The sequence below is a fragment of the Mobula birostris genome, chromosome 29 (assembly GCF_030028105.1).
Source record: "Mobula birostris isolate sMobBir1 chromosome 29, sMobBir1.hap1, whole genome shotgun sequence".
NCBI lineage: Eukaryota > Metazoa > Chordata > Chondrichthyes > Myliobatiformes > Myliobatidae > Mobula > Mobula birostris.
In genome coordinates this window covers 19,903,782-19,975,870 of record NC_092398.1, presented here as the reverse complement: position 1 = coordinate 19,975,870, position 72,089 = coordinate 19,903,782, and the positions used below count along the sequence as shown (strand labels likewise).

Below are 72,089 nucleotides of genomic sequence, written 5' to 3'. Positions count from 1 at the left end.
CTTCTGCTAATGCCCCCCCCCGCTCGTACCCCATCAGTTATTTATTTATATACACATATCCTTTTTCTGTCTCTCCCTTTTCTCCCTCTGTCCCTCTCACTATATCCCTTACCCATCCTCTGGGCTCCACCCCCCCCCCCCACCCCCCACTACCTTTCTCTCTGGGCCTCCTGTCCCATGATCCTCTCATATCCCTTTTGCCAATCACCTATCCAGCTCTTGGCTCCATCCCTCCCCCTCCTGTCTTCTCCTATCATTTCGGATCTCCCCCTCCCCCTCCCACTTTCAAATCTCTGACTAGCTCTGCTTTCAGTTAGTCCTAATGAAGGGTCTCGGCCCGAAACGTCGACTGTACCTCTTCCTAGAGATTATATTACAGTTATTATCCGTAATTACAGATAGGATAATCCAGAATAACTGTCCGATTCTTATAATACAGGGTAAACAAGTAAGAACAACTTACATAATAGATATAGACGTTCCAAACACACTTAACCGAGAGAAATTACAGAGTGAAAAACAGCAGAAATATGCTGAATTTAACAAGATTGAATGACTTTGGAACATCATAATATATGCAACTGATATCATCCCAAAAACCTTAAATAATTAGGGCTACACAACGATATTTATGTAAATCTTCAAAGAGCCACAATACTAACCATCACTAGAGTTCCTCACAACTTAGAAATGAGCGTGCTTACCCATTCGTCAGGTTAAGCTGAGAAAAAAATCTGTAATAATAATTAAGTGAGTAATATACCGAGAACAAGAGATGACGTCATTGAAATTAAGTCCATAGGTTGTGGAAACAGTTTAATGGTAACAGTACGCACGTCCTTTCTGGGGCCATGTCACACAAACTTTAGTTCAACCTGTTTCTCGGAAGCCATTCAACCTGGATTCAAAAGGAAATATATGCAGCCTTAGAATCATAGAGAAGGACAGCACAGAGACAGCACATCCAGTCCATGCCGAAACATTTTAAACCGCTTATTCTCATCGACCTGCAAAGGAGCCATAACCCTCCATATCCCTACTATCCATGTACCAATCCAAACTTGTTTTGAACGTTGAAATAGACCTCATATGCACCAATTGCGCTACCAGCTCATTCTGCACTGTCATGACCCTCTGAGTGAATGTTCCTCCTCATGTTCCCATTAAACATCTTACTTTTCCCCCTTAACCCATGACCTCTTGTTATAGTCCCACCCAACCTCAATGGGAAAGCTTGCTTGCACTTAACGTATCTATACTCTTCATTATTTTGCATATTTCTATAAAATTTCCTTGTAATCTTTTGCATCTTAACATTCAATCTTTCTTTATAACTCAGGTCTTCCGGACCCGGCAACATCCTTGTAATTTTCTTCTGCACTGTTTTAATCATTGCTGGAGAAGTCTACATCCAATTGAGGTGGACAATTGCAGAATGCAGAATTTGTATGTTCCTGTCAGGATTAAAGGCAAAGTGAATAGGAATAAGGAATCTTGGTTCTCAAGGGATATTGCAACTCTGATAAAGAAGAAGAGGGAGTTGTATGACATGGATAGGAAGCAGGGAGTAAATAAGGTGCTTGAGGAGTATAAGAAGTGCAAGAAAATACTTAAGAAAGAAATCAGGAGTGCTAAAAGAAGACATGAGGTTGCATTGGCAGTCAAAGTGAAGAATAATCCAAAGAGCTTTACAGGTATATTAAGAGCAAAAGGATTATAAGGGATAAAATTGGTCCTCTTGAAGATCACAGTGGTCGCCTATGTGCGGAACCAAAGGAAATGAGGGAGATCTTAAACAGGTTTTTTGCGTCTGTATTGACTAAGGAAACTGGCATGAAGTCTATGGAATTAGGGGAAACAAGTAGTGAGATCATGGAAACTGTACAGATCGAAAAGGAGGAGGTCCTTGCTGTCTTGAGGAAAATTAAAGTGGATAAATCCCCGGGACCTGACAGGGTGTTTCCTCGGACCTTGAAGGAGACTGGTGTTGAAATTGCAGGGGCCCAGACAGAAATATTTAACATGTCGCTGTCTACAGGTGAGGTGCCGGAGGATTGGAGAGTGGCTCATGTTGTTCTGTTGTTTAAAAAAGGATCGAAAAGTAATCCGGGAAATTATAGGCCGGTAAGTTTAACGTCTGTAGTAGGTAAGTTATTGGAGGGAGTACTAAGAGACAGAATCTACAAGCATTTGGATAGACAGGGACTTATTAGGGAGAGTCAACATGGCTTTGTGCGTGGCAGGTCATGTTTGACCAATCTATTGGAGTTTTTCGAGGAGGTTACCAGGAAAGTGGATGAAGGGAAGGCAGTGGATATTGTCTACATGGACTTCAGTAAGGCCTTTGACAAGGTCCCGCATGGAAGGTTAGTTAGGAAAATTCAGTCGCTAGCTATACATGGAGAGGTGGTAAATTGGATCAGACATTGTCTCAATGGAAGAAGCCAAAGAGTGGTACTAGGGAATTGCTTCTCCGAGTGGAGGTCTGTGACTTGTGGTGTGCCACAGGGATCAGTGCTGGGTCCATTGTTATTTGCCATCCATATCAATGATCTGGATGATAATGTGGTAAATTGGATCAGCAAATTTGCTGATGATACAAAGATTGGAGGTGTAGTAGACAGCAAGGAATGTTTTCAGAGCCTGCAGAGGGACTTGGACCAGCTGGAAAAATGGGCTGAAAAATGGCAGATGGAGTTTAATGCAGTCAAGTGTGAGGTATTGCACGTTGGAAGGACAAACCAAGGTAGAACATACAGGGTTAATGGTAAGGCACTGAGGAGTGCAGTGGAACAGAGGGATCTGGGAATACAGATACAAAATTCCCTAAAAGTGGCGTCACAGGTAGATAGGGTCGTAAAGAGAGCTTTTGGTACATTGGCCTTTATTAATCGAAGTATTGAGTATAAGAGCTGGAATGTTATGATGAGGTTGTATAAGGCATTGGTGAGGCCGAATCTGGAGTATTGTGCTCAGTTTTGGTCACCAAATTACAGTAAGGATATAAATAAGGTTGAAAGAGTGCAGAGAAGGTTTACAAGGATGTTGCCAGGACTTGAGAAACTCAGTTACAGAGAAAGGTTGAATAGGTTAGGACTTTATTCCCTGAAGCATAGAAGAATGAGGGGAGATTTGATAGAGGTATATGAAATCATGATGAGTATAGATAGAGTGAATGCAAGCAGGCTTTTTCCACTGAGGCAAGGGGAGAAAAAAAACAAAGGACATGGGTTAAGGGTGGGGGGGCGGAGTTTAAAGGGAACATTAGCGGGGGCTTCTTCACACAGAGAGTGGTGGGAGTATGGAATGAGCTGCCAGACGAGGTGGTAAATGCGGGTTCTTTTTTAACATTTAAGAATAAATTGGACAGATACATGAATGGGAGGTGTATGGAGGGATATGGTCCGTGTGCAGGTCAGTGGGACTAGGCAGAAAATGGTTTGGCACAGCCAAGAAGGGCCAAAAGGCCTGTTTCTGCGCTGTAGTTTCTATGGTTCTATGGTTCTATGGTTTCAATCTTGTTTACATGTTTCCTGTTGGTAGGAGACCAACACTGCACACAATACTCCAAATTAGGCCTCACCAACGACGTCTATGTGCAACTACTACATGACATCCCATTTTCTGTACTCGGTACATTGATTTATGAATGCTAAAGTTCCGAGAGCTGTTTTCACGACCCTCTCTATCTGCGCCACCACTTTGAACGAATTCTGAACCTGCATTCCCAGTACCTTTTGTTTAACTGTCCTCAATGCCATGCTGTTCACTGTGCAAGACTTACCCTGGATGGCCTACCGAAGTGTAAAACCTCGCACTTCTCTAATTCCATCTTTAAGTTTTCGGCCTATTCTTCCAACTGATGCAGATGCCACTGAAGCCATGATAGTTTCCTGACTGTCCACTACACCCTAAGCGTGCTGTCATCTGCAAATTTGCTGATTCATTTAACCACATTATCATCCAGATCATTGATACAGGTGACAAACAACAAAGGACCCAGTACCGAATTCTGAAGCACACCACTATTCACAGGCCTCGAGTAAAAGACGGAACCTCTGTTACTATTTTTTGCTGCTTCCTCTAAGCCAATATCTAACCCAATTTATTAACTCATCCTGAATGCCAAGCAGCCAAACCGCCTTGACTAGCCTCCCATGTGGGACCTCATCAAATGCTTTAGTAAAGTCCATGCAGACAGCCTCCACTGCCTTGTCTTCATCTATTTTCCTGGTTACTTCCTCAAAAAAAAACTCTGTAGGACTGTTTAGACATGACCCACTCTGCCGATAACCATGCTGACTACCTTTAATCGGTTCAAATACGTATGTCTATCCAAATATTTATATATCCTGTCCCTTAGACCGGATGACTTTCCCACAACTTTCAATAACTCCACAAACTTTCCAATAACTTTCCCACAACTGATATCAGATTCATCGGCCTATAATTTCCTGGTTTCGGCCTTTTTAAACAACGGAACAAAAATGGCCATCCTCCAGTCCTCCGCTCCCCCTCCTGTCACGAAGGATGTTTTAAGTTCCTCTGCTGGGGCCTCAGCAATTTTTGTACTTGCCTGCCGCAGGTTCCGAGGGAATAGTTGGTCTGGTCCCGGGGTTTTATCCACCCTGATTTGCCTCGGGGTTGCAAACATCTCCTCCTCCATCATCTGTACAGAGTGCTTGAATTGATGCCGCTTTGCCTGACTTCTATAGACGCTGTATCGGTCTCCCGGGTAAATACCAGTGCAAGGATTTCATTTAAGGTCTCTCTCATCTGTTTCAGCTCGTGCATTGCCTTCTGGTCTTTCGGAGGACCGATTTTGTCCCTTGCAATTTTTTTCTCTTAATATATCTGTAGAATCCTTTGGATTCTCTTTCACCTTGTCTGCTGGAGCAACTTCATGCCTTCATTTAAGCTTCCCAATTTCTTTCTTACGTGTTGTCCTGCATCCCTTGTACTCCATAGGATCTGATTTATCCCTACTTGCCTGCACCTCCTTTTTTCACTTAACAAGGACCTACATATCTCTTGAAAACTAGGGTTCCATGCATTTGTAATCTTTACGTGCTATTCTTACAGGCACATGCAAATTTTCGATTTTGAAGGCTTCCCACTTTTACAAGTACACCTTTGCCAGAAAACAGCCTGTCCCAATCCACACATGGCAGATCATTTTTGATACATCAAATATTCTCCTTCCTCCAATTTAGAATCTCAACACGAGAACCAGATGCTTCTTTTTGCATATTTATTTTGAAGCTACTGGCACTGCGGTCAAAGTGTTCCCCTACGCAAACTCTTGTCACCTGTCCAACCTCATTCTCAAATAGCAGATCGAGTATCTCACGCTCTCGTTGGGACGTTAACGTACTGATGAAGGGAGCTTTTCTGAACACATTTGACAAACTCTGTCCCATCTAGTCCTTCTGCAATATGGGATTCCCAGTCAATATGTGGAAAGTTAAAATTGTCTGCTATAACAACCCTATGTTTCTTGCAACAGTCTTCTACACATTTCTTCCTCTAAGTCCCTAGGACTGTTGGGTGCTCTATAATATAGGTAGTCCTATATTTATTATTTCTCAGTTCCACCCACAACGCCTCACTAGTCGCGTTCTCCCGACGGTCCTGACGAAGCAGTGCCTTTAACATTTTCCCTGACTAGTAACGCCACTCATCTTTTTTTAATCTCTCCTGTTCTGTCATACTTAAAACAACGGATCCCCGGAGACGAAACAGTCCGTCTGAAGTTTGCGGGCACTATGGGGATATCGCGCAGCTTTCCCGAATTTAATGCCAGCCAATCGCAGGACCAATGACAGCTCTTCGGTAAGCCTGGACCCCTGGGTCAGTAGCTTGGTCGACTGCCATACTGGCATATCAACCCCTATGTGTATGGCCTCAACGGTTCACCGTGAGACGGAATCCGCATAGGAATTATTTTCCCCAATTGATCTGTTGTATATCAGTTGTGAACTCTGATATGCAGCTCAGGTGGGCCGTGCAGGACGAGGGTCTGATATTGTGGTCACCGCCTGCACGAGGAGTATGTGATGAACGAACTCTATGAAATGTCGACCCTCTAGAAGAGATAGAAAACGGCGGACACTCAGGTAAAGGCCGAGAAGCTCACGGACGAACGTGCTGTAGTTCCTTTCATGGGGACGGAGCTGCAGGCTGAAGACGGTGAGTGGGCTGCAGCCGACCTCCGACCAGCTGAGCATAGACTGAAGCGTCAGTAGTAATGGCTTTTAATTGATCCTCTGGAAGATCAGAATGGTAATTTATACGTGGAGCCAAAATAGGTGGGGGAGTTTAATGAATTTTTCATCCGTACTTACTGAAGAAATCGACATAGAGACAAAAGAAGTAAAGCTGAACGGCGTCTACTTCATGGACTCTATACAGATTACAGTGGGGGGGGTGGGATGTTTGCTGAATTGGGTGTTTTTGTAATGCCTAGGCCTTGACAACGTGTTCCCCCAGACCCTAAGGAAGGCAAATGCACAAATTGCAGGGGCACCAGCAGAGATATTTAAAACATTCCTAGTGAAAGGTGAGGTGCTGGAAGAATAGAAGATAGCCAATGTTTAAGAAATGATCTCAAGATAAACCAGGAGATTACAGGCCGGTGAGCCTGACATCAGTATAGATAGAGCTAATGGTACGTATTATAAGGGACCGAATATGTCAGTAGTTGAATAGACATGGACTGATTAAGGATAGTCAGTATGGCTTTGTGCCTAGTAGATCGTGTCTCACCAATCTTACAGGGTTTTTCGAGGAAGTTACCAGATAAGTTAATGAAGGCAAGGCAGTATATATTGTTTACATTCACTTTACCAAGGCATTTGCCAAGGGCTCGCATGGAAGGTTGATCAAGAAGGTTCAGTCACTCCAGATGAGATAGTAAGTTGGATCAGACATTGGCGTTGTAGGAGAAGACAGAGAGTGGTAGTAGATGGTTGATTCTCTGCCTGGAGGGCTGTGACTAGTGGACCGTAGGTCCGTTGCTGTTAGTTGTCTATATCATCGATCTGGATGATGATGTGGTTAATTGGATGAGCAAATTTGCGGATTACACCAAGATCTGGGTTGTAGTTGATGACAAGGAAGACTATCATGGCACGCAGCTGGATCTAGACCAGCTGCGGGAAAAAAATGGGCTGAAGAATGGCAGATGAAGTTTAATGCAGACAACTATGAGGTGCTACACTTCAACGGCACTGACTATGGTAGGTCTTAGACAGTGAATAGCAGGGCAATGAGGAAGACAATTGAACAGAGGCATCTGGGAATACAGGTTCATAATTCATTGAAAGTGGATCACAGGTTCATAGGATTTGGCACATTGGCCTTCATAAATCAAAGTACTGAGTATAGAAGATTGGATGTTGTGATTTATTTATATAAGACATTGTTGAGCCCTAATTCTGCACAGTTTTGATCACCTACCTACAGGAAAGATTTAAATAAGATTGAAAGCGTGCAGAAAAAAAACAATACAAGGACCTTGTAGGATCTGGGGGACCTCAGTTACAGGGAATGATTGACAGATTAGGACTGTATTCCTTGGAACGCAGATGACTGAGAGGAGATTTGATAGCGGTATACAAAATTATGAGGAGGATAGATAGGGTAAGTGCAAGCAGGGTTTTTCCACTGAGATTGGGTGGAACTACAACCAGCGGTCAGGGAAGAAAGGTAAAAGTTTAAGCGGAATATGAGGGAAAACTTTTTCACTCATAGGGTCTTGAGATTGTGGAACGAGCTGCCAGAGTAAGTGCGGAGTGTGAGCTCGATTTCAATGTTCAAGGGAAGTTTGGATAAGCACATGGATGGTAGGGGTATGGGAGGTTGTGCTCCCGGTGCAGATCGATGGGTGTAGGCAGCTCATATGGCTCGGCACGAACTATATACCCGAAGGACCTGTGTCTGTGCTGTACTTTTGTACGACTCTATGACTATGATTTGGCAGGTATTTTAGTCATATCAATGAAATAAATCTTTTACAAGTTCCTGAAGTCACCATTATGGATGTTATTGAAAAATTGCTGGCGTTCATGGCTAAGCTGCAGATGGAAGAAGAAAGTATAGGGCAACTTCTTCGCAACCTTTTAAATGCTGCAGGAAATGTTTTACCAAGATGGAGTTGACATACAAAATGCTCTGTCAATTTCATTGACGAGAGACATCTGCGAACACCTGGAAGCACTTCAGAAGTCTTTCGAAATGTCTTTCTATCTAGATCGCATTAAAGTTGAACCACAGATCTGCAATACTTTTCTTTCTGATGTAATCTGTATTGAAGATATTCATCTAGTTAAACATGAACTCATTGATCTTAGGACGTAAAACTCATAATATTGGCTATCTTCTATTCCTCCGCCACCTCACCTTTCGTTAAGGATGATGTAAATATCTGTGCTGGTGTCCCGTCAATTTCTGCACTTGCCTCCCGTAGGGTCTGAAGGACAACCTAGTTCTTCGGCACCTTATGCCGGTCAATGTTTGCACCCCTTTTATTATATTATAATTAAAAGAACACAGTTCGGATGAAACAGCTATCTACTTGAAACAAATCTAACCATGTGATTTAGCGACGGCCATCATTATTTTTCTTCCGTAATTGATAACATAAGACCATAAAATATAGGAGCAGAATTAGGCTATTTGGCCCATCGAGCCTGCACCGCCATATCATTCTGGCTCATCCATTTCATTCAACCCCAATCTTCTACCTATCCCTTCTTGTCCTGACTAATCAAGAATCTATCAAACTCTGTCTTAAGTATACCGATTGACTTCGCCTCTACAGACGCCTGAGGCAACGAATTCCTCAGATTCACCACTCTCTGTCTAAAGAAATTCGTCCCTCTATTCCGAATCTGTGTTCTCTGGTCTTAGACTCCGCAACTATAGAAAACAATCTTTCCACATCAACTCTTTCGAGGCCTATCTACATTCAATAAGTTTCAATAACATCGCCCCTTATTCTTTTTGAATTCCAGTGTGTATAGGCCCAGAGCCATCAAGCTTTCCTCACATGCTAACTCCTTCAATCCGGGATTCTTATTTGTAAACCTCCTTTGAATTATTTCCAATGTTAGCACATCTTTTCTCAAATAAGGAGCCCAAATCTGCTCACAATACTCCAGGTGAAACCTCGCCAATGCCATATAAAGACTCAAATTTACATCTTTGCTTACATATTTTAATCCTCTTGAAAAGAATGCAAACGTAACATTTTCCTTCCTCACCACCGACTCAACCTGTAAGTTAACTTTTATATATTGCACGAGGACTCCTGAGTCCCTTTGCGCATCAGACTTTTGAATTTTCTCTCCATTTAGTAAATAGGCTACGCTTTTATTTCTTCTAACAAAGTGCATGGCCATCCACTTCCCGACTCTATATTACATATGCCAATTATTTGCCCATTCTTAGAATCTGTCGAAGTCAACCTGTAGCCTGTCTGCTTCCTCAAAACTATTAGCCCTTCCACCTACCTTCGGACTGCCAGCCAGCTTGGTCACAAAACTATCAATTGCGTCATCCAAATCATTGTTATATGAAGTAAAAAGGAGCGGTCCCAACTTGGACCCCTGTGGAACACGATAGGTCACTGACAGCCAATCAGAAACGGCTCCCTTTATCACTACACTTCGCCTCCTGCCAATCAGCCATTGCTGTATCCATGAGAGCATCCTTCCAGTAATGCCTGATGAGTCGCATTTTGTCAAAGCCTTCCGAAAATCCAAGTTCTCAACAACCAACGATTCTACTTTGGCTATCCTGTTTTTTGATTCTCTTCAAATAATTTCAAGATTTTCAGGCCTACTTTATCATGTGCCTTCATGTACCCATGTTTACCAATCAGCTCCAAAATCTTCCCAACCACTGAGGCAGACTAATTGGCCTATAATATCGTTAGTTCTGTCTCGCTGCCTTTTTGCAGAGTAGAATAACATTTGCGTTCTTCCAGTCCTCGGGAAACATGTCAGAATTGAATGATCTTGAAAGATCATTAGTAACGCCTCCATAATCTTGTCAGCCACCCTTTAAGAATCCTGGGGTGTAGACCATCTGATACAGGTAAGCTTTTCGACCTTCAGACCTTTCAGTTTCCCAAGCAACCCTAGTAACCGGAATGCCACTCAGTACTTGCCTTTGACACTCTGGAAATTAAAGCATACTGCGACTGTCTTCCACAGTGAAGATTGATGCAAAATACTTATTCATTTCGTCCGCCATTGAAGCCCTCTCAGTACTACCTCTCCAGCATCATTTTCAAGCGGTCCGCTATCTACTTGCGCCTCTCTTTTACCCTTTTATATATCGGAACAAACTTTTGGTATCCTCTTTAATGCTACCGGCTAGCTAGACTTCATAGTTTATCTCTTCTTTCTTTGTTTGGGTTTTAGTTGCCTCCTGTTGGTTTTTAAAAATTTCCCAATCCTCTAACTTCCCACTAAAGTTTGATCTATTACAGGGTTCTCTTTGGCTTTTATGTTGGTTGTGACTTCGCTTATCAGCCACGGTTGCGATGTCCAGCCATGTATCCATCTTGCATTTCGAGTTCTCCCAGAAACTCCAGTCATTGTGTTCCGCCGTCATCCCCTACAAGTGTTCCCTTCTAATTCATTTCCTCACGCCCTCTCTCTCTAATGCCTCTGTAATTCACTCCATTCTTAAAACGTTTGTTGTTCTTACCCTGTCCTCGCTGTGTTTATGGCATACCACAAATCTGTAAGAATATACGTTTAAATTAAAACTACGTTTTATTGCCATTTGCAGATATATCCATTTAATGTTAACAGATACTTCAGTCCATTTTTCAGCTCTTCCCTGAATTTCTTCTGTGTCATTGTGTAAATGCACGTGTTAGTGCATGTACTGAGAAACTGCAACATGAATCCGCACTGTTGCATTATGTATACTGGTGTATTCAAATACTTGTCATTGTAAGAAATGTTCACCGTTTGCCAGCTCATAGAGTGAATGACGTAGGGTAACCATAATAATATGAAATTAACTGATAGGGCGAACAACAAAATCATGGATTTCCTGCGGCTGTCTGCTTCTGGATCACTTTGATTCTCACTTTTGCTACGCAGTCGATTGCGGACTTTATTTGCTGCAATGATGTGTTTGATTGTTAAGCCATTCAACAGAAGAATAAAACAAATTGGTATTAACGGTGTTATTATGCTGTCAAACAGCTCATGTCCTTTCCACATAGGTGACGTAAAGTATTCGGGTACCGGGACGCAACGCCAAGGAATATTATTAATGTTAACATAAGGTTCCATTTGAAAGTAAAACGGAGTGCACCTTAAACAGCTCAAAACGCCTACTATCACTATGACTTTTGTTGCCGTTCTCTTCGTGCAATATTTTTCGCGTAGATTTTGACAGCAAATGGCGATGTGGCGATCGAAGGTAAAAGCAACTGTTAGCCAAACGGAGCAGTCCATGCTTGCCACTTTAAAAACAAGCGTCAGAGCGCACACGGGAGTTATGAGCAAGAAATTGGCGTACAAATATAGAAGATTGATCTGCTCCACAATAATAGCAATGACAACCACCATGAAATCGGCTGCTGCCATCCCCACTAAGTAGCGAGTAATACATTTCGAGAGCCCACATTTTCCACGGGACAAGATCACAATCGCCGTTAAATTCACTGCAACGGGAAATAAAATGTGAAAGTTAATTTCACGCCCATAATCGTCCTAAACGTTTTGAGTGCGCTGCACACAGGGCACCACTTTGAATCTCCATGTACACGTACATAAGATTAAACTGTTTCACAGTAATAACAATTGCAACCACCAGGAAACTTGCAACTCACATTCCCATTAGATAGCGAGTTACACATTTGAGGAGCCCACGATTTGCTCGGGACAACATTACGATCGCCGGAAAAGTAACAGCAATGAGACAGTTAACTTCAAAATGGTGAATCAATGAGCTCAAGATTCTCAGTGCGGACTGAAATGTCTTGATCGCAATAACAACTTCTATGCAATTGGAATTCTTGTGACAATCATCCTTACTGCGGCATATGCTGCCGACAGCAGGTCACCAGAGTCCTCTGTCCTGGGCCAGTCTTTCAAGTTGCCCCAGGTGTAACAACCCTTCTAGGGGAAATTCTTCCTCTCCGAGTGGTGAGGTCTTTGGAGCTTCTGTTGGCCGCTTTGTAGCTCTGGGTTTTCATGTGATGTGACTTCTCACCCCATACTGAACCAGATTGGGAATTGGAATGCGTTGTTAAGCGGGGTGTAAGGGAAAGCGGAGGTTGCTCGTCGCGAGTTCTCCTCGAAACGTTCCTTCATTTGGCGCTTAGACGACGCCCTCGATTTATTCTTTTGCAACAAGACGACCCAGTGATCCATCCGTGATATTCGCTCGGTCGTCCCCTCCCGGTAGACACAGCCCAATCTGTCGAGCACATGCCGCAGCGCTGCGTTTCACAAATCCAGACATACATGTGCCTGTGTTCTTATACTCCGAGTTATTTCCAACATTTGATAACTGAAGCCCAATGCTGTTGTCCTCTCTAAAAAAAAGATCCTATTAAGTCAGCCTCCAAATTGTACATTAATATCTTTGATCCCCGCCTCATCGATTTAGACCATCTGTTCTGAATATAACTCCCTACCCACGCGTCAATTGAAACGTTTTCTTCTCTGCCCATTTCTAATGAAGAGTTGCCGGCTTCATACATTTACACCACTTCTCATTCTAAAGTTGCTGTCTAATCTGCTGTGCGTTTCCAGAATATTCCGTTTTATATTTCAGATAAACTTACAATTAATATCCGACAGTGTCTTTGACCAGTAAAACTGAGTAGCAATACGTATTGGCTGTTCTGCCCACGTTGATGTGTGTGTCCATCACTCTATTCAAGTACAGTTGAACCGGTTTCAAAGGATTCTTGTTCCGTTTGCAGAGCGGTTCTCAACTCAATATGATCAAAAGATCGGATAAGCCAGGAATGAGTCCTATTGATGTAAACGCCGCCTTGACTGGTCTACGTCAGTGTTGAGTTGAGCTGGAATCGCAACGCCAGCCTAGTCGCGAACCTAGACCCTGGCGACCATTCGCTTGCAGTCATGTGTTCTTGTGTGCAAGACGGAATTACTTTTGTCACGTCTGAAATATCCTTGTCTCCGGAAAGCCCTGGGAATCAGTTTGCAAATACTGCGGAAGTAATAGTGAATCGTCATGTCGCTGCAGGAAAACTCCGTTTCTATAATTGCTATTTCGTTCGCAAGAAATGCATACCAACCGCTCCTCGGACGTTAGAGTACCGTCAAAAGACAGCAACACATACCTCAAGCTGCAGTGATATAATTGAGGAGTGAAACGGAGAACAGGCAGATCAAAGAACAGTAAATCTTACACTTGTAAGGAAGATGAAACCATTCAAACGCTAACCAGACCCAACGTCTTACCGAGAATACCGACCGTTGCGAGTGCAGGGTAGTAAATGTTCGCTGTGTAGTAAATTGCGGGGTATCGCATTTTAGGTGAGAAGCCGCAATCAGTTGTTCAATGTGGCGCCCGTGTGCTTGAAGTACTATTAAGAAGCCCTTATAAAGGAGAGCGTTAATTAGCACAGACATCCTCTGACTTACATCAGCCACAACTCACTGTGAACGCTAAAAATAAACTTGTGTTTTTTTTATTTTAATGCTGAATGCATTATGTTACTCTGGGATATCAGAACAAATGTTCGTCCAGCATGTCTCGATAACACTTTACAAGTTTTATCTAACTCCAGGTTTGATTCGATAGAACAGACAAAATAATGAAATCAGTATTGCTTAGAACATGGACCATCTCCTCCAAATAAAGAGCATCATTACAATAGGCGCATCACATTGTGCTGCACAATGAAGGATGAGCATTTAAATTAAAATATTTATGTCGCCTTCTTCCCTCTCATGTGATTTTAGTGTTGGAGGTTTCCGAGATTAACGAAATTTTAAGAAAGCAAGATGCTACTGAATTTACTTACCCGGAAAGACAATGATATACCTAAATTCATGTTTGAGTGGTGTGTAATGAGACGTAAAAGGACATTGTTTTTAATAACACAAATGACATTCAGTGAATAGTCTATCTGCTGAAAGACCTGTTCACTTAGTTGCAGTGTTAATCGTTGGGGTACTCTCTTTCACCTTCCATCGTCATAAATTTGTCTGCATCGTGCTTATAGTTTTTCATGCTTTCTAGTTCCACTGCGATTTCCGCTATATTTTTATCAGAACTATAAAAGTTTATTTACAACACATATACACAAAACAATCAATATTTACAAGACAGTAGTTCTACTCAAATTACTATGTAATTACTACCGTCTATAAAACAGTCGATACCGCGGGGGTACAACCGCTCACTGAAATATGCCAATGTGCCCACCGCGACCTCGTGCTCCCTCTCCAAGGACAGCCAGCCACATGTATCCTCGTAAAACGGGTAGGCAGTCGGCCCGGGCAGCGCCCTCCACCTTCCGCCGCCTAGACCTGTGAATGGCCATCTTGGCCAGGCCCAGGACGAAGCCCACCAGGAGATCCTCCTCACGCTCCGCTCCCTTCCGAACTGGGTGTCCGTAGATGAGGAGTGCGGGACTAAAGTGCAGCCGGAACCTCAGCAGCGGCACTCTCAGAAACTCAAAGAGCAGCTGCAGCCTCTTGTGTTCCGTGTACGCATGCTATACTGACTCCTCCCGACCGCAGAATGGATAGCTGTACGGGGTGTCAGTGAACCTGCTCAGGAATCTGTTCTACGAGACTTTCCGATGCAACACCTTCCACCCCAGGTCCCCAACGTACAGGGGAAGCACCCCTATGTAAAGTGACTTCCAATGGGCACCTTCTCCGCTGTAAGATGATAACATCGACGCCAAGGCGTGCCCAGTCGGCAGACGAAGGCAAGGAAGTGGAAGGTGTGCAGGTGCAGCCCATACAAGAAGCGCTTCGGAGCGTCGCGGAACGGCACGGTGGGCAACCCTGCGTATTCTGCTATTAACTTTCATGTCCAAGTAAGGCCTCTAAGTAAAACCAAATTCTCCCACGTATACTGCTACATCGCCTATAGATTGCTCCCTTATTACCACAGCTAATTTTCTTTAAACTGTCATCAGGTTCATGGGTGAAAAGTGCTCACAATGACAAGGAAATAATTTCGTTTTCCTCTCAATCCATATCGACAATATCTAGTTGTAGTATGCCAATGCTACATCAGATGCTGTAAGTACTGGGTGTAGTTTATATATATTAAGAGTTTCTATTAAGCATCTCTGTGAGATAGGATAAAATGCCTTTTGTTAGTCAACATAACAACGTGAAGTATTTCGGTTTTTCCCCTGGGTTTGGTTTAGAATTACGGAATCTATTACCAATTGTTCTATACATCCTTTCATAGCCTTCCAGAATCACTTTTGTTCTTCTGTATGCGCCAATATTTAATTTCATTGTGTAGTGCCTTTGGGATGACACCAGTTGTAGATATTACTATCGGGACAATATATATCTTGTTCATGTTCCAAAGTCTTTCAATTTCCTCTTTAATTCAGCATTATTTCTGGCGTTTTTCACATTGATTTCTGAATATTATGTGTGTTCGGAGTGGTTATATATATTAAGTCTTTCTTGCTTGTTTATCCTGTATTATGATATCCGGAGGTTATTTATGGTTTGTCTTATCTGTAACAGCTGATCGGTCATAATATAATTTTTGATATTCTGACCTTAAAACTGGATCACGCTTGTATTTATAGCAAGGTGCGATTTCATTTATGTGTTTCCATTTTAGAGCAAACTTTTGATGAATGATATGTGTCACTTTTTGATCAATGGTTGTTCCTGTGTAGGTAATCTGATTGTATTAAACCGATATATGATCCTGTAACGTGTCGGTTGGTGTCTGTTTTTTCTCGGCCTTTTCTGCATTCATCATCTTGAATTTGTTAGTCTTATACTATGTATTTTTGATAATGTTTATGTTAACCATCTGGTCCTGTACTGCTACAAGGAAGCGTTCTGTTTCTGGGAAGAGATCCCCTCTGAGCTATACGTTCGAAGCTTCCTTGTCGGCATCTATTCTACTCAGATCGTGGGAATGTTTTACATGGAGGGTCATACTCTTCCATTGGTTACGTTTTCTTCAATAGTGATAGTGTCTTCATTTTCTAGGTTGTGGTCTCATTTAAGTTTCATGGGGTATACATCTGACCGGAATTGCTTGCGTGGAGAGCTGATTCTTGTTTTTTTTTTTTTTGTGGAAGTATATCCTTAGAAGTTTTATTTGAATGCTGTGTCGAATTTTAATCCCTGCTATTCCTCTTCCCATTCTGTCCAAGGTAGTGTTAACCTAAGCACGTACAAGTGGACGTAACGTTTTCAAAAATTTGTCATTTCGCTTCTTATTTTTCTTTGTACATTTTCCATATTGGTTTAGGATCAAGATATTATTCTAAAAGAATACATAAATATAGGTATCGTAAAAGTGTTTATTGCCTTTATTATATTTTTAATGTTGAGCTCTCTTGGTAGGTTTTCTTAAGCCTTGAAGGAAATTCTGTCAAAAGTTTTTCCTTTATTACGCTATGATATATTTTCTTTCCTTGTTAATAACCTAGATACATATATGTTTCGTATTTAACATCCGTTGTATTGTATCCTGCTGCGCTGTCTTGTGTTCTGTTAACTCTATTGCACCTTTTTATGTTTAATAGTAGACTTACAAACTTTGAAATTCGGATTGGATAAATGTAGAACATTAAATATAAAGAATGATGCAATGGAGTTAATAGAATACATGAACATAAAGGTGCAATAGAGTTAATATCTTTGGAACATAGTTACAATTGTAACACGCTGTAAGGATTCACTGCTAAAGTAATGGCTTCTGTGTAATGTTCACTGCTGTGGTAATGGTTTCTCTGTAGTAGCAATGTTTGGGTTATTACTGGGGATAACAGGACTGTGGTATGCATCTTAGCCAATCGGGATATTGTTGCTCTGTCTTGTGGATCCAGAAGGAGACTTCTCGCGGTCTTTTGTCGAGGAGAGATGAAGAGGGAAGACACGTGTGTAGAGAGGTGGTAGACTATCGGACGGAGTGGACTGGGATCTGAGGGTCCGACGCTCGGAGGAGATCGATGGTAAAAGAATGGCGAATTAGTGAGCTCCAACGTGCACTTTTGACTTTTCCTTAAAATGGGCCCTCTTTAAAAATTTTCATTACTAACCCTATATTCAGATTAAGATTCATAAAGTTCAATCATTTAATTGCATATGGTGTACTGTCTGATATTTTGCGGTGAGGGTTTGTAACTGGGCGGTATATTACACAGCATCCACACAAACGGGATTTCTCAGTTTGGAAGGGCCAAAGGCTGCTTTCCCCTAGACGAACACGAGCTGGCCGAACCTGAGGATTGCAATTGTGGGGGGTTGTCCGGGATTGATTCCGTTGGATGCTGTGGGATTGCCCTGTTTAATTCTGTGCTGGTATGGATGCTACTGGGGTGGAGCAGTGGTGCGCCTCCGTGGTGTTAGTGGTAACTAATGCGTGCGTGTTGACTGGGGTGGATATTCGTACCCCGGAAGAATTGCTAATTCGATTTTTGAGCATGGCTGAAGCTGTTGGTAAAGTTGAAATTGTAGCGCGAAGGTTTGATAAAATGGAGAGATCAGACCTTGTTTTAGTTCAGACTAGCGTGCCGTAACGGCAGTGGGACTGCCAGCGTCTATCGAAGCCCCAGGACAGACGGGGCTATGGCCTATCCATACTGTCAGGGAGAAGGAGAAGGTAGCTGAGCGGGCTGGGCCACAAGCTGATTTGTCCGTAGTCGGGGGTGGAGATTTCAGAGAGAGGGTTCTATCGTTTCTGAGGAGTGAGGGCAAAGAATGGTCGAATTTGTAAAATTTAATTAGTCCTCGTCCCCCAGTAAAGAGTGAGAGTTCTGAGTTGGTATTAGCCCTTACCTCCCTGGCGACTAAGTGGCCCAGGGTACAGGCAGGGGTCCCCACCGGAAACTAAGAATATTCTCTGGAATAATGCCTACCCCCGAGTGGAAAAAAGGACAGGAGGGTGGAGAGTATCTTAGCCCGTCGGAACCCTTTGGACTGAGGTGGGATGTAAACTGTAAGAAGGCCTTTCAGTCGCTGAAAATGCTGCTGACCCAGGCGCCGGTGCTGGATTTTGCAGACCCCCGATTGCTGTATCTACTGCACACAGATGCCAGCCAAGAGGGTTTAGGGGGCGTCCTGTATCAGGATCAGGGCACCGGGTTGAAGCCGGTGGCGTTTGTCAGCCGGAGTCTGTAGCCATCGGAGAAACACTATCCCACGCACAAGCTGGGATTCCTGTCGTTGAAATGGGTGGTGGTAGATAAGCTGACTGACTACCTCTACGGGGCTGAGTCTGAGGTGAGGACGGACAACACTCCCCTAACTTATATCCTGACCTCGGCAAAAATGGATGCCACAGGCCATCGGTGGTTGGCGGCGTTGTCCGCCTATGATTTCCGCCTGAAGTACCGGCCGGGAAGTAGGAACTTTGATGCGGATGCTTTGTCCAGACGGGTGCATGAGGGACTGGACAAGGACGAGGAGTAGGAGAGCGTTCCTGCTCCAGGGGTGCAGACCATGTGTCAGTTTGCCATCACGGTGAAGGCAGAGGAAAAGGAGAGGCAAGATCGAGCGGTGGATCAATTGGGGGCTTCTGATGACCCCATCCCCCAAGTTTACTGTATCCCCTGACTGCTCTGAAGACAAATCAGCTGCCGGAATTTATTTCTGGGGAAGTGGCAGCTGCTCAGCGAGATGATCCGGGCATTGGCGCTATTTGGTCAGCGGTCGAAAAGGAGACATGGCCCAGGCGGAGAAGACGAAACATGTTTCGGTGCCTCCACTACTGAAAGAATGGCCTTGGTTGGAGTTGAAGAACCAGATCTTATACCGGCTCACGTCACCCACGGACGGACCTCCACGTTACCAGCTGGTTTTGCCCGAGAAGTATCGGAGGATTGCGTTGAAGTCATTTCATGATGATTCTGGACATTTGTGGGTGGACAAGACCTATGGATTGCTCAGAGACCGGTTTTACTGGCCCCGGATAAAATCAGAGGTCGAAGAATACTGCAAGTCGTGCATTCGCTGCATACCGCGAAAGACACTGTCTGCGCGGCTGCCAAGGAGAACCGAGGAAATAAGAGGAGGTACGATCAAAAAGTAAGGTTCTCCCAACTCCTGACGGGAGACGGAGTCCTCATAAGGAATTTGAGGCTACCTGGAAAGCACAAGTTGGCTAACCGCTGGGCGGCCACACCCTTTGTGGTGGAAAGACAAATGCCAAACCTACCAGTTTTCCCAGTGAAACCAGAGGATGGGAATGCGCCTGTGAAGATTCTCCATCAGAACCACCTGCTATCCCTGGGACAAGAGGTGCAGGTAGACCTAGAGCCCGAGTTGGAGCGTACACCTAGTAAGAAGACTCTGCGAAAACGCGGGCGACTGCAGGACCCACAGCAGGAGAGGCTGGGCCGACCCCCGCCCATGAGAGGGATACTGATTCTGAGGATGAGGATCTAGACGTGAGGTATATGCTGCCGTTCGCTAATTCTCCATTGACTGAAGAAGAGACTCCTGGCCCTTCTCCCGCTGAGTCAGGTGAAGTGGGGGGGGGTGATATCTGTGGGCAGCCTGGGTTACAGCGGGGCCCTGAAGGAGAGGAGGCGGGGCTTGGACACGGGATAGAAGGCACTGAATTGCAGGTAGGCACGAGTGATAGGTCGGGGGAGGACTCGCCAGGTAGACCAGAAGTATCCCCAGTAGCTTCTGAACCTGAAGATTTAGGTGAGAAGTTACGGGGTTCTCAGAGAATTAGGAGACCACCGTATAGGTTTGCCTATGTAGCGCCAGGGGAACAGTATGTGATCTCTATCGCTTTGGGGAGCTCTGTCACAACCTTTTGCACCTGGGTTGGGCATTGTGTTTTGCAGGAAGAGTTGGCGAATTATCTCAAGTCGTGAGTTCAAGTCTCGGCCAGGGCAGCGTGTGTGTCCTTGAGCAAGTCACTTAACCACACAATGCTTCAGTCTACCCAGCTGAAAAATGCTGGGGGTCAACCTCGCGATAGGCTGGCGTCCTATCCGGGGGGGGGGGGGGGTGGACAGTCTCGTACTCTCAGTCGCTTCACGCCACAGAAACCGGCTTAAGCACCGGCCTGATGACCCACAAAGTCTCGGGACGGGACTTTAAGATTTGGTGGGGGGAGAGTGTAACGTGCTGTAGGGATATACTGCGACTGTATTGGCTTCTTTGTAATGTTCACTGCTGAGGTAATGGTTTCTCTGTAGTAGCAATGTTTGGGTTATGACTGGTATGCATCTTAGCCAATCAGGAGATTGTTGCTCTGTCTTGTGGATCTGGAAGGAGACTTTTAGAGGTCTTTTGACAAGGAGAGATGACGAGGGAAGATACGTCTGGGGAGAGCTGGTAGACTACTGAACGGAGCGTACTGGGATCGAGGGTCTGAAGGTCGTCGACGCTCGGAGGAAATCGATGGTGTAACAATGGCGAATTAGTGAGCTCCAACGTGCACTTCTGACTTTTCCTTAAAATCGGCTCTTTTTTTAATTTTTGTTACTAGCCCTATATTCAGATTAAGATTCATAATGTTCAATCATTTAATTCCATATAGTGTACCGTCCGATATTTTGCGGGGCGGGTTTGTAACTGGGCGGTACATTACATAGCAGCCACACAAACGTGATTTCTCAGTTTGGCGGGGACAGAGGCTGTTTTCCCCTAGATGAACACAAGCTGGCCGAGCCTGTGGGTCACACAATATTTGAATTAATTGCCTTAGCTTAGCTGATGAAGGAGCACATAATTTCAAATCATCCATGTATAAGATGATGTATAAGAGGTGCGTTAAGGTATAGATGATTTCGTTTTTTCTAATTTGATACGCAATTTTCGTCCGATTCAGTGAATTAGAAAGCGGGTTTAAAGCTAAGCAGGACCACAGTGGATTTAGAAAGTCACCTTGGAAATTGCATCTCTTTATTTAGATAAGGTTGGTGGTTCTCTTATGGTAGTAAATCGAAATGGTGATTACAGTATGCGAACGTTTCATCAGATGTTGCAGGAATTTCACAGCCATTGCGTGTTGTTTATATTTATATATATAAAGAACTTATAATTGTCGGACAGAGACAAATACCTTTTGGTAATCAATATAGCAAAATGAAAGATTTCTGCATTTTCGCTGGACGAGTTACATTTGCAGAATCTATTGCCAGTTGTTATTTACGTCCTTTCATGCCCTTAGAGCATCCTTTCTGCTCTCCTGTAAGTATGTTTTGATTATTTAAATGAGTGCTAATTGGTTGTGCGATGCATAATGTTACAATTTTATGTATATTTTCTAAACAAGTGATATAATGATATTTTGATGGATCGTTTGAGATTTCCCCTTTAGGTAAAAGATATGATTTACCTTCTGCCAAAAATTCAAGCACTCTTTTAGGATTTCTGTCAAAATTATTGATATGCATTAATAAGTCCGGATGAAGGCAGGTAACCATATCAATAATAATGACTATTATCACTTCTAGTACTTTTACAGCTGTGGGTATATGTTATAACCTCTTTCAGCGTATCAATCATAACTTCGGGTATCTGCATTTCTTCTATCGTGTGGGTGCGTTTTTTTCATCCTGAATCCAACTTTCTTCTTGATCGAACGTCACACTGTTTGACCAGATATTAGACCAAAAAGTTCATTATCTCTGTATTGTTGGTATTTTTGCGCTGTGATTGGTGAAATTTCGGTGCAACGAATTTAGTTTCAATGTCCTACATAACCTTTTTCATTTTTTCTGAACTGGTAATTCTGTTTTTCTCGTCTGGTGCATTTTATGTATCTATTTGGTCTGGCTTCGTGTGCACCAAGCTTTTGTTTTAACGTGTCTATAAACTCTGCCATGCTTTTGTTAGGCTAATCGTGTCTCGTGTGGACCTTACATTTCCTTAGCATTTCCTTCGCTTTTCTCTGAACTTTCCAAATCGGGTTCTCCTTTTTTATACTCCATTAGGCGAGCTATTTCTGCTTTTAAGGTTACAATTTTGCTTTATAACGTCGGCTGCCATTTCTGTGCCTTATTTCATTGTTCACTTTTGGGTTTCTATCAATAAGTGACTCTATTTTGGAGCCATTGCACTGCAATGTTGTTAATGCTGTTATTGTGTGTAGTTCTTCAAATGTTTCAGTTTTCCATAAATGCTGTGGTAGCATAGTATTGCTGAGAGTATTAACAATCTTTGAACATTTTTGACATATGTTGGTTTGGATTGTGGGATCTTATTGTTAGGTCAATGCCGATATATTCTGTTAGTGAGGTGTTAAATATTAGGGTTGGGGTTAGGGTTAGGATCAGGTTTAATTTTGAGTGTCAACTCAGCTTCGTTTTCGTCAATCTGCAGGGGCTCCTTAACTGTGTTGATGTTGTTCAGATCCGATTGCGAAGCAGTTGAAATAATTGTATTTTCATCAGCGCTTCGGTGGGTTGCATTTTCATTATTTTATTGCACGGTATGATCATGGTCTTTAGGTTGGTTTCTTTCTAGATCTTGTGCAATTTCATGTTTTAAATGGTGCAACATGTCTATAGGGATTGAGTTACTTTTATTATCACTACGTTGATCTGCTATTCGCTGTGCATTTACCTGCATGGAGAGATGTTCTGCTAAAAAAATATTCATGAAGTTTGTCCATGTATCTTGTCAAATCAATCTCAAGTTCCGTTGCTCGGTGGTAGACACGCATTATAAATGTGTATTTCTTCTCTTAAGTGCTTGAGTGGTCTCAGTTGAAAGTGGAGCACTCCCCTGAAAAACATTTACATTAACCGAAGTCTGTGGTGTTGATGAGCGACTTTGAACGCTGGCAGTGCCTTGTTTCTGGTTTCCCCATGTCTTCCTGCTTATTCAGCGTGCACCACTTGCTGTTTGATTGCTGTCATTCCTAGCGCTCGCTCCAGGCATGCCCTGCCCATATTACTCGCTTCCATCTAAAGCATAAGGGTATTGCTTTTTATACCTACCGTCATGTTTTAGCTTAGATGTTTTTTTCTCGGCGCAAGCTAGCAATATCTCAGGTTCGGGCATAGCCAAGCACGTTTATTTGTCAATTGTTAGGAACTTTCGCACTATTGTCGCGGTGTTTACTATTGCGCCTTTCTGAAGATTTACACAGATATTGCTGTCTAGCCTTACCTGTTTAATGCCTTTCGGATGAAATGAGTTGCAGACAATACTATCGGGAGAAAGTGTGCCTTTTTCTTGTTCCAAAGTCTTTCAACTTCCTCTTTTAATTCAGCATATCTCTAGCGTTTTCACATGTTGAGTTCTGTAAGATATGTGAGTTTGGAATAGCATAGCTGTTAAATACGTTGTTCTTGCTTGTTTATCCTGTATTATTGAAGCCGGACGGTTATTATGGATTGTCCTATCTGTAATAACTGAACGGTCATAATATAATTTCTGGTAATCTGACTCTAAAACTGGATGAGACTTATATTTATAGTAAGTTGTGTTTTCATTTATGAGTTTGTATCTTAAAGCAATCTTTTAATGAATGATGTCTGCCACTTGATTGTGCCTGAGTATGTAATCAGATTGTTTTAAACTGCTACAGGATCCTGCAATTTGTTAGATTTTTTCTGGATTTTCTCAGCATTTTCGACATTTATTATCTTGAGTTTATTGGTATTAGTAGCAGTAGTTGTAGTAGTTGTAGTAGTAGAAGTAGTAGTAATGGTAGTAGTGGTAGTAGTGTTATTTTTTTCTCAGCTCAAGCTTACAGAACCTCAGGTATGGGCATTGCCAAACATGCTCATTTCTCAATTTCAGGAGCTATCAGACTCTTAATATTGTTTAGTATTGTGGCTTTCTGAAGATTTACATAGATATTAGCTCTAATTGTTTAATGCTATTGTGCAGTGCCTTTGGGATGGTACTAGTTGTAGATATCACCACCGGGACAATGTATGCCTTGTTCATGTTACAAAGTACTTACTTTTTTTCTTCTAATTCAGCATATTACTCGTGTTTTACACTTAATTATTTATATGTGTTTCGAATGGCTATATCTATTAAGTAAGTTGTTCTTTCTTGTTTATCCTGTATTATTATATCTTGACCGTTATTATGTATTACCCAATCTGTAGTATCTAATCCGTCATAATATAATTTCTGGTTTTCTGAATGTAAAAGTGGGTCAGGCTTGTATTTATCATAAGGTGTGATTTCTTTTATGAGGTTGTATTTTAAAGCAAGTTTTTTTTTAATGAATGATGTTTGCCACTCGATTGTGTTAGTGTAAGTAATCAGATTGTGTTAAACTGCTGCAAGATCTTGTAATGTGTTGATTTGTCTCTGTTTTTTCCCCTCGGCATTTTCTATATTTATCATCTTGAATTTATAGGCCTTTGATAATTTTTTGTGTTCACCACCTGGTCCTGTATTACGACAAGCAATCCTTCTGTTTCTGGGATGAGGCTTCCAACTCTATTATTGTGATGATGATGATGATGATGATTACTATTTTTGTTGTTGTTGTTACATTTGCACAGTTTTTTTAATCTTTTGCACACTGCTTGTCCGCCCTGTTGGCGTGGTATTTTATTCATTCTCTTACGGTTATTAGACCTATTGAGAATGCCCACGAGAAAATGAATCTCAGAGTTGTACGTGGTGACACATACGTAATTCGACAATAAATATTCTTTGAACTTTCATCCTCATTCATTTCCCAAACTAGTCAATATTTTTAAAGAATATCAGATTTCCTTTACTCTTGAGGAACCAGCAGTTCACGTTGTCTGTTTGTGAAACTTATCTCAAAACATTTCAAACGCACAGTGTCGTCAATTATCTATTTGTATTGAAAGTACGTAGCTTCAAACGAAGAATAGGTGAGAAAATTGTGGAAATATTCATCCATTGAGAGAGAATTAGAACAAATATTTCAATCGCATTCCTTTTTAATCGGATCGTCCCGTCTGAACCTAAATGCCCAATGGTTTCTCAATAACAGAAGAAACGGAAATGAACAATATTATACTCGGCAGTTTGTAGGCTCAACAAAGCATTCAGTGAAGCTTCAAGGATATTAAACCATTTGACAATGGAAAATGGAGCATGAATTCTGCTGGGCTCGGGAAATAAAAAGAAGCACTTCCAATGTGTTCGGTAATGCAGCAAACCGACTTCTGAGGACACTAATGTGCTGAGTCCCGTGAAACAGCTCACACCACATTGTGAGTTCGTTCATTACAGAGAAAACATGAGTGCCCTTAGTGCTTTGAAAGTCTTCCTATTGGTTTCGTACAACCATAAATATATTGAAATGACAGTAATATAAGTACAGTATAATGAAAGACCTGTCAGCGATTCCACCATATTTCCTATAGGTCGTAAGCTGTTGCAGGGAATATGTATGAATGAAGAGCTGCCGAACGTGACTTGAGACAAAAAAAAAGTTTGGAAAATTTCTACTGCTAAGTAATTCTAGGAAGAAACCAGGTCGTGAAGCTACAGGACCATGAGCACAAAATACGAGTCAATGATACGCTATTGTGTAGGCGATCCGTTTTTTCACACATTACAGACATATTTGTGATACGTGGCCCCTCCCTCTATTTACTGGCACTCAATTCTGCAAAAACATGACCATTTATCGATCATAGTGTGGCTTTTTTTTATGCCAGATGTTTTCTCAGTGAATGTACATAAGCCAACATTTACTTCTATGCAGTACTTCCATGCAAAATCCTATCTGTCCTGATCAATTTACTTAACGTCGCCTTGTCATTCCCTTTAAATGCCTCCAGTTGCCGCAGAGTAGGTACACACATATTCCCATACTATTTATATTCCTGAGCATGAATCTACCAAGGTAATAACCAACTTATCGGTACCTACTTCGCTTGGTTACATCCACGTGTTAATCCAGTGAATTGAAATATCATTTTATCAGTATAACAATCATAACACCGGTATTTCATTCATTAGGACTGTTGTCCTACTTAAATCAATAAATACTTCTGCCTTCAGTGGAAATGTTTATGCACTCTTAGTGCATTGTGTACCACTCTGGTCACCTACCTACAGGAAAAATATCAACAAGATTGAACGAGTATAAAGTAAATTTACAAGGATGTTGCTGGGACCTAAGGAGCTGCGTTATAGGGAAAGGTTGAATAGGTTTGTACTTTATTCCCTGGAATGTAAGAGAATGAGGGGAGATCCATTTCTAGAGGAATACAGTATAGGAGCAGGGATGTGATGTTGAGGCTGTATAAGGCGCTGGTGAGACCTCACTTGGAGTACTGTGGGCAGTTTTGGTCTCCTTATTTAAGAAAGGATGTGCTGACGTTGGAGAGGGTACAGAGAAGATTCACTAGAATGATTCTGGGAATAAGACGGTTAACATATGAGGAACGTTTGTCCACTCTTGGACTGTATTCCTTGGAGTTTAGAAGAATGAGGGGAGACCTCATAGAAACATTTCAAATGTTGAAAGGCATGGACGGAGTGGATGTGGCAAAGTTGTTTCCCATGATGGAGGAGTCTAGTACGAGAGGGCATGACTTAAGGATTGAAGAGCGCCCATTCAGAACAGAAATGCGAAGAATTTTTTTTTAGACAGATAGTGGTGAATCTATGGAATTTGTTGCCATGGGCAGCAGTGGAGGCCAAGTCATTGGGTGTATTTAAGTCAGAGATTGATAGTTATCTGAGTAGCCAGAGCATCAAAGGTTAAGGTGAGAAGGCGGGGGAGTAGGACTAAATGGGAGAATGGATCAGCTCATGATAAAATAGCGGAGCAGACTAGATGGGCCGAATGGCCGACTTCTGCTCTTTTGTCTTATGGTCTTATGGTCTTATGATTTGATAGAGGTGTATAAAATTATGAACTTCGCCCGGATGAGAAAGGAGGAGGGTTGAACCTGGGGCTAGCAATCCATCTCGTAAAAATCTCGTGATACAGAAACACCAGCAGCAGCTCCAATGAAGCTGGGCTACACCCGGGGACAAATTGAAAGATGTCCAGGACAGAAGACTTAGGCAAACTACTGAGATTGGATGAGATGGGAACTAGAAGTCATAGGTTAAGTCTGAAATTTGAAATGTTTAAGGGGAGCCTGAGTGGGGATTTCTTCACTTGGAGGGTGATTACAGTATTGAACGAGCTGCCAACGGAAGTGTTAGATGCGGGTTTTGGAGATTTTGCTTCTCTGAGATTCTGCTCTCAATAATTTCAATATTTAAAAGAAGTTTGAATAAGTACATGGATGGGAGGGGTATGGGGGATATGGTCCAGATGCAAGTCAATGTAACTAGGCAGAATAATAGTTTGTCACGTACCAGATGGGATGAAGGGCTTGTTGCAGTGTTGTAGTGTCTATGACTGACTCAGTGATACTTGACTGCGTGGGTGCTTGACACATTTTCCAAATCCACGAATCTTTCAGAACATTTATTTGAATTCTAAAGAAAATTCGTAATTTTATCCACAAAGTTGTCTGCTCAATTTCAACAGATACTTCGTCCTGTTCTTCAGCTCCTGTCTGAACTTTTTCTGCGACAGTGTGTAGATACACGTGTTGGTGTAGGTACTCAAGAATTGGAACATGAACCCAAATTGCTGAGCGATATATAACGGGTTACTCAGATATCTGTTTGTGTAAAAGAAATTTTGACCTCGCCAGTTGGTGGTATACACTACGTAAGGCGGCCACAAAATTATGAAGTTGGCTGACAGAGCTAACAGCAGAATCATTGACTTCCTTCGGCTCTCTACTTCCGAATCCCTCTGATTCTCGCTGCTATTCCGGTGTCCCCGGCGGACTTTGTTTGCCGCAATAATATGCTGGACTGTTAAGGCATTGAACAATAAGATTAAACCGATTGGTAATAATGGTGTCATGATACTGTTAAATACCTGATATGCTGTCCACACTGGCGAACTGAAGTGCTGCCGACGCATCGCCATGGTAAGTTATCGATGATAAAGTAAGGTTCCACTGAAAAATAAAATGGAATACATCTCGCGCAGCTCGCAATAGCTATAATAACTGTCACAATAGTCGCCATTCTTTCGGTGCAATATCGTTCCCACAGCAAATTGCGATACAGGGATCGAGCGTGAAAGCCACCGTGAGCCAAACGGAAGAGTCCACGGTGCCAAACCTCAAGACAACTGTTACGGCGCAAATCGGAGTAAAGAGCAAAGAACGAACATAAATATATATGTTATTAATCTGCTCCAGTACGACAGCAATGATAACGACCATTAAATCAGCTACCGCCATTCCTATGAGGTAACGGGTGATGCACTTGGAGAGTCCGCACTTGCCCCGAGACAGGATCACAATCGCCATTAAATTAACTGTAAAGAAGTATAAAACAAGTTAACTTGAATTGCGCCAAACCATTTTTTTATATACTTAGTGACATAACACGGCAAAAGAGCCATCCGGTCTAACGAGTCCACACTGCACATTATGTGTCCAATTAACCTACTAAACCTATGCCTTTGGAAGGTGGGAACATACAGCAGCAGCCAGAGGAATCTCTGGCGGTCAAGGGGGGGGAACGTTCAATCTACAAAGTATACTCTTTATTTTAGCTTTCCAGTTGTTCTTTTTTTATTTACTAAAACATTCTTACTGATTGCATCTTCCAGTCATTCACATGCTCGTGGATACGTGACACGTCTCCTTCAGATACAGATCACAAAGAAAGGCAGGCTGTGTCACAAGGGGGCGTTGGGAGCGGACCTAAGTGCAAGACACAGACACTGAAGTACTAGGAGCAGGACAAGGTTTATCGAGATAGAAAGGAGAGTAAGGAAGAAGCAACGCTGGGCATGGACACAGGCCCTGGACGAGACAAGGACACAGGGCCTGGGCTAGGACTGAGAATAGGAAAGCAGGACCAGGACAATGAACTTGGAACTAGGAACCTGGGCTAGCACTCCGAGCCAGATACTGGACAGGGACCCGGAACCTGGGTCTTGACTCGGGCTCGGACCCCGGATCTAGGCGAGGACAAGAGATTGCTACAGGACTGGACGTGGCTAGGCTACAGGACGAGACACATGGACAGGACCAGAACACAAAGCCTTGACTTGGACAGGACGAGGTTCTTGGACGTGGCTTGGTTAGGCTCTTGGGTACGGAGCTGGAAATCCTCCTTGGAACGCAGGGCATGGACTCTTTCCAGGCTCCGGTCTCACTCCGGGGGTTGAACTTGGCGAGGTTGCAGGTGAAGGTTTCTGTTTGGTTTGAGAGGTATTTATGTGCCGGCCCACAACGAGAATCAGGTGCCTCAATTAAGGCACCCAACAGAACAAGGGAGAAAACAGCAAAACCCGGAACAAGGATCGATGGACCGGACCATGAACCGGAATGCGGAGTTCATGGACCGGACCATGACAGGCTGAGTGACGGGTGAACGTTTTTTATTCGTAGCTCGATTGCCTAGGAGCACTGATTGCCACTACTGATAGTTTAGCCCAGCAGTTTAAAGAACACGTGTCTGGATGGGTTGGGTCTAACAACAGAAACTTGTATCGGCTCCAGAACACATATCTATCACTCAGAGTTGCACTCAGTAGTGGGCGTTGAACCCGAGACGCTGGCGCGGTAAATCTCTGCGCTAACCACTACGCAACATACATGGTGAAATGTTTAGTATTGTGTCGAATAGCCCCATTTCTTTTATCCTATGCTGAGTTGGGTTGGCTTGGAATCGGCAAGTGAAGCAGGTTCAGGATCCGAAGCTGAACTCTAGTTGAGGGTGGGGGTGGGGTGGGCTGGCAGTTTAGAGTGGGGTCTCCAGAAGAAACTTACTAACGAGCGACTTAACGCCGCAATCATTTAGACTTGGTCTGTCACTAGAGATGAAAATGCCGAAGTCAGCTTTGATAATAGTAATACGGAAGATTCAGGAAGACTCTTCTTTCAGGCATCGAGTATTAGACAAATAAAACCACGCAATCAAAATCAAACCTGATCAAAGAAAGCCATGAAGAAAGCGGTGGGGGGTGGGCTCTTCACATTATTGTTGAAATTGAGTGGACTTTTAGTCAAATGTAAAACAGGAGTGCCTTAATGCGTCCTTGTGGCAGAGGTAAAAAAAAAGCTCTCTCATGTTGAAAATTTAGTGGAAAGCAAATTGAAATAGTTGCAGTGACGCTGAGGATTACACATCATTGTAATTTTGCTATTGTAAATTGCGAAATGTCAGTATTGATACAGGCTCAGACCTAAAACAACATACACTTGGTATGGTTCGGAAGGTCATGATAGGCAAATGGTGGAACGAAGTCAGCAATAGCGGAAACGTAAGTAATGCATAGCAAAAGAATCCGACATTAAATATATTAAAATAATAAACAAACATCAGATATCTCAAATCTGGGCATTCAAAAAAATCGTTTGCACAGAGTATCAAGACGAGTATTGTACAGCGCAGCTGGTACAGTAAGAAGTTGGACCCACTAAAGAATGTATAGTTCCGGTATCTTATCTGGAATACCGACAGCTGCAAGTACAGGATAGTAAATTCCCGCTATGTAGTAAATGGCTGGATATCCCATTTTCGACGTGCGGCAGCAATCAGTTGTACAGAACGTTCCCAAACGCCCATATGTACTGGTGACTGTGTTAGCAATGTCTTATAGAGGAGTGGCAAAGTCCACTGAGACAACGTGGCCGACACCTCAGACACATCAGGTACACACCAGTGAACAAACACTTCAGGTGAACTATTTTTACTCAATGTGTCACTATGCGGTGAATTTCGCTCTTCCGTGAATATTTTTTTTAAGTATTGTTTGCAGCCACGTTAAATGCAAATGTTGTACAATCGATTTCCATGACCGGAGGTTAGATCTGCTTTTGCCATCAACAGTTGATAGCGTGGACGATCAGCTTCAAATCGTCCGAGTAGAGATTCAAGATTGTTTATTGTCATCCTTCAGCTCACGACGTAAAGGAGAACGGAATGCGTATTACTCCAGATCAAATTTAATAAAAGCATTAAGAACATAATTTTAAAGAAACAAAAAAAACACTATAAATATAAATTGAAAAGCAGTACTCGAAAACACAATGTACATCTAACCGTTATATACATAAACTGATTGTATGTATATTAAGTGATGCTAGGCGATATGTGTGTAATGGTGCGTGGATTATTTACAACATGAGGTGTGAAGTATGCTGAGAAGAAACGGACTTTACTTTGGCAGGTGGCATGGGGGGCATAGCTTCCCGGAAAGTGAAGATTTTACATCGCCATCCAGTCATTTCAGGCGTTCTCCGTGCTGGAAACGGCAGCTTCTGTTTCTAATTATATTTATATTACGGTTAAAAATATAAATATTTACTGCATTAAGTCACCAGTTATGATCACATATACCATGTGTTGATATCATAAGACAAACTAATACTTATCATGTATCAGAGTCGTCTGTGAAGGATACATTGCGGCCATTTCACGAAACCAGCCGAAGTTTCTGGTCCGAAAGAAGAACAGCAAATTCCAGCAAAGAAATTGCCCTTCCGGTCTGAAACACCCGACTCACGCATTGAATTTCCTGATCAACTCTTCGATCATCCATTCTATTTGGCGTAGTCCCTTGTATTTTATAAACACTCTATCACTTGCACCTTCTGCGGTATTTTCTAGGCCAGGATTCTACCGCAATTTTCGTCGGGTCGCTTCCTCTCCGCAAAAGGTTGTCGACTGCATCTACATATGAACTCTCTGCGCCTTAGTGAAGGTCTCGCCGCTCGTATATCTCTATCCCTCTGACTCGTCGTTTTCCGTACCACCCGTAAACTGCAAAACCAAGTTGCCTGGTGCAGTCGGTCACAGCAGGCGAAAGCCACGTTTTGGTGCTGAAGTTTTCAAGTTTGCTTAGGTAGATAAATGGTGCTTTAGAGTTAAGCATGGTTTCGCCTGTAGTATGCTGCGCGGTTTCAAATTTACCTGCAAACCAACTCTCCAACCACATTTCCGATGTAGATGATTGTTTCTGGATTATCAGAAGAGTCCTGGTGTGGGGACTGCTGAGCCAGAATGTTAGTCTTTATGGGGTGGCGCTGGGAAAGAAAGCGAAAAAGTTTTGATCGACTTAGAAATCAATTACATAACAGATTCTGCAGATGATGGAAATCCAGAGTAACACAAGCAAAACTGCTGGAGAACGTAGTAGGTCAGAGCGGAATAAAGTCCCTTCATTTTAGACCGATACCTTTCATCAGAACAGAGTCCCTTCAGCGTCAGTTTTGCTTACAAATACGGTTAGCGCGATGCTACTACTCTCCTGGGCATCTGAGTTCGGAGTTCAATTCCGGCAACCTCTTTAAAAATGTCTGTACGTTCTCTCGTGAGCTCGTGGGTTTGCTCCAGCTGCTTCAATTTCCTCCCACAGTCTAAAGACGGTTCGTATATTAGTTGTAGGTCAATGCCTTTTCTGCTCACTTTCACCATAAAAACATGGAGGAACCACTACGCGCTCTCACAGCCGACGCCCCTCACCCCCATGATTCCGTGATTTCAGTCCCTGAGGCCAATGTGCGATCAGCCTTCCGGAGGGTTAACCACGGGAAGTATCCGACCCAGACAGAGTACCTGGCCAAGTACGAAAGACCTGTGCTGATCAACTGGCTGGAGTGTTCACTGAAATCTTGAACTCCCGCCACGGCAGTCTGTGGTACGCACCTGCTTTAAGCAGGCTTCAGTTATACCGGTGCGGAAGAAGATCTGCCCCAAAGACTATCGTCCAATGGCGCTTACGTCCACAGTGATAAAGTGTTTAGAGAGGTTGGTGATGAAAGATATCAACTCCTGACTGAGAAGCGATTTTAAAACCGCTCCAATTTGCCTGCGAGAGAAACAGGTGCAGAACAGATGACATTTCTCTGGCTCTTCACTCAACCTTTGAACATTTGGAAAGTAAAGATGCATATTTCAAGTTGCTGTTTATCGGCATTCAATACAATCCCCTCAAAACTAATCAATGAGCTCCAAGACCTTGGTCTCAATAACCCCCTTGTGTAATTGGATCCTCGATTTCCTCACTTACAGACCCCATTCAGTACTGATTTTAACAACATCTCCTCCACGATCCCCATTAGCACAGGTGCACCACAAGGCTTTTGTGCTTGGCTCCCTGCTCAACTTGCATTTACACTTATCAATGTGTGGCTCAACACAGTTCCAATGTCATATTCAAGTTTTCTGCTGTAAACAGGATCAAAGGTGATGATTAATCAGCATATAGGACGGAGATTGAAAATCTGGCTGAGTGATGTCATAGCAACCAATGTCAGCTAAAAAAAAGGGAGCTGATTATCACTTCAGGAGAAGGAAACTAGAGGTCCGTGAGCCAGTCCTAATCGGGGGATCAGATGTGGAGAGGCTCAGCAACTTTAAGTTACCCAGTGTTATTATTTCAGAGGACCTGACCTGGGCCCAGCACATTACAATTACGAAGAAAGGACGGCAGTGGCTTTACCTTCTTCAGAGTTTGTGAAGATTCGGCATGACATCTGAAACTTTGATAAACTTCTAAATTGTTAAGGACCGCAATCACAGTTATGATGTATTGCATTGTACTGCTGCCGCAAAGACTACAAATTTCATGATATGCTCTGATGATAGTACTGATTGTGATTCTGATTTCATTTTGAACAGAGATTAGAAGGAATTTATTTAGCCAGAACGTGGAGGATTTGTGGTTTTCATTGCATGCACTGCTGTGCAGGACAAGTCATTGAGTATATAGGAAACAGAGATTGTTGGGCTCTTGATTAGTCAAGGTATCAAAAGTTACTAAAGGAGGCAGCAGAATGGAGTCGAGGGGGTTAATAAATTTTCCATGATGGAATAGCAGAGCAGACTAGATGGGACGAGTGGCCTAATTGCACTCCTATATCTTATGGTCTTATGGAGATTTGGTATGTCAATTTAAAGACACTCGCAAATTTCCACAGATGTACCGTGGAGAGCATTCTAACTGGCTGCATCACCATTTGGTATGGGAGGATACACTCCCTCACACGATTGAAATAAGCTGCAGAGAGGTGTAAACTTAGTCAGCGCCATCAAGAGCACTAGCCTCCGTATTATCCAGGACATCTTTAAGTGCTGGAAAATCACACAAATATGTAATGGAAATAAGGTTACTGCAGTCGGGCATTTCAACTTCCACTATATTAATCGGATCACTTTTGTGTGAAAGGATTAGAGGTGGGATTTTTAACGTGCATCCATTTTATGCCAGCAGTTCTCTTGGCTATAGGGCAGCGAGCTGTATGATGTGTCAGTGCATGAGGATTTGAAGGTACCCGAACATAACTGGGGAAGTTTCAAAGTTTTTCTGAAACAGGGAAATGGACAGTCTAGAAGTTGAGGCCCACTTCATTAACATTAAACAGTACCTGGCCCGTGTGCATGGGGAGAAGTTATCTACATTTGAGGAGTGGGAGTCATTTCAGAGTGGAAATGGTGAACATATTGTTTTCCTGTAAAGGGAAAGGACAAGGAACTCTGGACGTCAACCTATATCGAGGGTTTGGTTAAACGAATAAGACAGACACTTGTCATAAGAGCACTGAAGACTGGTGGTGGTGGTGGTGGGGGGGTACTTTCAGCTGTATGGACAGTGTGCAGGGCATTTAAAGAAACGAAGCTGGAAGTGCAAGGTGAAATCATGAAAGCAACTGCCACCTAATATTAAGGAAAACATTTTTTTTAATAAATATTAAGATTTATAAGTAGATTAAAAGCAAGGGATAATGGATTCTGTTAGGGGTGAAAGTGTCAAAAAGCGTGTGGGTCTGTGTGATGTGGGCAGTATCTGAAATGAATCATTCACATCTGTATTCATCAAAGTGAAAGACATTGTGGTTAAGTGTTTTCAGAATTAGAATAAGGTTTAATATCACTGGCATATGCTGTGAAATTTGTTGTTTTTGCGGCAGCATTACAATGCAATACATGCTAATAGAAAAAGGTGAATTACGGTAAGCATATATATAAAATAGCTAAATTAAATAAGAATTGCAAAAATAGAAATAAAAAAGTGATGAGATAGTGTTCATGGGTTCAATGTCCATTCAGAAATTGGACGGCGGAGAGGGAAGAAGCAGTTCCTGAACCTTTGCATGCATGCCTTTAAGCTTCTGTGGCTCATTCCTGATGGTAGCAATGAGAACAAGGAATGACCTGGGTGATGGGGGTCCTTAATGATAAATACAGCCTTTTTGCGGCAACTCTGCTTGAAGATGTCCTGGGCATCTAGTGCCCACGATGAAAGTGACTTGGTTTACAACTCTCTGAAGCTTATTTCGATCCTGTGCAGCTGGTGCAGTGAAATTCTGGGGAATATTAAGATTAAAAAGATCATCAGCCATGATGGAATGGCACAGCAGACTTAATTGGGCCAATGGGAAGGAAAGATATTGAAAAAGGTCCTGGATAATCTAGTATGATATGGTGATTTTAAGCAGAGTTAGTAATTGATAAATAATTTAGTAACAATAATTAAGGACTATTTTAAGCAAAGTAGACGAGTTATGTTGCTTTTTTACGTGCACTGTTTTACTGTAACGGGCAGATTGAAGTAAAGCATTTAAGAAAATATTTTCAAAAATTCTTTATATTAATCTCTTCATAAGGCAATTGAAAAATAGCATCATTGCTAATTAGATTTGCTATTGCAACAAGTTACTGTCCAAATATTTATGCGTACACCAGGTCTGCAATGAATTTAAAGCGTTTATCTTCCACGTCACGTACTCTAGGTGGCTCCAAAGTGCTCTGAAAATATCTCCGTGCACTCGGGTTGTAAAATCATTCTTTGCGGCTTCATTTTGCAGTAAAGATAAGTGTTACTATCTTTTTTTTTAATTATGTGTGGAGTTTTAAAACATCGAAGATTTTTGTGCATGCCACATACCAACATATTTTTCCACGTGCCATTTTGGGCATGGAGGCCATAGGCTCACCACACCTGATCTAGGGTTTTATTTTTTGCCTGAAGCATTGGATGCTGAGGGGTGGTGACTTAGGGGGGTATATAAAATCATAGAGAAACAGGTAGGGTGGATGGCACAGTTCTTTTCCCAGCATAAAGGTGTGTAAAACTAGAATGCACAGGCTTAAGGTGAGGGGGTCAACTCTTTCAAGGAAGCTGTTGGTATGTGAAATGCCCACCAGAGGAGGTAGGTACAATCACTAGATTTCAGAGACATTTAGACAGGTATATGGATAGAAAAGATTCAGAGGGATATAGGACAACCCCGGTTAATTGTGCTGTTTAACTTATGGGTCCAAGCAAAAGGTGCGTACAAGAGGGCATCAAAATAGAGGAAGAATATCTTCTTTCACCCAGAGAAAAGTTACTGTAGATCACACTGCTGAGGGGTGGTGCAGATAAGTAAATAAGAACAGTTGGATGAGCACTTGAATCATCAAGGTACAGGAGGTGACAGAAAACTGGTGGATTAGGACAGATGCTCAATGGTCAACTTAGACATGATGGGTCGAAAGCCCTGTTTCTCTGCTGCATAAACCCAGGACTACAAAAGTACAATGGGAACCTGATACACAACACTTCAGGCCAAACTCATCTGAAACATTCAGAACTCAGACAGGTAGATTTCAGTTGGACAAGGATGCTAAGTGTCAAATAATGAACCTTTCCCTCCTGTAGGGCATCAAAATCTTCCCCCTCATCACCAAGTGTGCTACGTCTGCATGTATGAATAACACTCCTTTAGTACAGGAAATTGGTGAACCATTGGGGATAAAGGAGTTGAGTCTTAACAGCCAAAATCACTGCAGGCTGTGGAGAACTGCCCTAGTCATTGAGGTATAGTGGGCCAAACTCTATGACCCACTCCATCCACAATAAACAAGATTTACTGGTAGCCAACCATTTTAATTCTAATCCCCTTCCCCATTTCAACATGTCGGTCTATTGCCTCCTCTACTGTCACAATGATGCCCCTCAAAGTAGGTAACACTTAATTTTCCATATGCTTAGCCTCCAACATGAAAATTAATTTTTCCAACTTCTGGCAAATTTTCCTCCTCCCACTTTCCTCTTCTTCCATTCCCCAACCATCACCTCCCCCTGGTGCCTCTCTTTCTTTCCTTTTTCCATGGCCCAGTCTCCTCTCCTATCAGATTCCTCCTCCTTCAGTCCTTTACCTTTTCCACCAATCACCTCCAAACTTCTCACCATTCTCTTCTCCCATCAACCTAGCTTCACCTCCCTCAACCTTATTTCGTACTCTTCCTCCTTCCCAGTGCTGATGAAGAATCTCAGCCCAAAATCTCAATTGTTTATTCCTTTCCATCGACATTGCCCGAACTGCTGAATTCCTCCAGTATTTCAGCTGTCTTGATTTCCAGCATCTACAAAATCAGCTCAAGCCCTCCAGTCCCAGTCACGTCCTTGTCAATGTTTCCTACACCCTCTCCAGTAGTCACATCCTTCCTGTGACCTGAACTGCACACAATACCCCCAGTGCAATCCCAACATCTTGCACAGTTGTAACATATTAACTAATGCAGTCACTGGCCTGACCCACGAAGGCAAGGAAAGTCAAGCACTTTCTTCATGACCATGTCCACATTAGCATTTTCAGGAAATCTACTGAGGTATCTCTATTGTGCAATACTCTGCAGGCCACCATTTACTGTGTGACCTTTTGCCATGGTTTAACTGGCCAAAGTGCAATACTTTGCATTTGTCGAAATTAATTTCTACCTGTCCTTGCCCAGTTTTGTAGTTAATGTTGAATATATCCTACTGTATTTTAAAGTCCACTATACCATCCATTCTGGTGTCATCTACAAACTTAATCATGCAAATGTGCACTCCCTTCCAAATTATGACATATTTGACATAAAAACCAGCATTCATGCCCAGCAAGACACCACTGGTCATGGACCTGCAGTCTAAAAATGTGATGTGAGGATAAGAAGGGAGGAGACAGAGTTGTGAGAAGGCGCTAGGACAGAAAGTGGCAGACAGTGTGGACCAGGAGGGATGTGAGCCCAAGCACAAGAATGGGAAAACTGAGATAGGGAAGTGCTGCAATAAGACACTGACAGACACTCACTGTTCACAGGGCAGTAGACAGGAAAAGGCCAATGTCCATAGTGAAAGAGCAGTCAGGCCAACAAGACTCCTCCAAAATCCATGTGGGAATGACAGACAGCAAAGAGTAACTCAACTGATGGAGTTGCCTCCTTCATCAGCTAAGCCTACAAACTACAGAAGCCCATTAAACCATTTCATCAAAACCCCTGATTATTGAACACCGGAGGAAAAGGCCAAAGGTTTCTGAGCCAGTCCTCATTAGGATATCAGAGGTGGAAAGGGTCCAATACCTTTAAATTCCTTCGCATCACAGGTAGATAGGGTCGTAAAGAGAGCTTTTGGTGCATTGGACTTTATTAATCAAAGTATTGAGTATAAGAGTTGATATGTTATGATGAGGTTGTATAAGGCATTGGTGAGGCCGAATCTCAAGTATTGTGTTCAGTTTTGGTCACCAAATTACAGGAAGGATATTAATAAGGTTTAAAGAGTGCAGAGGAGGTTTACAAGGATGTTGCCGGGACTTGAGAAACTCCGTTACAGAGAAAGGTTGAATAGGTTAGGACTTTATTCCCTGGAGCACAGAAGAATTAGGGGAGATTTGATAGAGGTATATAAAATTATGATGGGTATAGATAAGAGTGAATGCAAGCAGGCTTTTTCCACTGAGGCAAGAGGAGAAAAAAACCAGAGGACATGGGTTAAGGGTGAGGGGGGAAAAGTTTAAAGGGAATACTAGGGGGGGCTTCCTCACACAGAGTGGTGGGAGTGTGGAATGAGCTGCCAGACGAGGTGGTAAATTCTTTTTTTAACATTTAAGAATAAATTGGACAAATACATGGGTGGGAGGTGTATGGAGGGATATGGTCTGTGTGCAGGTCAGTGGGACTAGGCAGAAAATGGTTCGGCACAGCCAAGAAGGGCCAAAAGGCCTGATCTTGTGCTGTAGTTTTTCTATGGTTTCTATCATATCAGAGGATTAATCCTAGAACCAGCAGTCAAGAGAATTCCCAAATAATTCACAATAGTTCCTCAACTTTTGACAATTCAGCATGTCACAGCAAAATCTGACAAACTTCTATTGATGCACAGTGCAGAGTATCCCAACTGGTTGCATCACGGCCTGGAATGGAAACACCAATGCCCTGGAAACGAAAAGATTACAGAATGTAATGGATATAGCCAATCCCTCACCAGCAAAGCCCAGTTGCAGTGGAACGGTGGGTTAGAAAGTCTGCAAATGATGTGAACATTAGTGGTGTTGTGGATAATGTGGAAGGTTGTTGTAGGTTACAAAACATTGATAGAATGCAGCGCTGGGCTGAAAAGTCCACTGCGCACATTTGCATGGAGCACTGCCACATGAAAGCTGCATGCATCAAAGACCCCTACCAACTAGGACAGACCTTCTTCTCACTACTACCATCAGCACCGGGTTTAGTTGCCTTAGGTAACGCACTACCAAGTCCAGGAACAGTTATTACCCAACAACCTTCAGACACCTGAAGTGGCACGAATAACTTCACTCACAGCAAGTCTGAACTGAGAAGTTAATAAATTTCACGACAGATGCCAGTGATATTAAACCTGATTCTATAACGTAAATACTCACTTTCAAGGATTCTTTACAACTCATGTTCTCAGTCTTATTTTTATTTGTACAACGTCTTCTTTAGCAAATCCGGTGTTAATGTATAGTTTGTCATAAATTCCACTGTTTTTGTAGTTTCCTGTAAATGCCAGCAAAAAAATGAATCTATAACATATATACACCAACTTTTAATAATAAATTTTACTTTGAACATTGCCAGCTAATCCACACAAGATCTAAAGACACAGCCAGAGACATCAGGGGCCGATGCTTTCCACAGGTTCACCCTCGGAATGTTCACCATCGTTGGCTGTAGATTCAGGTTCACTGGAGTCTGACATGACGGGCGGAGACATACCCGTGTCCTTCTGTTCAAAACTTTCCAAGATGGTCTTAAGTACATCATGAAGGGATGTGCTGTTGTCAGTGCTGTTTTCCGGTTTTGTATCGCAACCCATTATAGTTTGCAAGTTCTGCAACATCTGACGGCCAGACTGAGACTCGCTTTCAGACTGGTACCGTCTCTTGGCTTCTTTGATCGCTTTACGGACGTCGTATTTCGCTTTCTTATAAAGGACGGGGTCACCCGATTTGAATGCTGCAGTCCTAGCCCTCAGAAGAGAACGGATCTCCTCGTTCATCCATGGTTTCTGGTTTGGAAACACAGTAATTGTCCTCTTTGGTACACAGTCCTCAACACACTTGGTGATAAAGTCTGTGACGGTAGTGACATACTCTTCGTGGCTGGCAGCCGAGTCCTTGAACATTTTCCAGTCTACCGACTCAAAGCAGTCACGCAGAATCTCCTTTGTTTCTTCAGACCAGCACGGTACCAGTTTTTGTTCTGGCTTCTCTCGTTTCACTTTCTGTCTGTACGCAGGGATAAGGAACACAGCCCGGTGGGCTGAATTACTCAAGTGTTGACGAGGAATGGATCGATAAGCCTCTCTGATGGTCGTATAGCAATGGTCAAGGGTGTTAGGACCACTGGTGGCAAAGGAGACGTGTTGGTAGTAATGTGGTGACACACTTCTGAAGTCGGCCTGGTTGAAGTGTCCGGCAATAATGAACAGGGCCTCTGGATATCTTCTTTCAAAGCTGTTAATCACAGCGCAAAGCGAATCAAGTGCAGGCTTTGCGTCTGTCTGAGGTGGGATATAGACTGCCGTCAGGATAGTTACAGTGAACTCTCGTGGCAGGTAGAACGGGCGACACTTCACCGTTAGATATTCCAAGTTTGCTGTGCTGGCGCTCGCTAAAACCTTCACATCCGAGCACCACGAGGAGTTGATTAAGAAGCAGACCCCTCCGCCTCTATTTTCATCGGAGGATGCCGCGTAGTCCATTCGGTGAATGGAGAATCCCTCAGGTTGAATGGAGCTGTCGGGTGAATCGGGTGTAAGACAGGTTTCAGTAAGACACAGCACACAACAGTCCCTCAGCTCTCTTTGCGAGGTCAGTCTGGATCTTAGCTCATCAACTTTGCTCTCGATGGCCTGGACATTGGCTAGTACTATGCTGGGGAGGGGGGTCTTGAACCCACGAGTTTTCAGCCTCGCCTGCAGCCCTGCCCTCTTGCCTCGCTTCCGAGGTATCTGCTGGTTCCGGTCATTTTGGGCTTCGACCCCCGCAGGTCGAGTAGGGCCTCGGGCTTCGCGCCAAGTTGGGCCTCGGGTGTCAAATCCACCTGTCTCAGGTGAACGGGTACCCTGGTAGAACCAGCCTCTGGGGTCAGCATCAGGTGCTCCAGCCAGTCGGGTCTGCATTCCAGTGAATCCACGAGCCACTTCTTCTGGTAGTCGGGTCTCAATAGTGGGGGTTCGCTGAGGTCGGAGCCGGCTGCGACCTGGACGGGCCCACCCTAGGCCTCGCTGGTCAGTTCCGTCAGGGTCCGCGAGTTGGGTTGGTAGATCAGCTCCCGGAGGATGGAAGGCTGCCAGACCTGCAAGAATATTTAACAGAATGCCATCAGAAATTCTTAAAGACAGAGAACTTAGGATTTTAAACAGCAGAATGATTCTATTAGTTGTAAAAAGTGGGTGTGCAGGGAGCAGCTTTGCCACGCCTGGCACCATCTAACGACAATTTGCTGGGCATAGAAGCAGCCTGGTGACCTCCTGCTCCTGTTCCCATGTGATCTGGTGGTAATGTGAGTACACAGCTCTTTACAACATGGAGCACTGTACAAGGAGCAGGGCAAATCTGCAATGGATTATAAGGGAAAAGACAATTTCAGCACTGAAAGGATACACAACATTACAGCTCCAGGCAGTGCAGACAAGTGTCAGTAGTCCAAGGACAGAGAATGATACCACACACAGAACTGTCCTGCAAGGACAGAGTGTACAAACCACAGCATTGCAGCTTAAGGACACAGTTATATAAACTCACCATACTGCTCTGTATAGCAACAGACAGCAGTGGACAATACATATAATGAACTTTACAACATCAAGTCTTTCACCATCAGGACAAAGACCGAAAAAGGCTCCCCGCACTGTGCAGTGAGCACAGACCTATACACACCAAGCACTGCACTCCACCGTTAAATACCAATACAACCTCACCATTTCAAGGATTGAGACCCATACAAACCTGACACTGAACTGTGATTTGTGGAACTGATAACACCAAAGAAGCTTGGTGGGGGAGCCCTGAAAAAGTGAGACTGTGTAATGGAGATATCAGGAAACACATCCTCACACACAGTGAGGTCAGCCCATTGGGCAGAACAGACAGAGGCCTTGACATGAGAGGGTTGGAAGGGGAAACAGTCTACTTTAATATACCAGTGATGAAGAGGAATGTACTGATGATGAAGTTGCTCTGCTGGAGAGAGTGTGGATTACCTCGGGCACAGACATTACAGTGCATAAATCCCCAGGATTAGATTAACTGTATCCTAGGCCACTGCAGGAAGCTAGGGAAGGAATGAAGGGGCGTCAGCAAAGAAATCTGCATCTATTTTAACCACCAAGAGTATGGTTAATGCTATAGCTTTAAGAAAGGCCACAAGGACAAGCCAGCATAAGCCTCTGCGATCAAACTGTACACAGTCCACCAAGTACAGCCTCAAGAATGTCTTGTACAACAGTAACAAGACATCCAAGCTACCGTACTCAATGCTCCAACTGAATATGCGGCAAACAGAGCAAATGTTTGTTGCTGGCCAGCCTATGTTGCCGCTTTTCAGGGAACTACATGCTTGAGGGTCGGCACAACATTGTGGGCCGAAAGGCCTGTACTGTGCTGTACTATTCTATGTTCTATGTAATCCTTTGCCCCTCTTGGGTTTACAACACACATACAGCTCTGACATTTACCATGTAAGCCCTATCCTGATTTAAATCACCAATATACTTCACTTTGTGCCTGCCTGGGTTAAATTCCAAATGTTATATCCTTCCCTATATTACTAAATAATCTATATCCTGTTGTGAGCTCAGGCAATCATCTTCATAGGTGTCATTAATTATCTATCAATTATTAAGTATGGCATCTACATTCTCATCAAAATCATTAACACATAGCCACAAGCCTCCAATCTGAAAAGGGATGTAATAATAGATAGCTCCAGCTCAAACCAAATCAAACTTGCTGATGACACATTGGTTGGCCTCATCACCAAAGACAGGATGGCATGCGGAGAGGAGGAAGAGCTGCATGACTGTCCAGTACACGAATTGAAAAGCATCTGACCGCAAGGCGCTACAAAGGATTGCAAGGACTGCTTAGAGGATCATTGGGGTTTCTCTTCCAATTATCTGAGATAGTATCAGGATCACTGCGTGCACAGGGCTCTTAGCATTGTCAAGGATCCGTCTCACCCATCCCACAATCTTTGACACCCTACCATCAGAACGAAGACTGTTTGGATGGGAAACATCATCTTCCCCGAAGCTGTGAGACAACTGAACTCCCTACCACTGCCCAAGTTTTAATTACTTACGTTTAGCTTGTGCCATAAATGCACCTTACGCCAAATGTCAAGATCTTCTGGAATATGTTTTATTTAACTTCTTTGTGGTAATATTAATTGTGCTGCGTGCAGGTTATCAGTACTGTGTCGAGCACCATGGCCCAGAAGAATGCTGCTTCATCTGCAGCATTTATGTGAACAGTTGAATGACAATAAACTTTAATTTGAAAAAGATCTGGAGAGCATGACTGTGAGAGGGAGACAGGACCCAGGAGGTTATGGATAGATTACGAGGGAGAGGACAAAGGATAAGAATGGGAAAACTGAGGCAGGGAGCCAGTGCACTAAGGTACTGACAGATACTCACTGTTCCCTGGACGGCCGGCAGAAAGAGAAGACGATGCCCACGGCGGAGGAGCAGTCAGGGCACCCCGATTCCAACTGTCTGCTCCAGATCCAGAAGGGAATGGCAAAGAGCGAGGAGCAGTTCTTCTGATCCAGTCACCATCTTCTCCACCTCGCCAGTCGCCTTCACCGCCTCGCCAATCGCCACCTTCACCGCCTCGCCAGTCGCCACCTTCACTGCCTCGCCACATCAACCTGAAAACCACAGGAGACACCTATCACATCACCTCTCTTTCTTTGAAACCCCAGCAAGCACACACTGACCCCAGTGCACTTCAGGCTCTGCCGCCTCACCAGGAGTGGAGCCTCACCACCATCCCCAAGCCCACTACGCACCCTACTCCACGGACTTCGCTACCATTTTGTGCCCATACTGGCCCATTGCTGAGGGAATAACATTAGGGGTGCCAGCACAAAAATGGCCACAAATTCGAAAGTGGTTTTGCATCACATGATGCCCCGTCCACAGCTCAGGAGATGAGTACAGTGAGCTCTCAGATGAGATGCAGCAGGTAGTTACAGAGCACAGAAGTTGCATGCGACATTCAGTATAAAATCTGCGACTGGGGGAAAGGAAATACAACTTGGTACCAGGGCAGGAAATACACTCAGAACCCGCTTAACGCTAAGGACGTGTTCCTCGGAGCTGGAGCAGGACGTAAGTCAGTGCTCTTTGGGGTCATTATAACATTAGGTAAATGGACATGTGCCTGATTGTTTTCTTAAAAAAATATCAAACCCAACATGTATATTTTATGTATGCATGGTAATTCGTGGAGTAACAAACACGCAATAGGCCTAACCTGCACGTCAGTGAAGCAGCAGAAGAGGGAACACAAAAATTGGTGGCATTGTGTACTGCATAGAAGATTACCAAAGGATACAATGAGATATAGACCAGTTGCAGACATAGGTGAAGAGGCAGATGGAGCTTAATCTGGCAACTGTAAGGTGCTGTATATTAGGAAATCCAACGTGAAGGCGATTAGTTAGTGGGAGGAACACTCTCATTGATAAACAGATGGACCTTGCAGCCCTGCTATGAGGCTCCCTAAAGTGGCCACAGACGCTGATAGGCTGGTAAAAATGTGCATGCAATGATTGCCTTCATTAATTGAGGCACTGAGTTCAAGCACCAGGAAATAAGGTTACAGCTTTAGTCGAAGTTAAAATAAACTTATCAAAGTTCATTTGTTACGATGTAGATGATCATGGTCTTGGCAAATTTTCCTCCAGAAGTGGTCTGCCACTGCCTGCTTCTGGACAGTATATTTACAGGACAGATTACCCCGATTGTTATCAATACTCTTCAGTGACTGTCTGCCTGATATCGGTGGTCATATAACCAGAACTTAAGTAGCTGGGGCGTATCACACAACCATCACCTGCTCCCATACCTTCACATGACCCTGATCGGTGAGGGTACTGGGGGGTGTTCTAAGCAGATGCTACACCTTGCTCAAGGGTGACCTACGGGCTAGTGGGAAGGAGCACCTTGCACCTCCTTTAGTAGATGTTTATCTGCACCCTCCCACCCAAATTATCAAAGTATATGTCACTATATATTACCTTTGATATTATTAAAAGTTGATTAGGCTACATTTAGAGTATAATGTTCAACACTGCTCACCTTACTATAGGGAGGAGGTGGAGGCTTTTCAAGAGGGTGTGGAGGTGGTTTACATGATGCAGCTTAGTTTGAAGGAGATGTGTTGTGAGGGAAGGTTGAACAAAATGGGACCATTTCCTCTAGGGTGGCAGAGGCTCAAGAGATATTTGACAGAAGTTTTCAAAATTTTGTGAGGTATAGTTAGACAGTCAGTATTCTTTGCCAGGATTCAACTGGCCAGTACCAGAAGGCATGTATTGCAGCTTAGCCAGGAATACATTGCCAGGGTTGTAGAGGCAGATGATATAGCGGTACTTAAGAAATAATTAAATAGGTGCATGAACAAGGACAAGGACCATCCAGACCATGCTCTCTTCTCACTGCTGTGATTGGGAAGGAGATACAGGTGACTCAGGTCCCACACCACCAGATTCATAACTGGAAGTTATTAACCTTCAATCATCAGGCTTCTGAAGCAGCATGGATAACCTCAACTGTGAACTGATTCTTCAACTTATTGATTTACTTTCAAGGACTCCGCCACACATGTTCTCAATAATATTTACTTATCTATGACTACTTGTTCTTCGTTCTTTATTTGCACAGATCATCTTTTGCATATTGACTGTCAGTCTTTGAGTAGCCTTCCATTGATCATATTGTACTTCATTGTTCCACTGTGAATGCCTGCAAGTAATGAATCTCAAGGAAATATATGGTGACTTTGATAATAAACTTATGAACTGTGAATATGCAGAGATAGTATGGACATAATCAATGTGCTGGGTAGATGGATTAGATTAAATGGGAGTGGTTTAATTAGTGTGACACAATATCATAAGCTAAAGGACCTGTCCTATGCTCCAATAAAGGCAGCTAGACTGAGGACCTGGCTTTGGTCTGGGCTTTTATATCCTCACAGATAGAAGCGGAGGGAGGGTCAAAATCAGAATCAGGTTTATTATCACCGATATATAACGTGAAATTTGTTATCTTAACAGCAGCAGTTTAATTCAATAAATAATACAGGAGAAAAGAAAGAAAATAAAAATAATAATGAACAATTAAATCAACTGCAGTATACATATATTGAATAGATAAAAAAGCGCAAAAAATCAGAAATACTGTTTATTAAAAAAAAAAGTGAGGTAGTATTCAAGGATTCAATGTCCATTTAGGAATCGGATGGCAGAGGGGAAGAAGCTGTTCCTGAAATGCAGAGTGTGCACCTTCAGGTTTCTATACCTCCTACCTGATGGTAGTGAGAAAAGGGGATGCCCTGCATGCTGGAAGCCCTTAATAACGAATGCTGCCTTTCTGAGACATCACTCCCTGAAGATGTCCTGGGTACTTTGTAGGCTAGAACCCAAGATGGAGCTGACTAGATTTACAACCCTCTGCAGTCTCTTTCGGTCCTGTGCATAGCACATTCCCCCTCACCACCCCCCCCGCACCAGACAGTGATACAACCTGTCAGAATGCTCTCCACAGTACAACTATAGAAGTTTCTGAGTATATCTGTTGACTTGCCAGATCTCTTCAAACTCCTAATGAAGTATACCCACTTTCCTGCCTTCCTTATAACTAAATCGATATATTGGGACCAGGTTAGATCCCTCGCCAGATTTGAATGCCACAGATCTAGCCTTCAGGAGACGACGTACCTCCTGGTTCATCCACAGCTTCTGATTTAGGAACATACAGTAAATCTTTGCAGGCACACACTCATCCAACAGGTTTTAATGAAATCGGTAACAACTGAAGCATATTCATCCAGGTTCGAAGATGAATCCCTGAATTCAAAGCAGTGGGGCACTCCTGTGCTTCCCTTGTCCATACCTTCTTGGTCCTCACTACTGGTGCTGCAGTCTTCAGTCTCTGCCTATGCTCAGGGAGTAGAAGTACAGCCAGGTGATCAGACTTCCCGAAGTGAGAGCGTGAACAGCACAGTTGGTATTCTTGATGGTGGTGCAGCAATGGTCCAGTGTGTTGTTTTCTCTGGTATTGCAAATGATCTGTTGATGTGGAATATTAGGGGTGAGGAAAAAAAACTAGAGGACACAGGCTTAAAATTGAGGGGCGACCTGTTAGAACAGAGGGAAGGAGGAATTTTTTTAAGCTAGAAAGTAGTGAAACTGTGGAATGCTCTGCCGCAGACTGTGGTGGAGGACAAGTCCATGGGTATATCTAAAGCGGAAGTTCATAGCTCATGATTGATCAGGGCATCAAAGGATATGGTGAGAAGGCAGTTATATGGGGTTGAGTGGGATCCGGGATCATCCATGATGGAATGGCAGAGCAGACTCAATAGGCTGAATGGCCTAACTGTGCTCAAATGTCTTTTGGTCTTATTTGGATGACAGTAAAAGCATAAGCACAGAATTAGCCCATTCAGCCCACCGATTCTGCTCTGCCATTCCATCATGGCTGATTTATTATCGCTCTGAAACCAAATTCTCCTGCCTTCTTCCTTGTAACTCTTTGACCCTCTTACTAATGAAGAACCTTTAACCATTTCAATATGGTCAATTTGGTGAGAACACTTTTGCAGATGAGACCATGTAAGTGGTGTGCACAGTGAAGGTTAAATAAGATTATAACACAACCTAGATCAGATGAAACGACAGGTAGAATTCACCTCAAACAATTGTGATGTGCAGCATGTTTTGGTCAGTTAAACCTGGACAGAATGTACAGAGGAAATTAAGAGTGTTGGAGAATAGAGACTAGGGGGTACAAGTACATCATTCTCTGAAAGTGTAGACAAGATGGTGAGGAAGGCATTTGGCATGCTGCCTTTCATTGGTTAGGACTTTGAGGACAGGAGTTGTGACTTCACGTTGTTAAGTGTACAAGTAATTGAGGCCACAATGTATATTATGAGTTCTAACAGTAACTGAGCTTGAGAGGATACAGAAAAGATTCAGAGGATAGTGCCCAGACTGGAGAGTTTGTATCGGGAGAGATTGAATATTAAACGCCTGGTAGGTCAGGCACGAAGTTGGCTATGGGTACATGGAGGTGGATATAATTATGAGTCCTGACGAAGGGTCTCAGCCCAAAACGTCGAATGTACCTCTTCCTACAGATGCTGCCTGGCCTGCTGCGTTCACCAGCATTTTTTGTGTGTATTATGAGGCATACATAGGTTAGATACCCAGAGATTGTTTCCCATGGTGTGGGTGTTTAAAATTCGAGGAAATAGTTATAAGGTGACAGTAAGTTTTAAAGGGGATCTGAAGGGTAAATATTTCACACAGAATAGTTGGTATCTGAATGAGCTGCCAGAGGGGGGTGGAGGAGGCAGAAAAGCACAAAGTCTCTTTTGATCAACACTCCCCAGGAACCTGTCATTCACTGTGTACATCCTGCTTTGGTTAAACTGCGCAATAGAGATGCTGATTTACACAGCGCTGAAGCAGGCCCTGCAGGTAAAACTCATCATGCTGACCAAGTTGTCTACCTCAGCTAGTCTCATCTACCTGCATTTGGCCCACAGCATTCCAAACCATACCCATCCCTGTCTAAACGTCTTAAAATGTTGAAGGAATATCCGCATTTGCAACTCCCTGTGATAGCTCATTCCACAGATCTGCCACATTCTGTGTGAAAAAGTTGCTCCCACCACGTTCACTTTATATTGCTCCCCCTCACCAGAAAGTCATGCCCACCAGTTTTAGACAGCCTTGAACCGGGAAAGTGGCCTCAATTAACCATGCACCTCAGGATCTTATATACCTCTACAACAGGTTCCCAACTTAGGATCCATGGACCCCTTGCTTAATGGTATTGGTCCATGACATAAAAAAGGCTGGGAACCCCTACTCAACGGTCACCCCATCAGCCTTCTACTTTCTGTGAAAAAGCTCAGGTCCTTGAGAATCTTTTCTGCCCCTCTCCAGCTGAATCATACCCTTCTGTTTGCTAGGCAGCAACAACTGTAGTTTCATCAACATATACAATATATCTTGATTCTGAAGTTGTACACAGCACCCTGAAAGCTGCACTTAATGCAAACATCAAATCAGCCAATCATGTGGCAACAAAGCATGCAGACATGTTCAAGATGTTCAGTTGTTGTCTGTATCAAACATCAGAATGGTAAGACATGTTGTCCAAGTCACTTTGACCGTAGAAGGACTATTGGTGCCAATCAGGGTGGTTTGAATATCTCAGAAGTTGATCTTCTGGGATTTTCACACAACAGTCTCTTATTTTAGTGGTGCAAAAAGAAATAAAAAACAAAAAACATGGGTGAAAGTATCTCAATAAAAGAGATCAGAGGAGAATCGTCAGACTGGTTCAAGCTGACATGGAGGTACAGTAACTCAAATAACCACACATTAAAACAGTGACGTGCAGGAGAGCAGCACTGTATGCACAGGACATCAAGACTTGAAGTGGATGGGCTATGCTACAGAAGGCATCTAAGTGGCCAGTAAGTCTCAATAAGTGGCCATGAACAAAAGGAACCCAGCCCCGTACACCTATAAACCACCACTAGCCAGAGACCTGGCACGTGGCCAAGTGGTTAAGGCGTTAGTCTAGTGATCTGAAGGTCGCTAATTCGAGCCTTGGCTGAGGCTGTGTGTGTGTCCTTGAGCAAGGCACTTAACCACATATTGCTCTGCGACGACACTGGTGCCAAGCTGTATGGGTCCTAATGCCCTTCCCTTGGACAACATCGGTGGTGTGGAGAGGGGAGACTTGCAGCATGGGCAACTGCTGGTCTTCCATACAACCTTGCCCAGGCTTGCGCCCTGGAAACCTTCCAAGGGCGCAAAACTATGGTCTCACGAGACTGACGGAGGCCTACAAGCCAGAGACTTCCAATCTGAAAAGGAAAGCAACAATGCACAAAGTGCCACAAATGGAAGCTGTGAGGCTGCAAAAATGGAAGGAGGTTACAGAGAGAATGAGGGATCTGAACGTGAGGATAAGAATGGGAAACCTGAGGCTGGGAGCTGGCGTAGTAAGGTACTCACTGTTCCCTTGGCGGCTGGTGGGAAGAGAAGCGGCCCACAGAGGATGAGTAGTCAGGAACACCAGACTCCATCAGTCCACTTCCAGATCCACTTGGGAATGGCAGAGAGCGAGGAGCAGTTCTCCATTCACCACCTTCTTCATCTCTCCACGGCGACCTGCAAACCGAAGTAGAAGCCCATTAGATTACCTCTCATTCTTTGAAACTCCAGCAAGTACACGGCAACCTCACTACACTTCAGTTCAGTCACACTGCCCAGGGTGGAAGTCTCATCACTTCCCTGTGCCCACAAAAGCCCATTGCTGATGGAACGACGTCGGGGATTGTGTGCGTTCTCTGCCATCAGCACACACAATCTGGCGAAAAGCTGCTGGACTCCATGTGAAAAACAGACAGCAGCTGGGATGTGGGCCAGACTGACCTGTCAATCAAAAGGGAAGCAGCAGGCAAGGACATTCTGGTGTAAGGTCGGCGACGAGGGAGGGAAATACGAGTGACACATACAAAATGCTGGAAGAACTCAGCATGTACGCAGAGGAATAAAGAGGCAACGTTTCGAGCAGAGGCCCTTCATTAGGAAGGGAATGGGAATTTTCATTGTGAGCATCAAAGGGAAATTTTTTAATGTGTGCACCATGGATCACAGAACAGTACAGACACCAGCTGGACCATCTGGCACACAGTGTATAAAATTGCTACTTTAAGCTTGTCCCCTCGAACCGTAAAAGCACGTCTTCTGATGTTTGACATTTTTACCTGACTGCCCTATTAATGCTTTTCGTAATTGTTAAAACCTCCATCAGGCCTCCCATTTCCCTCTGGTGCTCTAAGGAGAATAACCCCAACTTTCTTCAAAATGCCCTCCCAGTCCATACACTGCATTCTGGTAAATTCCTGCACATTTTCCAAATCCTTCCTGTAATGGTTCATTTATGTTTTCAGAAAAGATAAAACATTGAAGAAATTGGAAAAAAAAAATTAACTGTCAGACCAATTTGCCCTTTACAATACTGCTGAGGTGTTTTTAAATGACTAAAAGACTGAAGACAACTGAAATGCCAGAAACATGGAATAAACAGTGTTGGTAACGGTTGGCAGCTCAGGTAACAGCTGTGGGGAGGGAAAGAGAAGGAACATTCCAGGTGAGAACCATGAAAGGGAGGCAAAAAGCAAATTCATGCTAATTTGCAGAAAAGTATGGGGGAAGAAACGACCTACAGAATTAAATTAATTTCTTATACAGCATAACCCACATTGTATGGAGTCAGACGGATGGCAACTATGATTACATGAGAGGTACAGTAGCATAATGATTAGCACAACACTTTACAGTACCAGTGACCTGCATCCAAATCCCGCCTGTAAGGAGTGCGTATGTTTTCCCCATGACCACGTGAGTTTCCTCCAGGTGCTCCAGTTTCCTTCCAGAGTCCAAAGACATACAGGCTGGTCGGTTAATTGGGCATTGTAAATTGTCCTGTGATTTGGCTAGGATTAAATCAAAGGATTACGGGGTGGTGTGGCTCGAAAGGCCTATTCTGTGGTGGTGGTGGCATCCGTACGTCTCGCGAGACCATGGATCTGCGCCTGGAAAGTCTTTGGAGTGTCCTCTCCAGGGCGCAGGTCTGGGCAAGGTTGTATGGAAGACCGGCAGTTGCCCATACAGAGCGTCATAGGAAGTCATTCCTGCCTGTGGCCATCAAACTTTACAACTCCTCCCTTGGAGGGTCAGACACCCTGAGCCGATAGGCTGGTCCTGGACTTATTTCATAATTTACTGGCATAATTTACATATTACTATTTAACTATTCATTACTATTTTTCTATTACTATTCTATCACTATTTATTATTTCCATGACTATTACTATTTACTAATAGTAGTATTACTATTAATTATTTGTGGTGCAACTGTAACGAAAACCAATTTCCCCCGGGATCAATTAAAGTATGATTATGACTATGACTGTGACTATGCAGCAATTCTCCCCTCTTCACGACACTGATGTTGTCCAAGGGAAGGGCAAGGGCCGATACAGCTTAGCACCAGTGTCATCGCAGGAGTTGCCAGAACGAGGTTGAAGGCAACGTCGGACTGCCTTAGGGACTCCAGCTCCGGATTTGTCCTCAGGGTTTACTCCCGAAGTCTTTCCCATGAGAGAGTATGGCTGCAAGGCAGCTGAGGTTTGAAATCAGTGTTTTCCCTCTCTTAGGTGGACTGCCTTCCCAGGCTGGCGAGCTCCATCTACCCGAAGCACTGCTTTTAAGGCCTATTCTGTGCTGTATCTCAAATAAATAAATTCCCTTAAGAGCTGCTGATTCCTAGTTTCATAGATATTTTTAGCACAAAGCAGCATTGACTAGTGGTAATCTATTTGTATTATTCTCATCTTCCAGCATTTCATATAGGTCAGTGATAAAATAATCTAATTAATGGATCAGGTAAACATCGGTGTGAAAACTGAGGGAGTACTAGTGGGCGTAGCCTCTATTAAAACTGACAAAACCCAGTACTGGATAAAATATATTCTAGACTGTTGAAGGAAGTGGAAGGAGAATGTATTGTGGAGGCTTAGGATATCATTGCTCAATCTTCCCTCAGCTACAAAAAGTGGGACCACAGGATCGGAGAATACTTGCGTCCCATGGTTTAAAATGTGAGAAAAGCACACAGTATGCAATTGCAGACTTGTTACTGTACTTGAATGGTGGGGAAATATTTGAAATCTGTTCTGAACTCTAGAAGGAGAGACATTAATCAGGGTCAGGTTACAGATGGATTTATTGTGGTGGTAACAGGAAGGTGGGTGAGGATTTCAGCAGTACTTTTGAGAAGGTTCCAGAAACCAGGCCCATCTAAAAATTCTGTTCCAGCTTGTCCCTGTATAGTGAGAGAGTGGGGTTTCTGTAGCCGTCAGTCTCTTGTACAGTATAGGCTGATTTATACTTGTGTGTACTAGCTTACGCCGCAGCCTATGCAAGTGGGCTATGCTGCTGTGAGTGTTTATACTCCTGCATTGGTGTGTCTGCGTCGCTCTGCAATTCACAGCCAAAACGCTAGATGGCGGTGGGGTTTCTATGCCACTGTGTTGAGTTTCTTCGTGTTGAAACTCAACACGAAGAAACTCAAACTCCAAGCAATGGCGACTGAAACTGAAGGAGGGTATGTTTTCTGTGCTTGTCCAGCCACTGAGAGACATGGACGAGGAAATGCATTTCAATTATTTTTGGATGTCGGCAGGTAGATTTGACCATTTGGTGCATCGTCTCCAACCATCTATTTCGCCAACAGTGTACGCACAGTATACTCAGAGACTGGCAATCACCATTCGAGTTTTAGCTTCAGGAGGAAGTCAACAGGCTGTATCAGCTAGTTACAAACTGGTGTCAAGCACAGGGTCCTCCATAATTTCGGAGGTCTATAAAGCTTTATGGAAAGCATTACAACCAGAGTTCCTTCCGTGCCCTTCAATCGCCCAATGGGAAGCTACTGCAGCGTAGGAGGAAATCCGACACTACCAAGCGGACCAATCACAGTTGTTGTGGTCTGCAACGCCGCGACACATAGTTACATTTTGGGAGAGGTGCGCATTAGGCTATGGCGTAGGGTTCGCGGCTATGCCGTACCTATGGTGTACATTTGACACAAAAGTATAAATCAGCCTTAAGCGTGGGATTTGTTCTGTACCTGTGAGTCCCTGATATAGAGTGAGAGTTTGGGTCTCATTCTGTAGTTGGCAGTCTCCGATACATTAAAAGAGTAGAGGGCTCATTCTGGGCCTGTCAGTCTCTGGATCAGTGAGAGTGGGGGGTTCATATTGTACTTGTGAGTCTCTGGTAGAGCGTGAAAGCATGGAGTTTATTCTATACCTGGCAATCTCTGGAATGTTTGAGTCTGGGGTCAATTCGGCCTAATGAGTTGCACCGTCCAGCAACCCACCTATTTAATACAAACCTGATCTCAGGACCATTTACAATGAACAATTAACCTACAACCAAACCGTCTTTTGACTATGGCAGGAAACCAAAGCACCCGGAGGAAACCCATTCACTCACGAGGATTATGTACAAACTTCTTACGGACAGCAGTGGAATGAAACTCTGAACTCTGGAATGGCATGCTGACTGCTATGCTATCCTGGTATCCACTGTTTTGGAAACAATTTGGTTACTGTTGTTGTTACTCTGTGGAAGATGCTTAAAAGGTTTATCAAAACATTGCCTGGACCATCAGAATCAGGTTTACTATCACCGGCATGTGTCGTGAAATTTGTTAGCTTAGCAGCAGCAGTTCAATTCAAAACACAATATAGAAGGAAAGGAAAAAAATAACAATAAATAGATAAATCAGTATAATATTGAATAGATTAAAATTCCTACAGAAACAGAAATAATATAAGTGACGTAGTGTTGACAGATTCAATGTCCATTTAGGAATCGGATGGCAGAGGGGAAGAAGCCGTTCCTGACTCACTGAGCGTATCCTCAGGCTTCTGTACCTCCTACCTGATGGTAACAGTGAGAAAAGGGCATGCCCTGGGTGCTGGGGGTCCTTAATACAGCCCCCTTAATGGGGGCTAAAGACAGGTACAGGAGGAAGCTTGAGTGGAAACTCTAGCAGAACAACATGAGAGAGGTCTGGAGGGGGATGAGGACCATCACTGGGTTCCGGCAAACTAGCAACAGAGGAGCTGAAGGCAGTGTGGACAGGGCCAATGAACTTAACCTGTTCTTTAACAGATTTGACATTGTAACCCCTGCCCATCCCCCACATAAGCCATCTGTTGTCAGCCCCCAACCAACACATATTCCACTCTCCCCTCCTACCCCTCCTCACAGTCCCCCACCCTGTTCTCATGACTATACCCCTTCCCCACACGAAACCACCACGGTGGGCTTCACAGCTGAACAGGTGAGAAGACAGCTGAAACGTCTTGACCCAAGCAAGGCTGCAGGACCGGATGGTGTCAGTACCAGGGTGCTCAAAGCCTGTGCCCCTCAGCTACGTGGAGTACTTCACCATGTATTCAACCTGAGCCTGAGGCTCCAGAGGGGTCCTGTACTGTGGAAGATGTCCTGCCTCGTCCCTGTGCCGAAGACGCTGCGCCCCAGCGGCCTCAATGACTACAGACCGGTGGCATTGACCTCCCACATCATGAAGACCCTGGACAGACTTGTTCTAGAGCTGCTCCGGCCTACGTTCAGGCCACACTTAGATCCCCTCCAGTTCTCCTACCAGCCCCGACTAGGAGTTGAGGATGCCATCGTCTACCTGCTGAACCATGTCTACGCCCACCTGGACAAGCCGGCGAGCACTGTGAGGGTCATGCTTTTCGACTTCTCCAGTGCGTTCAACACCATCCGCCCTGCTCTGCTGGGGGAGAAGCTAACAGCGATGCAGGTGGATGCTTCCCTGGTGTCATGGATTCTTGATTGCCTGACTGGCAGACTACAGTACGTGTGCTTGCAACACTGTGTGTCCAACAGAGTGATCAGCAGCACTGGGGCTCCACAGGGGACTGTCTTGGCTCCCTTTCTCTTCACCATTTACACCTCAGACTTCAACTACTGCACAGAGTCTTGTCATCTTTAGAAGTTTTCGGAAGACTCTGCCATAGTTGGATGCATCAGCAAAGGAGATGAGGCTGAGTACAGGGTTACAGTCGGAAACTTTGTCATATGGTATGAGCAGAATTATCTGCAGCTTAATGTGAAAAAGACGAAGGAACTGGTGGTAGACCTGAGGAGAGCTAAGGTACCGGTGACCCCTGTTTCCATCCAGGGGGTCAGTGTGGACATGGTGGAGGATTACAAATACCTGGGGATACGAATTGACAATAAACTGGACTGGTCAAAGAACACTGAGGCTGTCTACAAGAAGGGTCAGAGCCGTCTCTATTTCCTGAGGAGACTGAGGTCCTTTAACATCTGCCGGACGATGCTGAGGATGTTCTACTGAGTAGATTTTTTTAAATGTTCAAAAACCAGAAATATTGTATATTTAAAAAAAAGTGAGGTAGTGTCTAAAGATTCAATGTCCGTTTAGGAATCGGATGGCAGAGGGGAAGAAGCTGTTCCTGAATTGCTAAGTGTGTGCCTTCAGGCTTCTGTACCTCCTAACATACCCTGGGTTCTGGAGGTCTTTCTGAGACACTGCCCTCTGAAGGTGTCCTGGGTACTTTGTAGGCTAGCACGCAAGATGGAGCTGACTAGGTTTACAACCCTCTGCAGCTTCTTTCGGTCCTCTGCAGTAGCCCACCCCACCCCCCGCCATACCAGACAGTGATGTAGCCTGTTAGAATGCTCTCCACAGTACAACTATAGAAGTTTTTGAGTGTATTTGTTGACATGTCAAATCTCTTCAAACCCATAATGAAGTATACCCGCTGCCTTGCCTTCCTTATAACTACATTGATATGTTGGGACCAGGTTAGATCCTCAGAGTTCTTGACACCCAGGAACTTGAAACTGCTCACTGTCTCCACTTCTGGTCCCCCTGTGAGAATTGGTACGTGTTCCTTCGTCTTACCCTTCCTGAAGTCCACAATCAGCTCTCTCGTCTTACTGATGTTGAGTACCAGGCTGTTGCTGCGGCACCATTCCACTAGTTGGCATATCTCACTCCTGTACGCCCTCTTGTCACCACCTGAGATTCTACCAACAATGGTTGTATGGTCAGCAAATTTATAGATGGTATTTGAGCTATGCCTAGCCACACAGTCATTCGCTGCAGCTTAGGAGAATGAGGGGTGATCTTAGAAAGGCATACAAATTTGAGCAGCATAGATGGGGTAAATACATGCAGGCTCCCCCCCCCCACCCCCGCCACCACCGAGGCTGCGAGAGACTAGAACTAGATGTCATAAGTGGAGACAGAAATCTTAAGGGGTACCTGAGGGGAAACTTCTGCACTCAGAAGTTGGTGCAAGTGTGAAACAAACTGCTAGCTAAGACGGTGGATGGGGGTCCAAATGCAACATTTAGAAGAGGCCTGGACAGGTACATGAATGAGAAAGGTATGGAAAACTATGGACCAGATGCAGGTAGATGGAACTAGGTAGAAAACAACATGCCATGGACTGGGTGGGCTAAATGGCTTACTTCTGTACTGTAGCGCTACATGACTAGTCGGATAACCCAGCCTAGATTCCATTTGACCCAATTTCCCAGAACAGGTTACCATATAGTAGTGTGTCAAAGACACTGCTAAAGTCCATGCAGAAGATGTCTACTAGCATGACTTCCTTCATCTGTATTTGTATCCACCGCTTCAGAAAAGTTCAACCAAATTCAAGAAACAATACTCATTAGGCACAAAGCCATGCTGACTCACCCTGACCAGGCCGCACCTTTCCAAGTGCATGTTGTCTAGGCTACCCTCTCCAATAGCCCACCCATCACTGATGCTATGTCTATAGTACCTTGGAGTCTTCCTGAAATAAAGGCACAACAGTGTCACCGTCCAGTCTTCTGTTTCCCTCCCTTGTGGCTATCCATGGCACAAGTATCTCCGCAAGGTTCCTTGCAATTCTTTCCCTGGCTTTACAGATCAGGCATCACAGATTTATCAGCTTTATACATACTAATACACTCAGAACCTTGTCTAATTTAGTCTGTTTCAAAATAACATTATTAATTTCCCGGGTCTTCTAGCATCCATGTCCTTCACAGTAAAGACAGATGTGAAATACTTGTTACTGACTCACTCCATCTCTTGTGTTTCCACATGAGACCCTGTTGCTGTTTGATAGCTCTTATCCCCTCCCACCATTTAACCAATGCAGGGAAATGTGTGGCTGGGTTTTAGGCTCAGTGTGGGTCTAGAAGTCTCTGCTGTCTGAGACTGTGGAACTGGGGAGCTGCCACTGTCTCTGTGCGCTATAACATACCTTGTCTGTGAGTGACGAAATGGACGCTCTGTTCCTTGTGCCTCGCGAGGACGGAACATCGGAGTTGATGGAAGACTTTCCCTGTGGACGGGAAAAGGAAAATGGGTCAGTGAGTGAGGCAGACATTGTGTGAAGCAGCTGGTACAGCCAGTGTTAGTATTGGAGGCCGTTGAGGACTGCAACTCTCAGCTTCCGCCAAGCATCAGAGAGCAGCTGCTGTCCATGAAAGGAAGGACAGACACCCCACTACTCATCCGGGCACGGGACTGTTCATGCACAGGAACCCCTCGCATTTTCAGTCGCCTCTCCTGTGGGACTCACTGCTCAACAGCTGGCAACATTAAAAGACTGGTTCATCGCCAGAGTGACGAAAAGAGCTAAAAAAAAAAAAAAAAAAAAAAAAAATTACTGACTCCAACCACCCTAGCAGTTGCCCATTCACCAAAATTGCCATCGGGCAGATGCTATGACCATCACCACCTTCACTACAGCTTCTCTCCTGTAGCTATCCAGCTTCTCTACAAAATACGTGTAATATCCTCACACAAAACGCTGCAGGAACTCAGCAGGCCAGTTGCCATTGGAAGAGAAACACATTACATTAGGTCTGGGTAGCCTCAAACCTGATGGCATGAACATCGATTTCTCGGACTTCCTGTAATGCCCACCCCGCTTCATCATTCCCCATCCCCTTTTCCCTTTCTCACCTTATCTCCTTGCCTATCACCTCCCTCGGTACTACTCCCCATTTTCTTTCTTCCATGGCCTTTTATCCTCTCCTGTTAGGTTCCCCCTTCTCCAGCCCTGTATCTCTTTCACCTATAAACTTCCAACTTCTTACCTCACCTTTCCCCCACTCCCAATTTCACCTATCACCTTGTGTTTCTCCCTCCCCTCTTAACTCTGACTCATTCTTTTTTCTCCTGTGCTGTTGAAAGGTCCCGGTCCAAAACGTCGACTGTTTATTCTTTTGCACAGATACTACCTGGCCTGCTGAGTTCTTCCACCATTTTGTGTGTGTCGCTTGGATTTGTGTGTGTCGCTTGGATTTCCAGCATCTGCCAATTTTCTTGTCTGTGGGTGCAATATCCCAACTGTCCTTGTTCGGTTGATGATTATACAGTCTGTTCATATGTTCACATTTGTTCAAGTTTAATTAGTGACAATTGCACGTGTGACTGTTCTGCTAATTGTTAATGGCTGTTTGAATTATCATCTTGTAAATTGTTGGCTGCGATTGTGTTGTCTGTTGTTATTAAACAGTGTTTTATGCTTGAAACTGAACCATAAGCAATGTTTCATATACTGGCAATAAAGTGAATCTGAAACAGTCATTAAACTGTTTAAAACTGTGTCGACCAATTGCTGCTGTGTTGTTTTCGCTTGCGGACATACGATGTCAGAATCAGGTTATCACTGACACATTATGAAATTCACTGTTTTGTGGCATTGGTACAGTGCCACACATCAAAAGATTACAATAAGAAAAATAAGAGGTGCAAACAGAATGCCACAGTGATGTAATAATATGCATGAACCATCCAATAATCTGACTTTGGACAGGAAGAAGCTGTTCCTAAAATTCAAACTATCATGGGGGAAGAGCTATGTCTTTGTGCAACAAAGTCTCTGATGTCCCTCTGGTGCAGTGATCTTGCTCTGAGGGCATCAATTTTATTTTGTAGTGCCTGTGTATTAGCCATGATGATGGTAGTCAGTGAGGTATCTTATGGCCTTGCAGTCCAAAATGTGCAGATCAAAAGATTTTTTCCAAACATATTAAAATGATGTAGCTTTCTGAATTACCCAAAGCTTGTAGACAGTCCTGGATTCTACAGTTGTACCATGGAGAGCATTCTAACTGGCGGAATATCTATCTGGTACTTGGGGGGAACGGGGTGCTTCTGCACAGGATCGAAATAAGTTGCAGTGTTGTAAACAGTCAGCTCCGTCATTAAGCAACGCCTCGAAAAAGGTAGCATACATCATTAAAGACCTGTATCACACAGGTCACGCCTCGTTACCATCAGGTAAGAGATGTAGAAGCGTGAAGGCAACCACTCAACGATTCAGGAACAGCTTCTTTCCCTCTGCCATCCGATTCGTGATGGATATTGAACAGTATTTCGCTACTTTCTTATTTTTATTTGTGCACTACTTATTTAACTATTTAATTATGCTTTACATTGTACTGCTGCCACAAAGTCAACAAATTTCACAAGTGCCGTTGATAATAAACCGGATTCTGATTCAACAAAAATACGACTGACGGGTAGGTTTACAAGGAAAATTTTAAGGCAGGGCCCCGAGTCCTTAATATGTACAGTATTTGCAAAATATAATTTTAGTCCTTAAACAAAATCTGATGATTCCCTTCGGAGCTGCACACAAAGAGTTGCCACTCTCCGGCGCCATTTTAACCAAAGTGTGGCGAAACTTGCGATCTGCCCCCAGTACCGAATTGTTAACGCATTTCACTGCACGGTTGGATGTGCACGTGATTCAAAAATTGAATCTGAAAATCTGATTTCGCCCCAGCCAGCCTGCAATAGCAACTCTTTGTTGAACTGCCCCCACCGAGTACCCGGTTCTGTAAACACCACTCGCCCCCACTAACACACACCGGGAAGGGGGGCTTTCCCCACTGATCTAAGTCAAGGAAACAACCTCTTCTCCCTCCGCCTACCCACCCTCTGGCCAGTGAACGTCCTCTTCCCTCCCCACACTTACTCCATGCTTCGGGCCCAGTCGCCTCTCCACTCCGACTCTTCTCCCCAACCTCCCCGGCTCCGATGCCGATCTCTGAGCCCGTCTGCGGAACCGCTCCTAAAGCGACTCGCTGCCGGAAAGAGGCTGCTGTCCGCGACCTGACCCCGGAACCGAGAGCTCTCCATTCCTCCCCCGCACTCTGTTTCCCAAACGACTCCCACCGCTCGTTGACAAAATGGCGCTCGCAGGTTGAGCTGCCGACCGCGCATGTGCACTGCTGCCAACCGTCAATCAGGTCAAAGGGCGGGACCAAACGGCGCATACGCTCTGCTGCCAACCGTCAATCAGGTCAAGGGGCGGGACCACACGGCGCATACGCACAGCTACCCGCTGTCAATCAGATCAAGGGAGGGGCGGGACCACATGGCGCATGCGCTCTGCTACCTGCTGTCAACGAGATCCAGGGGGCGGGACCACACAGTACATGCGCACTGCTGCCTGCTGTCAATCAGATTAAGGGGGCGGGACCATGCTGTATTTTAATATAGTCAAGGGGCGGGACCTGAATGTGCTCTGCAGCCGACTGGCAATCTGGTCAAGTGGGCGGCAGTTCGCGGCACTTGTGCTTCTGTTCGGATAACGTGAAGTGAGGGTCGCCAGAACTTGATGCAATTTACTCTGCTCAGAGTCCGAGGGCTTAGTCAGCAGATGTAGGAGGGAACGAGTCGGCCTTTACACTCGACTTCCGTCCGTTTTATATACTGATCAGCTTGTACTGTTCCTAAAACGTGGTTGAGCAAATAAAAAGCATTTAAAAGGTTGCTAAGTCCCTCACTGTCCCGCAGACACACCGAGCGATTTGGAGTGTGTCGTGGGAACATGCGGGAGCTGATACTGTGTCCGACAGGAGCAGCCCCACTCTCAAAATGCTGGAGAAATTCAGCAGGTATGGCAGTATCGATGGAAATGAAACCCTTCTTCGGGGCTCGGGGCTCGGAGTAACGGACTCGACCATTGAGTGTTACGCCTAAAGGCGCTGAGGGTATATCTGGGGAGGGAGGCTGAGCGCAAAGTCTCTTCTCGGTAACTCTCCCGTCCCTGGCTCGTTGCAGAGTAGGCTATATCAAATTCCGGATGTCTTAATTTCCATTAGAACAAAGTAACATAAAGCCAAAGTAAATTTATTCTCAAAGAACGAATATATTACCATATATCACCTTGATATTAATTTTCTTGCAGGCAGTTACAGGATATTTTTAAATAAACAATCATAGGAGCAGGGCCCGTTGAGCTTGCTCCACCATTAAGTCGTGGCTGCTTATTCCCATAACTAATCCCCCTGCTATGCAAAAAGAAACTCTGTCTAAGAGTGTCTTAAATATATTTAATGAAATAGTCTTCACTGCTTCCCTGGACAGAGAATTCCATACTTCAACTTCATCAGTCCACAGGACTTGTTTCCAAAATGCATCAGGCTTGTTTAGATGTTCCTTTGAACCTTTTGAATATTACTTTTTGGCTGCAATGAGTAAAGGTATTGTTTGGAGAAAAAAAGGTGCAGAATTTCATGAAAAGAACCCCTCTGCAACTGTTAAGCACAGGGGTAGATCTATCATGCTTCGGGCTTGTGTTGCAGCCAGTGGAACGGGGAACATTTACTGGTAGAGGGAAGAATGAATTCAATTAAATGCCAGCAAATTCTGGAAGCAAACATCACACCGTCTGTAAAAAAGCCAAAGATGAAAAGGGGATGGCTGCTACAACAGGATAATGAATCTAAACACACCTCAAATTCCACAATGGACTACCTCAAGAGGCACAAGCTGAAGGTTTTGCCATGGCCCTCACAGTCCCCTGACCTAAACATCATCGAAAATCTGTGGATAGACCTCAAAAGAGCAGTGCATGCAAGACGGCCCAAGAATCTCACAGAACTGGAAGCCTTTTGCAAGGAAGAATGGGCAAAAATCCCCCAAACAAGAATTGAAAGACTCTTAGCTGGCTACAGAAGGCATTTGCAAGCTGTGATACTTTCAAAGAGGGTGTTACTGAGTACTGGCCATGGAGGGTGCCCAAACTTTTGCTTCGGGCCCTTTTCTTTTTTTGTTATTTTGAAACTGTAAAAGATGGAAATAAAAAAGTTTTCTTGCTTAAAATATTAAAGAAAGTGTCATCTTTAACTTTATGCCTTTTGGAAATCAGGTCATCTTTTACTCGGTCAGCTATTCACAGTAACAGAAATTTGCAAATTTTTACATGCCACTGTATATCTACATTTGCATAGTTGCCCATTGATCCTGTTTACAATTACTGTTCTATCGATTTGCTCAGTATGCCCACAGAAAATAATCTCATGGTTATACATGGTGAGAGGAATGTACTCTGATAATAAATTTAATTTGAACTTTGAACTTTTAACTTTGAAGCCAGGTGGGTTGGGGAAGGGATGAAGTAATAAACTGGTGGAGAGGGTGTGATAATCAGACATCCCACCTCTCCCGGAAGTTCTGGGAGTCTCCCGCATATTAATAGTGGCTCCCTGATGCCCACAAATTATATACAATATCACAGAACTCTATTTTTTTGAGAACGAGCGAGCGAGAGAAAACAAGCGAGAACGCGAGAGCGACCACGAGAGAGAGCGCAAGCGAGAGAGAGAGAGCGAGAGCGCGCCATGGCAGAGTGTTCCAAAAAAAGAAAATATAAAACGTATGTCACCTCAAACTACACTAAAGTGTACCCCTGCCTAATAGGAGTCAAAATAATGACAGTGTTGCTCGCTGCACTGTTGCAACAGTGACTTTTCTATTGCCCATGGTGGGTTAACACCGTGAAAGACATGTTGAGGTAAGTTTAACAGGTGTCATTCGATCATTAGCATAGCTTACATTATTTAAACTAGCTGGCTAGCTGCTAAGGAGCTACTGTATTGCAGACATCCCGCCTCTCCCGGAAGTTCCGGAAGTCTCCCACAAATTGATGGTGCTACCTCCCTGAAATGAGTTTTTGCAGGGTGGGATGTCTGGATAATTGAAAAAGTTAAAAGGCCGGAGAAGAAGGAATCTGATAGGAGCGGGAAGTGGACCACTGGAAAAAGGGAATGAGAGAGGCAGCGGCGGCGGGGGGGGGGGGGCGGGCGCAGGTGGTAGGCAGGTAAGGAGAAGAGGTAAGTAGCCAGACCGGTGAATAGAAGAAGAGGGAAAGGGGAGGAAACAAATTACTGGAAGGAGAAGTTGTTGAATCTGCCAACAGGTTGAAGGCTATGAAGATGGAACATGAAGTGTTGCTCTTCCAACCTGAGAGTGGCCTCATCATGACAGAACAGGAGGCCATGGACCAACATGTCAGACCAGGAATGGGGATAGGACTTAAAATGGTTGGCCACTGGGAAATTCCACTTTGTGTGGATGGAGCAGAGGTGCTCAACAAAGTGGTCCCCCAATTTACGTTGGATCTCCCAATTTACAGGAGGCCGCATCTGGGGCACTGAATACAGTGGACAACCCCAACGGATTCACAGATGAACTGTTGCCTCACTTGGAAGGGGTGTTTGCAGCCCTGAATGGAGGTGATGGCAGATGTAGCATTTCTGTCGCTTGCCTGGAGGGAGATTAGTGGGGTGGGAACAAATGGACAATTACAGATCACTGTGGAAAGCAGTGGAGGGGGTGTAAAGATGTGTTTGATGGTAGGCTCCAGTTGAAGATGGTGGAAGTTGCGGAGAATGAAGTTTTAGATATGGGGCTTATCGGGTGGTTGATGAGGACAAGAGGAACTCCACCCCTGTTAAGACGGCAGGAGGATGGGGTGAATGTGGATGCAGGTGAGGGTAGCATCAATGGTGGAGGAAGATAAAACCCACTCTTTTAAGGAGGAGGATATCTATGATTTTCTGGAATGGAAAGCCTCATCTTGCTCACAGATGAGTTGGAGACAAAGGAACTGAGAAAAGAGAATAGCATTTTTACAGGAGACATGTTTTGAAGAGGTATAGTCAAGTTGGCCAGGAGAATTGGTAGCTTTATAAAGGATATTGGTGGATAGTTTGTTTCCAGAGCTGAAGACAGAGAGATCAAGGAAGGTGAGTGTGGTGTCAAAAATGAAACAAGTAAATTTAAGGGCAGGGTGGAAAATAGAGGCAAAGGTGATGTAATTGTTGTGCTCAGCATGGGTCCATGAAGCAACGCTAATTCGGTCATCGATATAGCACAGAAAGAGTCAAGGAGCATTAACAGAGAAGGCTTGAAACACAGACTGTTCCACGTAGCCACCGAAATGGCAGGAATAGCTGGGGATAATGTGGGTGCCCATGGCAACACCTTAAATTAGGAGAAAGTGGAAGGAGACAGAAGAGAATTTGTTGAGGGTGAGAACCAGTTCTGACAGATGGAGGAGGGTGGTGGTAGAGGGGAATAGGCCAGGTCTATTGTCAAGAAAGAAGTGGAGAGCTTTATGGCCTTCTTGACGGGTGATATAAGTTTCTTCAGGCTGTGTCTGCCTGATGGAACCATTTATATCCAGATGCTTTGCTATTTCTTCCTTAATTATGACATTGAGAGGCCCCATTATAGGAAGGATGTCAAGGCTTTGGGAAGAATGCAAAAGAGGTTCACCAGGATGTTGTCTGGATTTGACAATATGAGCTATAACAAGAGATTAGTCAAACTTGGGTTGTTTTCTCTGGAGTGCGGAGGCTGAGGGAAGACTTGATAGACACTTATAAGATTGAGACATATTTAGAGTAGACAGACAGTACCTTCTTCCCGGGGTTGAAATGTCTAATACTAGATGGCATGCATGTAGGGTGAGAGGGGTTCATTTCAAAGAAGATGCGACAGACAAGTTTTTTACACAGAGAGTAGTGGGTGCCTGGAATGCACTGCCTGGGATGGTAGTAGAGGCAGAAACATTAGGGATTTTTAAGAGACATTTAGATAGGCACATGACGATGAGGAAAATGCAAGGATATGGACATTATGCAGCAGAAGAGATGAGCTCAGTTAGCCATCTGATTATTAATTTCATTGGTTTGGCACAACATTGTGACGTGAAGGGCCTGTTCCTGTGCTGTACTGTTCTATGTTCTTAAAAGGAGCTGCCACTGGCTATTCTGTCCCTCAAACCTTCTCACAAACTATTTGGTTAATGGATTTCACCACAGAGACAACCTGAAAGAAGTGGGGAGTTTGGAGGCGGTGACTGGGTATTTGTGCCAAGACACAACTTTTCATAAATTAACATCAATGGTTTAGATCAAGAAGTCGCTGAAAATGTTAAAAGGAAAAAGGTAGTTTTGGCCAGAAAGAACTGAAATCTGCAAATCAACAAACAGGAATGAGTCAAGGACAGTGGAAGGCAGACAAAGCAAAAGTCTCTGTTCTTGCCATGTGGTTGAAGGAGTGAGGCGACCATTTTATGAGCTGTTCGATGAACTGGTTCTTGCTCATGGATCAGAGCAAATGAAAGTGTACTCAAACCTCAAAATACATTTTTTTTATCGAAGTATAGCCCTGAGATTTGTCTCCCTACAGGCAGTCACAAAACCAAGAATCCCAAGAGAACCCACCAAAACAAAAGAAGACCGCCAAACATTTAGAACTGAAGTTCACAAATGTGAGATACAGTCATGGCATCACTGCAGCTGACTCAGAAGCCCAATAGTTGTAGGTCACAGCCTCTGTTCAGCAGAGATGAGTAAACCCCATGGAGCATCGTTATTAAAATATCTTTCACGGTATATGCATTTGCTTGGTTTTAGTTTACATTTACATTTATATTCTGATGGTTACATCTTCCAGCCATTCACATGCTGATTATGTGCTAAACTTTGGAGCATTTCCATTTAAAAAGCTGCACATTTGGTTATGTAAAAAAAAACAGCAGACTTGTAGAAAGAACAGCCTGAGATCTGAACTTGCCTGAGTCCAGTGCCTGGCTGACCTGCTGAATTGGCTGAACTAGCCTGAGTTGGAAAGAACTGAGGAAGTTACCTGAGGCACAAATTGAGGGGGGGTGGTGGTAGGGTGGGAAGTGCCATACATTAACACTGCTTTGAGCCTTCGGCCAGATCCGAGAGGTTAGCTGAATGCGTGTAAACCAACAAAATCAAAAGATAACTGATTGATCTGATAAGGATAAGCATTTGACGTCTTCAGGAGTACAGATAATGGCAACTCTGTGGAGATCAACCATCATTAAAAGTATGACCTTCACCTCAGAAACATGGAGACAAGTCTGAGGTGTTGCTTTTCAGTAGGACCAACCAGGGTTGGTCTTACACAGTGAATGGTAGGGCACTGAGGAGTGTGATAGAACAAAGGAATCTGGAAATACAAGCCCATACTTCATTGAAAGGGGTTTCACAGGTTGATAGGGTCATCAAGAAAGCTTTTGGTACATTGGCCTTCATAAAGCAAAGTACTGAGTACAGGAGATGGGACGTTATTTTGAAGTCATAACATATATGAAGTTATAATTTGGAGTATTGTGAGCAGTTTTGGTCATCCACATGCAGGAAAGATGCAGATAAGGTTGAAAGAATACAGAGGAAGTTTACAATTCTGTCAGGTTAAAAGGAAAGAAATATTAGGATTTACGGAAAGCTTGAATAGGTTAGAACTTTATTCCTTGGAATTTAGAAGGTTGAGAAGAGATATGACAGAGGTACACAAAATAGATAGGTTAAATGCACGCAGGCTTTCCCACTGAGGTTGGGTGGGACTACAACCAGATGTCATGGGTTAAGGGTAAAAGGTGAAAAGTTTAAGGGAAACTTCTTCACTTAGTGGGTCATGAGTGTGTGGAACAAGAAGTCAGCACAAGTTGTACATGTGAGCTTGATTTCAACATTTAAGAGAAGTTTGGATAGGTACATGGATGGGCTGGGAATGGGGGGCTATTGTCCCAGTACAGGTTGATAGGAACAAATGGCATGGACTAGATGGGCCAATGGGCCTGTTTCTGTGCTGTACTTTTCTGCCACTCTTATCAAAGTACATGTATGTCTTCATATACTACCCTGAGATTTATTTTCTCACAGGCATTCATAGTAGATACAAATAAATATAATAGAATCAATGAAAAACTACACACAAAGACAGAATCAGAATCAGGTTTAATATCACTGGTATATCCACATAGAAGTACATATGAAATTAAGTTAGTAATCATGCAAAATGCAAAGGAAATAGTGATGTAGTGTTCATTGATTCATTGTCCATTCAGAAAGGGAAGAAACAATTGCTGAAATTCTGAGTAATGGTAGTAATGAGAAGAGGGCATATCCTAGTGATAGGGGTCCTCAATGATGGATGCTGCCTTTTTGAGGCATCGTGTTTGGAAGGTGTCCTCAGTGCTGAGGAGGATAGTGTCCATGATAGAACTGGCTAAGTTTACAACTTTCTGCAGGTTTTTCCAGTCTTGTGCAGTGGCCCCTCCATACTAGATGGTGATGCAACTAGTTTGAATGCTTATGGTACATCTGCTGAAATTTGCAAGTCTTTGGTGATATACCAGGTCCTCTTAAATTCCTAATGAAATATAGCTGCGTTCATGCCTTCTTTGTAATCGCATCAATACTTGGACACAGGATAGATCTTCAGAGATGTTGACAACGCAGAATCTTGAAACTACTCCCCCTTTCCAATGCTGATCCCTCATTGAGTACTGGTGTGTGTTTCCTCGACTTCCCCTTCCTGATATGCACAATCAATTCTTTGATCTTATTGACATTGAATGCGAGATTGTTATGGCCACATCACTCAACCAGCTAATCTATCTCGCTCCTGTAAGATTCCGCATTAACACCTGAAATTCTGCTAACAATAGTTATGTCATCAGCAAATTTAGAAATTGATGGCATTTGAGCTGTGCCTAGCCAGAGTCATAGGTATAGAGAGAGTACAGCAGGAGTTAATCATGCATCCTTGAGGTGTTCCAGTGCCGATTGTCAGCAAAGAGGAGATGTTATTTCCGTTCTGCACAGACTATGTTCTCCCAGTGATGACTTCAAGGAAGGAGGTACAGACTCCCAGGTTTTGGAGCTTGGTGATTAGAACTAAAGGTATGATTGTGTTAAATGCTGAGATGTAATCAACAAATAGGAGCCTGACATAGGACAAACAACCAATCTCTAAAAGAGGACAATTTGTTCAAATACAAAAATACTAGCAATAAATGAGTAAATATCTAAATTTCAGAAGACAAACTGTGCAAATGCAAAAAAAAAAGAAAAGAAATGATACTGAGAACATGATTTGTAGAGTATTTGAAAGTCAGTCCAAAGGTGGTAGTTTAGAGTTGAGGTGAGTGAAATTATCCTTCCTGGTTTGGGAGCCTGATAGTTGAAGGGCAATAACTTCCTGAACCTGGTGGTATGGGGCCCATGGCTCTGGTACCTCCTTCCTCTTGGTAGGAGTGAGAAGACAGCATGGCCTGGATGTTGGGGTTATTTGAAGTTGGATGTGGCTTTCTTGTAGCAGTACTCCTTCTGAATGTGCTCAATGGTGTGAAGGGCCTGCGATGGATTGGCTGTATCCCCACTTTCTTGGGTGATGCTCAAGATGTCGCTCAAGACTTTTGAAATATTGATTTTGAGTTTTATAGTTTCTCTAGAAAATAATTTTGATACAATCAATGTGTTGGTCATGTAATTACAAATTACAGTTCAACTTAAATATTGGCTGATCCAAACAGCAGTGCAGCATTAAGTCCCTTGCCATCTTAAACCACACATTTATCTAGCTGCTGCTGGATGGTCAAGATGTAGATCCAAGGGATATTAAAGATCCTACCTTCCTTGCAGATTATCTTCATTGTACCAGAGATGTCCAATGGTGTCAGGGGCCATTTGTACATCTAGTTAATGTGGAAGGTGATCAGATAAAGCCATGCCCAAGAATAAAGACACAAAAGAAAAGGAAAAGGGTCTCATTGCTGCCTCCTCTCCATCAGTGAATTCTGACACAGATTAGAGGACTGGTTTGTTGAGCATCTTTGTCCTGTCCATAACAGAAAGGGTTTCTGGTGGCCAGTCATTTCAATTCCAATCTCCATTCCCATATCAGTCCATGGCCTTCTTTATTACCAAGATGAAGCCACTGTCAGGTTGGAGGTGAAACACCTTATATTCCATCTGAGTGGACGCCAACTTGACTGCATGAACATCAATTTCTCTTACTCCCAATAATTCCCTCTCTCTCTTTTTCCATTCCACATTCTAGCTCCCCCCTTACACCTTTCTCATTGCCCAGCCTGCCCATCACCTCCCTCTGGTGCCCCTCTACCTTCCCTTTCTCCATTGGTCCAGTCTCCTCTCCTATCAGATTCCTTCTTCTTCAGCACTTTACATTTTCCACCAATCATCTCCCCCAGCTTCATACTTCATCTCCCCAATTCCCCCACCAACCTACCTCACCCTCAGCTGTTTTTACCAATCATCTGTAAGCTTGCACTCCTTCTCCTTGTACCACCCCCTTATTTTGGCTTCTTTCTCCCTCGTTTCCAGTCCTGATGAAGGGTCTTAGCCCAATATGTCAACTGTTTATTACCCTCCATAAATGCTGCCTGATCTGCTGAGTTCCTTCAGCATTTTGTGTGTGTTACTAAGGAAAAGGAAAAACCATATTTTTGGGGAGAGGGTTCCTCACCTCTATGAGATGGTGAGAGGAGAACAAACTGTCAGATAAGCACTCAATGGCAATTTTATTAGTTACACCTGTTATTTGCTCATTAATACAAATATCTGATTAGCAAACCATGATGCAGCCACAAAATGCATAAAAACATGCATTCATGATCAAGAAGTTCAGTTGTTGTTCAGACTAAACATTAGAATGAGGAAGAAATGTGATCTAAGCGACTTTGACTGAGGAATGATTGTTGGTGCCAGATGGGGTGGTTTTGAGCATTTCACAAACTGCTGATTTCCTGGGATTTGCATGCACAACAGTCTCTAGACTTTACAGAGAATGGTGCGGAAAGTAAAAAAAAACATCCAGTGGGCATCAGATCTGTGAGGGAAAATGCCTTGTTAGTGAGAGAGGTCAGTGGAGAATGGCCAGATGGATTTAAGCTGACAAGAAGGCGACAGTAACTCAGAGAACTATACGTTACAACAGTACTGTGCAGAAGAGCGTATCTGAGTGCATAACATGTCCAGCCTCGAAGTGAAGATTCAGCATGACATCTAAAATTTTGACAAGCTTCTATAGATGTGTAATGAAGAATATGTTGACTGGCTGCACTATGGTCTGGTGTTGGGGGGCACTTATGCCTTGAGCGGAAGATCCTGCAAAATGTAGTGGATTGGGCCCAGTGCATCATGGGTGAAGCCCTCCCAACTATTGAGCACGTCGACATGAAATGTTGGCATCCATCATCAGGAATCTCACCCATCTAGGACATGCTCTCTTCTGACTGCTGCCATCAGGAAGAAGGTACAGGCACCTCAGGAATCACACCACCAAGTACAGGAACAAATTACTGCCCCTCAGCCAACGGGATCTTGAACAAAAAGGGATAACTTCAATCAACTTCACTTGCCCCATTAGTGAGGTGTTCCTACAACCAACAGACCGTTCATCACATATTCTCAATATTTATTGCTTGTTTATTATTAGTTGTATTTACACAGTTTGTTGCCTTTTATATTCTGCATTATGCCCTAGTTGAATGGTCTTTCATTGATTCTATTACAGTTACAATTCTATTGATTTGTTGATTACGTACACAAGAAAATGAATCTCAGGTTTCTATATGTTGA

The 72,089-nt window shown here is 43.7% G+C and overlaps 1 protein-coding gene across 3 annotated transcripts; it reads right to left on the bottom strand.

The window, feature by feature from the left end:
* Window positions 1–39,987: 39,987 nt before the first annotated feature.
* Window positions 39,988–61,581, bottom strand: LOC140189969 (uncharacterized). 3 transcript variants are annotated; one of them, XM_072246349.1, is made up of 5 exons: window positions 61,349–61,581; window positions 58,619–58,699; window positions 50,733–50,888; window positions 44,101–44,333; window positions 39,988–41,756 (listed from the first exon to the last, which is right to left on the bottom strand). In XM_072246349.1, the coding sequence occupies exons 1-5, from the start codon at window positions 61,510–61,512 to the stop codon at window positions 40,072–40,074; spliced, it is 2,319 nt and encodes a 772-aa protein (XP_072102450.1). In that variant the 5' UTR covers window positions 61,513–61,581; the 3' UTR covers window positions 39,988–40,071. The 3 variants fall into 3 exon arrangements, with proteins under 3 accessions (XP_072102450.1, XP_072102451.1, XP_072102452.1); XM_072246350.1 differs by lacking the exon at window positions 61,349–61,581 and adding an exon at window positions 57,259–57,383 and having other exon boundaries at window positions 58,619–58,700; XM_072246351.1 differs by lacking the exons at window positions 58,619–58,699; window positions 61,349–61,581 and adding an exon at window positions 47,587–47,762 and having other exon boundaries at window positions 50,733–50,822.
* Between the last annotated feature and the right edge of the window lie 10,508 nt (window positions 61,582–72,089).

Coding starts and splice junctions, on each gene's coding strand:
- LOC140189969 (XM_072246349.1), bottom strand. CDS start 61,512: ATGGAGAGCTCTCGGTTCCGGGGTCAGGTCGCGGACAGCAGCCTCTTT. Junction 50,889..58,618: donor TTTCGTCACTCACAGACAAG/GTATGTTATAGC, acceptor TTCGGTTTGCAG/GTCGCCGTGGAGAGATGAAG. Junction 41,757..44,100: donor TGCCGGCCGTCCAGGGAACA/GTGAGTATCTGT, acceptor ATATTCTTGCAG/GTCTGGCAGCCTTCCATCCT.